The 72089-nt window shown below is 36.4% G+C and overlaps 2 protein-coding genes across 3 annotated transcripts; both read right to left on the reverse strand.

The window, feature by feature from the left end:
* Positions 1–2503: 2503 nt before the first annotated feature.
* LOC140840458 (uncharacterized) lies at positions 2504–5914 on the reverse strand. Of its 2 annotated transcripts, XM_073207644.1 has the most exons (5): positions 5274–5907; positions 4893–5178; positions 4543–4726; positions 3238–3456; positions 2504–3150 (listed from the first exon to the last, which is right to left on the reverse strand). In XM_073207644.1, the coding sequence occupies exons 3-5, from the start codon at positions 4648–4650 to the stop codon at positions 2617–2619; spliced, it is 861 nt and encodes a 286-aa protein (XP_073063745.1). In that variant the 5' UTR covers positions 4651–4726; positions 4893–5178; positions 5274–5907; the 3' UTR covers positions 2504–2616. The 2 variants fall into 2 exon arrangements, 1 of the variants encoding a protein (XP_073063745.1); XR_012119996.1 differs by lacking the exon at positions 4543–4726 and having other exon boundaries at positions 5274–5914.
* Positions 5915–12352: 6438 nt separating this feature from the next.
* LOC140840816 (uncharacterized) lies at positions 12353–14983 on the reverse strand. The gene is made up of 2 exons (XM_073207982.1): positions 13345–14983; positions 12353–12753 (listed from the first exon to the last, which is right to left on the reverse strand). Exons 1-2 carry the CDS (start codon positions 14981–14983, stop codon positions 12353–12355), a joined length of 2040 nt encoding a protein of 679 aa, XP_073064083.1.
* Between the last annotated feature and the right edge of the window lie 57106 nt (positions 14984–72089).

The following is a 72089-nucleotide window of genomic DNA, read 5'->3' on the forward strand; positions in this document are numbered from 1 at the left end:
TTCTTTATATGTCCATCACTGCCATAGAATAAACAGCCAGCACTTTGAGATCACTAGGATTCTTCTATTGTTTCTTCGGAAGTTGTGTATTCACAGCTTCTTTATCTTTCTTTTTCTTTCCTTTATCTTTCGAGGTAGAGGCATAATGAGTACTTTCAGTCTTATTTTGCTTCAATCTTTTATCTTCATATCAAAACCAAATACACCAGCAACTCCTCAGAAAGGTCAAGTTTCAGTGGTTTCAATCTTGAAGCAAGATGAGACATTCTCATAAAGAACTCCCTTATGTTACATTTACCCATGTACCTCATTGAAGAGAGGCTTGCCAAAAGTGTACAAATTTCATATTTTTCACTCTTAGCAAACCTATTTTCGAGGTCCTGAAAGAAAGCCTTAGTCGTAACAATATCACTAGACATTGTGCCCCTGAATGTTTCTGGAATGACCCTCTTCATAATCATCATATACATGCGATTTGATCTCTCTCACATTTCAAACTCCCTCTTTTCATCAAATGTACTATTATCCATGATGGCGGGAGAAGAGTCATTGCTTATCGCAAGGTCCAAATCAATGACTCCGAGAACTATCAATAAATTATCTTGCTACGATTTAAATTGGAATCAATTAACATAAGAATAGAATTTATGTTATAATAAATATTTGCATGAGTCAAATCGGAATAAAGAACAAAAATCAAATATACATTATCAACTAAATATTCTATCAACAAATTCAAATAATGTAAATCCCATGAATAGGATACCGAGCACTCCATTAATGTTTTTTTATGGACAAAATATTAACTTGAAAGTGATATCATGGCGCAGCTATCAAACGCAGATAATAATTATCATGTCAAAATAACAACCTTCATTTGGACCGATTTATTATCCAATGAAAAACCGAACAGCTATCACATTTTTATCACCAATAGTGCATCTGTAATTATATTAAATATTAGTCTTCCTTTGGGAAGATCAATATTCAAATAAATCATATATATCAAAACTCTTTTATATTTCAAAATAAAATTAAATTACATAAATGATGTCACATATTTCAATCAATCTATTTTAAAATACATATAACATTATCGTTATTTGAATAATTGAATATTTAAGTTTAAAACGAATAAAACTGAACAGTTAAAAACAATTTTAAAAAAAAAATGTACGGATTGCTATTGCCAGAATGTCATCGGCGCACGAGGGCTCCCCGAAATCGTGCCCCTGCGCTCCTGCAACTGTCCGAGCACTCTTGGGTGCACCCTAGGCCGATTTTGGTGAAAAATTTTAGCCCAAATTTTCTCTTTTTCTCTAAAATATTTTTTTTTGAACAAAAAAACTGGACGGAAAATCAAAATCTCATATCGAATCTTTAAAATTTTCAATCAAAATCTCTTTACCAGAGTCGAAACTTTAAATATTTGTTTTCAACCAAAATATTTTTTTAGATTTGAAACCATAACTTAAAATTTTAAAAAAAAAAATCTTGTACAGATCTGATACCAAATATTGTCTGAAACTTTAAAAAAAACCTCAATGATTTAAAGCATGAGTATCTCTGATATCATTTGATGGCAAAAATCCACAAACCACATAATCTATCATGTTAAATCATTGAAAATTTGACTGAAAACTTAAGCGAAAATATAGATGAAGTCATAATCCTATATTCTTTAGAATGTGTCTTGATTTTCCATATCCGCGCTCTATTTTCTTTGAGAGAATCCTTTAGTTCTCTCTTCTTAATTAATTTTTTTTAATAGGGGAGAGAATAGATAACATGATTACGTGCGATCTGGAGACCATGACCTATATGTAGATAATGTCTATTACTATCTTCTGATATTTCTGTTTTAATCGATTATAAAAAAAGAAATTATACTTATGTCTCTACACATTAAAGACTCAAAACATATTAATATATTGAAGTCCAATAACGTGAAAAATTAGTTGATCACTTTATTTTGAACTTAACTTATAGACAATTCACGACACATAATTATTCACATATAAACTTGTATAAATAAAATTGATCCAACACAATATTCTCTCAAACTCCGATATTTGCGACGATTAATGAAGAACCATCCCCAAATATTACGATGATTTACGAAGTACCTCATTGCTACTAGCGATGGTTTGCTGATACGTCGCTACTAACAACGACGGTTCATTAAACCGTCGCTAATTCACCATAATATCATAAAACCGTGAGTAATTTTAATTATGTGGGCAAATTCAAAAGTGCAAAGAATTAAAGAAAAACCATAGCGAGGTTTTTTGTAGTGTCCGTGTTTCTCCCATGTTTCTCATTTCATTTACGCACTCGATGCCAGTTTCCGTGATCCAGCACCATACAATTGGAAACGAAAAGAAAAGACTAGGAGTGAACAAGGATGTCGATTGGCGACATGGTAGGAGTTTTTTGATGGCAGACTGACTTGAACTTTTTGGCGTAAAACTGAGACTTTTATGAAATTACAAGGCATCATGAATGCACATAAGATCGTTTACTTCATTTCTTCACCAAGAAAACACAACTTAAGAGTAAGTTCTCAAAGAACTCTTAATTCATCTCATTGTCAAAACTGGTAAACCTGATAGTTTCTTAAAGCTTCTCTGTCATTGTGCTACTTTGAGGGCTGCGAAGAGAAACGTCTTTACGATGGTGTACTTGCCCCGTTACTGGTAAAGAATTCCCAATATCTTGCAACGGTGGTTGTTTTGATGCCAAAATCCCATCTCTTCTTCTGTGTATCTTTCTTCTTTCCTCAGCTAGGATCTCTTGTTCGCTGTATACGTTGCTAGATTGGCAAGTTTCCCTGAAACGACGCAGAACCATTCTCTTCTCTTTTGCTATGTGTTTACCCAAAGAAAGAGGTGGCAACTCTTTGTGTCGTGCTTGTTCGTTGTTTTGCTCATCATTGAGCTCTTTTACCACTTTCTCAACCGCACATTTATGAGGACAATGGTTCTCCTTCAAACAATAAGTCATAACCCTTTTTCCGTTTTCAAGCTGTTTTTTCAGAGGAAGTAACATAGTATCTCTATCATCAATCTCCTCTGTCAAAGAAAAAAGTTTGAGTTGAAGTTCACCGGCCTTGTTTTGAAAACTGAGAGCTTTTTCTTTCCATTCTTCCACCTAGACGAAGAAAGAGTGTGTACTGTAAACCATGAGAAGTTAAACCAAGAAACACCTGATGAAAGAACAAGAATCGTGGAGCCTTACACTGTGTCTCAATGTTTGAATTTCGTAATCGGAACTGAGTGCTCGATTTTCCCAGAAATCGCGTGATGTTCTAAGTTCTTCCATTTCTCCTCTTACCTGACCCAACATTTCTTGCATCTGTGACCACTGCTCAGTCTCGGCTCTAACCTGCTCCACAATTCTGTGAATAATGACTTTGCATCGTCCCGAGCATTTGTTCTCATCTTGTAAAGTTGGTTCCTGTTTATCGAACATTTATTAGCACATGGATATGATGAAGGGTGTAGGAAAACGGACCCTCTCATTGCGCTAAAAAGTCACAACTGACTGCATTAATACGAATCAAATATTTCAAATGTAGAGCCCCCACCCTTCTCCTTTTACCAGAGGATCCAAGGTCATTTGCTGTCATGAATAAGCCAAGACAGGGATATAATTAGCAAAACCATGGAGATAAACGCAATACAGTACGTGTCAAGGCATTATGCTTAGACTGTCGCTTGCTGCCTTAAATAGGCCATGAAAACCACTGCAGATGGGTTCACTCGACCTACCCCTGCGGGCAGTCAACGGCTCGGATTTTTCCTAGTCAATTTTTTTCTTTTTTTTTACATGGAAGTGGGCCCGGATCACTCATGTGGAGTAATCTGGGCCGTTCATTGCCAAACAATCCCTGCAGATGAACAGGATACTTGCAAAAGCCATTAAGATCAAGCATTATTTGGGTTATTTTAAAATCTAAACTGAGTTTTTCACTTGGATACTGAGATTTACTGTCCACCAAAATTTCAAATTTGGTCAGATTTTGCGCTCAGGCTCAACTGGATATGTTCTCAGCAACATAAAATGACAACAGAAACAAAAGAAATCTGAAACAGAATCAGATACTAGAGTTGATAATTGGTCCACGAGTATTAATTGAAGTGTTGTATTCAGGTAGTGAGATTTTGGGGCAGTGTGAAGCAACCGAACCATCCAGCAAGCTATTTATTTCAAATCTTTTGCTAAATATGTGTTTTTCACAAATCTCACACAATTACTTGATATTTCACTTATGTGGCATAAGAAGATATATACACGGCGAATATAATATTGATCAAGTATAGTCAAAAATTTCAAATTTAATCTACTAGAAAGCCACAAAAGCATAGAATTAATCATTTTTACCAGTACATTATACATGCACCAAGAAATTAGAACGTATCATACATGTACCAAGAAACTAGAACGTAAACAGATGCAGTAAGCTCAATCGGAACAACCATATTCAATCTGAAATAACATGGAAAACATTATAAAATAACTGAGAAGATATCATAATCTTGCCTGATACAGTTGCCTGGTGGAGGAACTCGAGAATTCAGGGCATAAATCTATTCGCTTGGATGCAGAAGCTGAGCTAGCTACAGAACTATGGGCTGCGCTAGAAAGCATTGACACGTACTCTTCCTCCACTCTATCCAACACCCTCTTTCGACAATCCCTCCATTTTCTTTCTCAGCGTATCCGTCTGCACATTGATTAAATTTTTTTTTAAAAAATCAGACCCCCCAAGAATGTTTTCTTGAAAGAGGTTTTCATACACATAATTTGGTACACACAAGAAAACATATGAATTGATAATAACTGAAGTATTAATTGATTATAACAAAATGATCCAGAAACAGTGTTCTTACATCATTGGAATTATTTTTGATTGTGGGATTCAAATCTCTGCTCTCACTGATGGACAAACTTGGTTCAGCAAGTTCATTGCAATTCTTTGGAACAACTTTCTAGACATAAGCTCCCAAATTTCTCGAGCCGGCTCTGCAAAATGCATGCTTTCTTGTCAAAGTTGCTGCAATTTTTAACTTTAATTCTTGACTCCTTTCTCAACTCCTCGATCTTCTCTTCTAAATCTTCAATCTCCTCCTCCAACATCGCCTTCGCTTTATTCCCGTCAAAAATCTTTTCTTTGCCCTGAAATCAACAGAACAAAATAAACACAATCTGATTCGAGACAGTGATCAATCAAAACCAGATGGTGGGATCTGGGATGAAGAAATGAAACGTACAGAGACGAGTGTCTGAATAGCTGATCTCAGAGTCCTCTCCATCTTTACTCTGTTCCTCTCCAATTTTCTTAGAGCAAACTCTCTCTCCATTCTCAGGAAATTACACTCGGCCCTCAGTATTTCTGCTTGAAACCTCCATTTCACCTCCATAAAACCACCACCGTCATTGTAGCCTCCTTCCTCTTCTTTTTCCACCACTCGTTCTCCCTTCTCGACTGCTAATGCATTCGAGGTCGAGTTCAATAACACAATCGAAATTTCAGTGTCATTCTTTTGATCAAACCGGTTCCCCAGCTTCCCATTGGAAGGAAAGAGGTAGTCTTGCTGCATGACTGATGGGTTGCTGCTGTTGTGGTTGTAGTGGGCGGTGGCTGGCTTCGGTTGCTTACGGCGTGTTCTACGGCTGCGGGTGAAGTTGAGGATCTTGGGACTGGGCGGAGGCGGCGGCGTTGGGTGCCATTTGGCTTTTCTTGAAGTTGCCGACACGCTCTCTCTCCGAGTCCCAGTGGGCATAGTTTAGTGTAATGATGCAACTGAGCCAGCAGGATCGGAGTTGCTTTTCTGGGGTTTAGGAGGAATTTGAATTATCGCCAACGCAGAGTTATATAGCTTGACCTTCACTTGCTCCAATAAGATTTAAATATTGTAAATCTAGAATTGGTACTCACCATTTTATATAGAATTTGTATTTGATCTTAATATTACAGTCATACTTGCGTACCACAATTCAACTGAAATGTTAATTCGAAAGCAGAAAAACGGTTGCTCCCCCAATCAATAAGTTGGAGTATCGTTTTCTCGCATCTTTTAAAATTTGAGTAGGTATCTTGTGAGATGATCTCACGAATCTTTATTTATGAGACGGGTCAATCCTAGCGATATTCATAATAAAAAGGAACAATCTTAGCATAAAAAGTAATATTTTTTTATGGATGACCCAAATAATAGATCTGTCTCACAAAATATAATCCGTGAGACCGTCTCACACAAGTTTTTACCTTAAAATTTTTGTTTGGACGTTCAAAACTTTATTTGAGCGTCATATGATTTAAAACATTCACATAATGTTTAGATCTGTTTATCTTTGTGTATTTAACGCTGGACATCAAACCAATCCGGGATTAACGAATTTCGTTCTTCTTGTAAATCTTTTCGAACAAATCTCATTCTTTTGATCGTCTAATAAAGTAAACGATCGGATAGTGGGATCATCTTTAAGATTATACTAGAGATCTAATGATTTTGCATCGAGACTAGATCGGCAGAATTTCAAAAATCGGACGGGGTGGACGACAAGGTGGTGGAAGTTGGACGAAAATTTTCTTGTGAAAAACTTGAATTGGCCAAAATTTGCTTTGTGTACGAGGATAGAATTTTGTGTATTTTAATGGTTATTTCTTTTATTATCAACATTTGATAAAATATTAATAAAAATACACTAACTCAATGCTACAAAGATTCATAATCATAGTCCCATTAGAATTCTTTTATTTTCATTGACTAAAATTACCATGTAGTATGTATCATACAGAGTCAACTCTTGATAATGATATTTGATAAAATTACCATGTAGTATGTATCATACAGAGTCAACTCTTGTAATATGTATCATACAGAGTCAACTCTTGATAAAATTACCATGTATTATGTATCATACAGACTTAACTCTTGTAGTATGTATCATATATTTGTGTGTGTGCGTGCGCAAAATTAAGTAAATATTATTTAATTTTTTTATTAATTAATAAATTCTAGACACCATAAAATATTTGATGAGAACCATGTATATTTAATAGTCACAACTACTATCATTATTATTTAATTAGTATATTTTAAATTCACTAAATAAATAATTGTGAACTCATTATAATCTCGATCGATGATCAGCTGCGTTGATCTATCGAGGGTACAAATTTAGATTATATAATGATAACTGAAAATTTCGAAGGACGAAATTTCCACTGATCTATTTGGAATGTGTCAGTTTTGTGAACTCCTTCACTAAAATAGACAGTTCAACTATTCTCAATTAATTATCTGTTAAGCTAGCTTCATAACTTCCATCATATGGAAAACTACATATAAACTTCTGTATAAGTAATCAATTTGATATCCATCAAACTACAATTGACAAATTCGTCTCCTTGAACTTGAGTATTTTGACAAGAACGTAGAATCGGATACTTGTGTGACCCTTCATGATCAGAGATATAGCTAGTCGTGGGTTCATTACATCATTTGATTCAAAAACAACATTTTTTCATATTCGGGCTTACCTTAAATAACCTCATTCTTTTAATCAACAACTTGATCAAGAACGTCATAACTCAAGTCTGATTGTAATCATCAGATTATGGTGAGAGTGTCTACTAGCATCGCCTCATATCCCCTTGGTATCATTATAGTGCGTGCAAGAACTTTAAGTAATGGTTAGCATACATTATGGTCCCTTCAACTCATATATCTCGATAGAATCATCAATGCAAATGAATTCGATAACGATGTGATATATCTTTGAGTAATAAATGTAACATTGAAACGTCTCCAACCTATACATTACTTCTAAATTGGGAAAAAAAACTTTTTTAAAAAAAAATCCCCTAAGTCTTCGGCCATATATATATATCTATATATATCTATATATAATATAGATATATATAGACACACACACACTGTCTTTTCTCAATTGCACCATTAAAAATAATCTGACCAACTAATATCTTAAAATAAATAAATGCAGTGAAAATCATCAACTCGCAAACAATCAACCAAACCTAAAATTAGCATTTTTCAAAACAGCATGAACGTCTTAAATTCTCTCAAAAACCACTCATATGCAAAAGTTATAAAAATATTTAAAGTACTGTTAAATCACCAACTGTGCGGAAAACTAGAAAGGTCCTCGGGTTTCAGTGCACCATCAGTTCAGCCAGTTCAATCACCAAGTCTACCTATCTCAACAAAAAAATCATCACTGCATCATTCACACCTATGAGTCTAATGACTCAGCAGGCCTGAATCATAATAACAAGTAATACAAATATATCTACATGAAACAATGAAAAGTATATTAATAAAATAATTTTAACACGAACATTTTCATAACCTTAAATATTTCCTTTCCATCATTATACATATCCATATCCTTTTTAGGTGGAAATCAGTTCATTAATTGTGACCATCATTTCATCTTTTGGTCGATTGATCAATCTCAGCTATAACCATGGTACAAGGCGACGGGGTAACATTAACTAATTTTTCGTTCTTTGCCTTGTACTATAGTTGGCGAGGACACCAGCAACCACTTTTCCGTTATTGGGCTATGGCCTATGGAAATCTGGTATTGGGTTCCCTCGGAGCTTTGTCCTTTAAACGTGAAACAACCTACTCCCATGACAATAACATTAACTAATTACCATATGCGGAAGCCTTAGCATTTAAAAGGGAAAGGACAATATATCCTTTACATCAACATAATCTATACTAATATATATGAACATTCACAAAATATCCTCCAACACATAACTACAAGCCAACAAATTCAACCAAATACATATGTTTTTAAAACTTTATATATGTCCACTCCTCCTAATAAAAAAGACATGTTAGAAAGTCTTTCCCTTGGCCTCTTATATGACTTCCCCCGCCTTGAACAATCCATTTCAGTCCTTTTTATCACCTGCATCACATGACATAACTGGAATGAGAATAATCTCAGTAAGTAAGAAGCTGTACATAGCAATTTATACATAGCTTGGCTTAGGTCATGGCTGTGGCAATGGCGGTAAAGAATGAATCATAAATCTCCAATCAATGTAAAGGGTAAAATATCATGAATTAAAGGAAGGAAATGACAGTACTGTGACCTATGACCTGTATCTCTTTGATATAAATATCAATACTGTGAGAGATACTTTAGAATCATGTGATTGGCCAATGACATGCATGAATTACTATCATTCCTTGGCTTTAATCATAGGAAACTTCATTGAGGCATTTTACCAAACACTTGATGGACACAATGGTTTATTAGCTCCTTGATCAATGAATCCAATGAAAATACTTGAACAATGAACATATAACAATATATCAATCAAGTATATACCGATGAAAGGAGCTAATTATCAATAAACATGGCTTATATACATATATTTATCATGTGAGCATAAGGAGAAGTTTCTACTTACACTCCACAATCACTATGATGGCTATGATGAGCTTGAATGAATCCTACAACAATAATCACAATCACAATCATAAATCATCTCCAATAATCCAATGAATCATGAACCCAACTTAACCCTCAATACTCCAAACCCTTATAAACTCCAAGAATAGTAAGTTCTTACCTTGAAGTTTGAAGATTTGGGTAGGAACAACTAAGAAATATGCTATGATCCTTAAATTTGGAGTGAAGAATTGAAGGGAAGAAACTTGAGAGAGGAAGGGTTTGATCGATCTAGGAGAAGTGGAAATAAGAATAAGCCCTATCCAAGGCAATATATAAACCTTTTATTACCTAAAAACGTGTTTTTAATTTTTATAAAGACTGCTGGGCGCATATGCGCGACTTTTCCGGCGCATATGCGCGCCCCTTGCTGCCAAAAACCTAAAAATCAGCACCCCGCGCGCCATGGCGCGAGTTCTGGCGCGGTGGCGCGCCTCATTCTGCCCAAACCTCAGTTTTAACATCCGAATTTGCAAAAGTGGTCAACATGAAAGTTGTAGACCTATGTGTTTTCTTGCATCTCCTAAAATTTCAGGTCATTTGGAGGTCTGAGTAAAACGTTATGCACATTCTCCCAACATGTGTCAGTGCAGGAACAACGAAACACACGACACACTTCGGGCCGCTTTTAGCTCGTCTTCCCTAAGGATTTGAACAAAACTCAAAATAAGAAAGTTATAGCCTTATATCTTATCTTTCTAATGGAAGCGGCCTCACATCAATTGGATCAATATACAAAAAATTATACTAAAAACCACAACTACTGCCACGTTTGTCATACCATTTCTGTACTTCCATTTTCTATTTGGCTCAAGTCAACTTTCATTCTACTTATTCATTTCCATAATCATCACCAACTATGAACATAATACCAAAACAATAACCATTTCAATAAAGATATCCATAACCAGTAACCATTCAACATAATCTCAACCAGCAAAGCATAAAACATGATCATAACAATAATAAACCATAAGGATTAACATAAGAAAAGGTTGGGCTATTACAATCTCCCCTCCTTATAAAATTTTGTCCCCGAAATTTGCTTACCGTTGAATAAATTGGGATAACGATGTTTCATTTCTTCCTCGGGTTCCCAAGTCGCCTCTTCAGTCATATGATTCCGCCATAAAACTTTTACTATACCAATCTCTTTTTTTCTTAATACTTTTACCTTGCAATCAAGAATTTGAACCGGTACTTCTTCGTAGCTTAGGTTAGGTAAAAGATCTTATGATTCATGTCGAAGAACATGAGATGGATTGGGAAGATATTAGCGTAGCATCGACACATGAAAGACATTGTGCATTCGATCCAAGTCTGGTGGCAATGCATGACGATAGGCTCGGTCTCCAATCTTGTCGAGAATTTCAAACGGCCCAATGTATCGAGGACTTAGTTTACCTTTCTTTCCAAATCGCATAACTCCCTTGAGAGGAGCTATTTTAATAAACACATGATCACCAACCTCGAATGCCAATGGCCGTCGTCGTACATCAGCGTAACTTTTCTGTCTAGACTGAACGGTCTTCATTCTTTCTTGGATCAATGCCACAACATCTGTTGTTTGTTGAACCAATTCTGGGCCCAACATCTTCCTTTCACCTACCTCTTCCCAGTACAATGGAAATCGGCACTTTCTTCCATATAAAGCCTCGTAGGGTGCCATGCCGATTGAAGACTGGTAGCTGTTATTATACGTGAATTCCACCAAAGGCAACTTAGAATCCCAACTTCCCGTGAAATCAATCGTGCATGCTCGTAACATATCTTCAAGAATTTGAATCACCCTCTCTGACTGCCCATCACTCTGAGGATGATATGCTGTGCTAAAAGCCAACTTGGTGCCCAAGGCTCTATGCAAACTTTTCTAGAATTCAGAAGTAAACCTTGGGTCACGATCAGATACAATTGATACAGAGATTCCATGAAGTCTTACAATCTCAGCTACATAGACTTCAGCATATTGGTTCATTGTAAACGTCGTTTTGATCGGAAGAAAATGAGCCGACTTAGTTAACCTGTCAACAATCACCCAGATGGAGTTGCAACCCTTTGGTGTTCTTGGAAGTCCTGTTACGAAGTCCATGGCGATATGCTCCCATTTCCACTGAGGTATTAGGAGAGATTTCAAAGTTCCAGCAGGTCTTTGATGTTCAATCTTAACCTGTTGAAAGGTTAGACATTCAGAAATAAATAACATGATATCTTTCTTCATAGCTGGCCACCAATAAAGATGTCGAAGATCATGATACATTTTGGTACTGTCAGGATGAACTGAATATGGCGCTGTATGAGCTTCAATAAGTATATCTTTCCGAATGTCATCACCCCTAGGAACACAAATTCTACCTCGAAAGGTCAATAAACCATCACGATTCAAACCAAATTCAGAAACTCCTGTTAAATCATTTTTATTCTTCAACTCTAATAACTGAATATCCAATTGTTGCTCCTTTAGAATACAATCAATCAAAGTAGAGCGGAGAACTAGTGCAGATAACTGATCTACTGTACCTGGAGATATCAGAGTTATTTCGTTCCTTTGCAAATCGAGTAATAACGGTTTCTGAATCATGGAACCCAATAGATAACTGGATTTACGGCTTAAAGCATCTGCAACGACATTAGCTTTTCCAGGATGATAGCTAATGGTGCAATCATAGTCTTTTACCAGTTCCAACCACCTCCGCTGCCTCATATTCAATTCTTTCTGCGAAAACAGATAACTCAAACTTTTATGATCTGTAAAAATTTCACACTTCTCACCATATAAATAATGCCGCCATATCGTCAAGGCGAATACTACAGCTGCCAACTCCAAATCACGCGTGGGATAATTCTTCTCGTATTATTTTAGCTGACGAGAAGCATAAGCGATTACTTTCCCACGTTGCATCAACACAGCACCTAACCCCTGCTTTGAAGCATCTGTATACACAACAAAATCCTCAGTGCCGCAGGGAAGTACTAATACAGGGGGAGAAGTTAACTTATCTTTCAAAGTTTGGAAAGCTTGTTGGCATTCTATGGACCATTCAAATTTGATAGCCTTTCGTGTCAAGCTCGTCAATGGTAATGCTATTTTCGAGAAATCTGCTATATATCTTCTGTAATACCCAGCCAAGCCAAGAAAACTCCGTACCTCTGAAACTGTCTTTGGAATGGACCATTGCTTAATAGCTTCAATCTTGGACGGGTCGACTGCCATTCCTCCTTTTGACACAATATGGCCTAAAAACGCCACTTGCTCTAACCAAAACTCACATTTCTTTAATTTTGCATATAATTGCTTCTCTCTCAATCTCTTTAATACGATCCTCAAATGCTCCCTATGAAGTTCTCGTGTCGTAGAATATATCAAAATGTCGTCAATAAATACAATCACAAAAGCGTCCAAATACGGCTTAAAGACACGATTCATCAAATCCATAAACACTGAAGGAGCATTAGTTAATCCAAACGACATCACCAAAAATTCATAATGGCCATACCTCGTTCTAAAAGCAGTCTTTGGTATGTCCTCCGTTTTTACCTTCAATTGATGATATCCGGATCGAAGATCGATTTTTGAAAATACAGTGGCCCCTTGCAATTGATCAAAAAGATCGTCGATTCGAGGTAAAGGATATTTATTTTTAAGAGTTACCTTATTGAGTTCACGATAATCAATCCATAACCTCAACGATCCATCTTTCTTTTTCACGAACAAAACCGGAGCTCCCCATGGGGAGAAACTAGGACGGATAAACCCTTTATCTAATAGCTCCTGCAATTGATTCTTCAATTCTTTCATTTCAGTTGGATCCATTATGTATGGAGCTTTAGAAATTGGGGCTGTACCTGGATTCAATTCAATAACAAATTCTACCTCTCGATCAGGAGGTAACCTAGGCACATCATCAGCAAATACGTCAGGATATTCCTGAACCACTTCAATATTCTGTAATTGCACATTACTGTACCTATTCACATCTGATACTAAGGCAAGAAAACCAGTACAACCCTTATTCAATAATTTCGTAGCTTGGAGATAAGAAATAAGGGAAATACTTAACGAGGAACCTAGCCCAATAAATTCATCACCCTCATGACCATCAGTTACAAACCTCACAGTCTTTTCCACACAGTTGATCACAGCATGATAAGCGTATAACCAATCCATACCCAAAATAACATCGAAAGCAACCATTGGAATTACAATAAAATCAGTATACAACAATCTCGAACCTATCTGTACTGGACATGCCTTAAGAATACTTGTAGGACAAATCTCATCACCAGAAGGCAATATAATATTGAATTGTAAAGGCATGATAGTAGGCTCACGAGGTAAGGAATACATGAATACTTCAGACATAAAGGAATGAGTTGCACCAGTATCAATCAATGTAAGTGCTTCCTTGCCAGATATTAGAATATTACCTGATATGACTGAAGAATCAGGATTGGCTCCTTCTTTTATCATCGTAAAAATTTTGCCTTGAACTTTTCCTTTATCAGAGGAGAGATGACATTTCTGTGCTGTATGCCCCATTTCTTTACATCTATAACATCGGCCACTTCCCACTAGACATTCCCTTTTATGTGGCTTGCCACATTTAGGACATAATGGTCGCTCCATCTCTGAAGAAGGCGCAGAAGGTTTATTGCGTTGTTCCATTTTGCCTTTTCCTTTGTGACCACCTCGAGCACTAGTACTTGCCCCTTGCCCTCTCGCTTGAAAAGCTTGCCTTCTTAATTGCCGCTCCTTTTCAATTTTTTGTTCATCGTGCTCGGCAAGTAAGGCTCTTTCAACAATGTCTTGATAAGTGATCACCTTGGCCATATGAACATCCCTTCGAATTTCTGGTTTCAACCCACGAAGGAAGTGTTCTCCTTTGTCTTTATCATTTTCAGCAATAAATGGAACAAACATGCATCCTTCTTCAAATTTCAATGTATATTCAGCAACAGACAAGGAGTCTTGCCTCAACTCAAGAAATTCTTTGACTTTCTTCGCTTTAACTTCTCTTGAAAAGTACTTGGCATAAAATAACTCTTTGAACTCTTCCCATTTTAACTCGCGAACATTGACTGTCACTTTGGTAGCTTCCCACCAGATGCGAGCAGCTTTCACTAGCATAAACACAGTACAGCTCACTCTATCCCGATCAGTGAACTTCAAATAGTCAAATATAGCCTTCAAAGATTTAACCCATTCAAGAGCTACGAGTGGATCAGCACCACCAACAAATTCGGTAGGGTTCATTCGCCTGAATACATCATAAGAACTACCTTCGTTGCTTTCCACTCTACCCTGTCCTCTTCCTTGACCATGACCTTGGGTTGAGGTATGCAGGCTCAACAACTGTTGAATTTGTTCACCATGAACTTTAGCATGTTCTTGTATTAATTTACTGAATTCATCTACAACGTTGGTAGTCCTATCAGTAGTAGGGGTCCTATCATCCCCTTCAATAACCTTTCGTTTAGGAGGCATTTCCTACACGTAAGCTCACTTTAACATAGATATGAAGAAAATACATCAATAACAATGGAATATGATCAACTCTCAATGTTAAAATCAATAGATGCAGGATCGAAAACATACCGGATTGTCCTAGGTAGAAGAAGTCATATACAGTCCAAGAACTTTCGCTCTGATACCAATTGAAACAACCCACTCCCATGACAATAACATTAACTAATTAACATATACGGAAGCCTTAGCATTTAAAATGGAAAGGACAATATATCCTTTACATCATAAACATAATCTATACTAATATATATGAACATTCAAAAAATATCCTCCAACACGTAACTACAAGCCAACAAATTCAACCAAATACATGATGTTTTTAAAACTTTATATATGTTCACTCTTCCCTAATAAAAAAGACATGTTAGAAAGTCTTTCCCTTGGCCTCTTATATGACTTCCCCCGCCTTGAACAATCCATTTCAGTCCTTTTTATCACCTGCATCACATGACATAACTAGAATGAGAATAATCTCAGTAAGTAAGAAGTTGTACATAGCAATTACATATACATAGCTTGGCTTAGGTCATGGCTGTGGCAATGGCGGTAAAGAATGAATCATAAATCTCCAATCAATGTAAAGGGTATAATATCATGAGTTAAAGGAAGGAAATGACAGTACTGTGACCTGTGACCTGTGGCAAGTATCTCTTTGATATAAATATCAATACTGTGAGAGATACTTTAGAATCATGTGATTGGCCAATGACATGCATGAATTACTATCATTCCTTGGCTTTAATCATAGGAAACTTCATTGAGGCATTTTACCAAACACTTGATGGACACAATGGTTTATTAGCTCCTTGATCAATGAATCCAATGAAAATACTTGAACAATGAACATATAACAATATATCAATCAAGTATATACCGATGAAAGGAGCTAATTATCAAAAAACATGGATTATATACATATATTTATCATGTGAGCATAAGGAGAAGTTTCTACTTACACGCCACAATCACTATGATGGCTATGATGAGCTTGAATGAATCCTACAACAATAATCACAATCACAATCATAAATCATCTCCAATAATCCAATGAATCATGAACCCAACTTAACCCTCAATACTCCAAACCCTTATAAACTCCAAGAATAGTAAGTTCTTACCTTGAAGTTTGAAGATTTAGGTAGGAACAACTAAGAAATATGCTATGATCCTTAAATTTTGAGTGAAGAATTGAAGGGAAGAAACTTGAGAGAGGAAGGGTTTGATCGATCAAGGAGAAGTGGAAATAAGAATAAGCCCTATCCAAGGCAATATATAAACCTTTTATTCCCTAAAAACGTGTTTTCAATTTTTATAAAGACTGCTGGCGCATATGCGCGACTTTTCCGGCGCATATGCGCGCCCTTTGCTACCAAAAACCCAAAAATCATCACCCCGCGCGCCATGGCGCGAGTTCTGGCGCGGTGGCGCGCCTCATTCTGCCCAAACCTCAGTTTTAACTTCCGAATTTGCAAACGTGGTCAACATGAAAGTAGTAGCCCTATGTGTTTTCTTGCATCTCCCAAAATTTCAGGTCATTTTGGGGTCTGAGTAAAACGTTATGCACATTCTCCCAACATATGTCAGTGCAGGAACAACGAAACACACGACACACTTCGGGCCGCTTTTGGCTCGTCTTCCCTAAGGATTTGAACAAAACTCAAAATAAGAAAGTTATAGCATTATATCTTATCTTTCTAATGGAAGCGACCTCACATCAATTGGATCAATATACAAAACATTATACTAAAAACCACAACTACTGCCACGTTTGTCATATCATTTCTGCACTTCCATTTTCTATTTGGCTCAAGTCAACTTTCTATTCTACCCATCATTTCCATAATCATCACCAACTATGAACATAATACCAAAACAATAACCATTTAAATAAAGATATCCATAAACAGTAACCATTCAACATAATCTCAACCAGTAAAGCATAAAACATGATCATAATAATAGTAAACCATAAGGATTAACATAATAAAAGGTTGGACTATTACAAAACGGGTTCCACTGGGGCTTTGTCCCTCACGAATCCCCATTTTCTTACCGTCACAATCAAACCACTTCATTCAAAAAAAAATATTCATCATTTCCATCACTTTATAAAAATACATGCATCAATATCATTATCTTTTAAACCAGACATGTAACAGGTCTTTTAGCATTTATCATTTTTCATCATAAATTTCCATAACCTTTCAAAACAAACATTTTTAACATTCATTACAGTTATCAAGACTCTGCCAGGACACATAACATTTTTAGGTGTAAAATGACCGTTTTGCCATTGAAATCCTAACTTTCCCATTTTACACCTAGACATTAAAATTTCGACCTGAACCCATCCAAACTTAACATAACACCTTAAACCACACCCTTAATCATTTCTTAGACATAGATTTAAGCATGTTGACTAAATTTTGTAATTCGTTTTAAAACTTGGACCGAACTCCCGATTTTATCTCGAATCAACTCGAAAGTCAACAAAAATTTCCCAGACTTTAACCATAGATTAATAACACCTAACCAGACCCTATACACCCAATTCAAGCCATTTAGAACACTTAGCAACACCTGGAACCCTTCTGAATTTTTTGCACATTTTCAACCAAACCCTAGCCCTTAACCAACACATGTTCCTTCGATCCTAGCCCCAAACCAAAGGGACCAGACCCGACCCTAACCAACTACCCTAGGACCTTTACCGAACCCATAAGACCCTCCTAGACCGGCCCTAACGAGCCATGCACAAAACTCCCCCACACGCACGCACCACGATTGTGTGGCCAAGCCGCTTGGCTTCGGCCTTTACCCATGAACCAGGTGTGACTCCACCCATCTAGGACCACGACACAACCCTCCTAGAACTTCTAGACGTGACCCAAACGCAGCTCGCGGCCTGCACCCCCACAAGGCCACAAACCGAACCTTAGCAAATCGAAATCCCTTGGTTTCGATCAGCTCTTCTCCCCTCCTTCCAGGCATGTCCAACCCCATCTAGGACTCCTAGACAGCCCTCAAATCATGCCCATATCAACCTTAACCTGGCAGCCCATTGTGAAACATCAAGATCGTGAGTTTCTGAAATCTAGCAATGCATGTGTGGCTACACCTGAAATATATATCATTCCTGCGACAAAACATACCATCAAATCTGATCGCGTTGAAGTTTAAGAAGTTTCTTACCAGTAATTAGCCCAAAGTCCTCGAAATTTAACTGAATTAATACAAATTTCCTCCAAAAATTTCAAAATTTTCAATGTAGCCCTTAAAAGATTTGAAAATTACATTATGCCCCTACAAAATTTTTGAAATTTGCATTCTTGATCCCTCAAAATTTCAAATTTAGCCCCCTGAAACCGTAAAATTCTCGAAAATAATAATTAAATTTCTAAAATTCTAAAATAGACCCTTAATATTGCGAGTTTTTAAATAAGGTTCTCATATTATTGGTTATTACACTTAGGTCCCTAAAATTCCCAATTCAAGCAGTTCTACTCTTAATTCCAACTAGGTAGAGCATGCATCCTAATTCCTTCTGTGTTCTCAATCTCAAAAATTAATTCTCACAAAAATCATATAACCCATGCAAATCAAGCGATAAATTAAAATTGTAAACATAAGGGCTACCCGTGGTCAACGTCGAATCTGGCTCCGCCTCAACCTCCTCGACATGCATCACATATGCTCTGCCAGTAGTGGGGCCCTGATTCCTCTGGCAGTCAGCTGCTTTATGGCCTTCTTCCTTGCATACGAAGCATCTGAAAGTGCCCCACATACACTTACCATAGTGAAGTTTGTTGCACTGCTTGCATGGCAGTCATCCTTCTGGCTTAGGAGCCTCTGGTGCCTGAGGTGGCTGATGTTGTCTTGGCCTCCTAAACTACCCCTGGGGCTTAGTTGCCCCTCAGTGGCCCTGTAAACTACTTCTTTTAGGGCTGGAAGTTGGACTGGGCCTGGGATCTCTTCTGCTGCATTTCAAAATCGATATCCCTCAGGGCATGTTCTGCCTGAAAATCACACCCAGTCGCCTCATCATAGCTAGCCGGTCCCATAAGCATCACATCCCAACGCAAATTCGGCCTCAGCCCATACATAAAATGCCACAGCTTTTGGGCGGCATCTCTAGAAATGAGGGGCAAAAATGACAGCCCTTGCAAAATTCTGGATGAACTCAGCCACAGTCGAGTCCCCCTAGCGGATACTCATGAACTCCCTCATCAGGCGACCCCTGACATCAGGTGGGAAACACTTACCATAGAATGGCTCCTTGAACTGATCCCACGTGAGGGTAGCCAGGTTCAGCCCGTGTGCTGCTCCCTCCCGCCAGAGGGATGCATCATCTCTCAACAAATATGCGGCGCACCTGACCCAGTTGCCATCCCTCATATCTAGGTACTGAAAATGTAGCTCCAAGGATCGAATCCAACCCTCTGCCAATAATGGATCAGTGGTTCCCGAACTTCTTCAGGTTGAGCCGTCTAAACTGCTCAAATATATAAGTCTGAGATCGGGGAGCCTGTTCCAAAATTCTAGCCATACCCTCCAGTACAAGGGTAGCTGCATTCAATGGCAGTGGTGTTGGTGGAGGGCCTCTGCCGCCTCCAGGAATATCGTTGTAAAGCCCCGAAAATTTAAAGGTCCACGCGAACCACATGCATACAATTATTAAATTCTTTTTGTATTTTAATTAATGGTTTTAATTGCATAAATTAATTATGTTGTACATATTTGCAGTTTAAAATATATTTTTTTACATTGTTGCATACAAATGTATTTTTAAATGTTATTCGATTTGCGATCGAGGAACGGAGACCGAGGGCTGAAAAATAGAAAATGTTTTTATGGTTATTCGTTTTTAATTATTTAAAATGTGTGATGATTTTTCTTATTTTTGAAAATAAGGGGTTTTGAGGTGATTTTATTCGTCGGGACGTAATTTTTATCGGTGTTGGATTTTCAACAAAAATACAGACTTTTTTGACAACCCGGCTATTTAATTCACAAACTATTTTTACCAAAACTATTTAATATTTTAATTAAATCCTAATTAAGACTAATGGGCCTAATTGTTGGCTTGATAGGCCTAAAGCCTTGTTAGTGTTTAATTAGTATATATTAAATATAAAACGTTCCCCACACTTCAATTTTCACTTCCCACTTTCCCCCAATAACCAAACTCTCCCCACCACCAATAATTCACGTCACACACCATCAAAAAACAAGAGGAAGTTTTCAAATATTGCAAGGAAAATCAAGCCACGGTCGTTCTTCGCAATCTTCAACGGTTTTTTGCGCTTAAAATACGTAAAAGCACGCCTATTCTTTCCTTCAAAACATCATCACACCATAGTATTTGTTTATGCATGATTTTTGAAAAAAAAACATAGCACACAAGATAAATTTTCGTAACTACATGCTTACGTGTTCTAAATTGGTGTTTTTAATTTCCTAAATCATGTTTTATATGTGTTAAAGGGGCTGCTATGATCAGGAAATGTTTAGACATTGTTTTACATGAGTTTAGCGTCCTAAAATAAGCCACAATCAATGCACAAAATATAACACGAAAGCTGGAAGCCTGTTGCTGTCTTGGGGGTTTGGTTCACATGTTTTAGGGGCTGGGCTTGGTTCGGTTGGAACCAGGGGCTAGCTAGGATCAGGCATGAGTCGAGTTAAGAGTCCTAGCCACGGTAGTACTTGAGACAAGAGGCTGGGAAGGAGTCCTAGCAAGCTAGGACTCCAACCCGTAAGCTGCTAGGAAGTTGCGCAGGGTTCAGCAACATGGCAGGAAGAGTTGGCTCGGCCTGGAGGCTCTGGGCTTGGGTAGGTCAAGTTGTTAGGGCCCTAGGACAGTGCTTGGGGTGCTGGTTCATGGGGTGGCTCGATGGTTAGAGGCTCAGCAACAGAAACAAGAGTTATAGTGCAAGTGGGTTTCTCGGCCAAGTAGTGTTGCTGGGATGTATGACTTCGGTTTTCAACTGGGGCTCGAGTCCTATGGGTTCTAAGTCTCCAGGAGGGTGCCTAGAGATGTTGGTCATAAGTTGGTGCAAGGGGGCTCGACATGGCTCGAGCTTAACACAAAAACGTGGGGGAGAAGCTCATGACATCAAGATAGGCGAGATGTTGTTGACAAGCTTCAGTGGTTTGCTGCTCACGTCCAGGGGCTTGGTTTGGTCTGGGCTTGGTTTAGGCGTGGTCCAGGGAAGTTTATGGTCATGAGGGGTTAGTGGTTAGACGGCTGGAAGAGTCCTAGGCAACTAGGAAACCCAATTCAACATGGACACTACAAACACACACACACGCATGCACTTGGGGTCGAGTTCCTGAAGTGTTTTGTTCGAGCCAGGGCTTGGCTTGGTCAGTAGGGTCCCTAGGTGGGTTGGCTAGGTCTTGATTCGAGGTGGCTCGGGCGTGGCTCGAATAAATTAGGAGATGACTCGGTGTGTTCGAATATGTGTCAAAAACGAGATTTTAAGAACTAAAAATGAATCCATGGATCCACGGGTGTGGCTCATGACTTGGAAAGGTAGAATAAATAATAAAAAGGTTATGTTAAAAATTTGTGATCAAAATAATGAGTTTTGGGATTTATTCAGGATTTAATCGCCGCACGAAATGCTAATTAACGAGTTAATTGAAAATCCTAGTTTTAAGTTTTATAAAATTATGAAAAATTAGGTTTAAGCTTAAATAATTATTAAAAGTGTAAGTTTTCAATTTGGGAATTTTATATTGAGATTTGTTTTAATTCGGGATTAAAACGCATTAATACATTATATTTAAAGATTTATTTAAAAGTCCTCGTTTTAAGCTAAATAAAAATATGAAAAAATTCATGTAGGCTTAAATAATTATTTGGTACATGTAAGAAACAATTAAATTAAGAAAAATGTAAAAACGGAAAATTTTATGTCTAGGGGTAAAACGGTCTTTTTACACCTAAAAATTAGTAAACGTCATGGCAGTGCTCTAAATGTTGTTTTATATGCTAATATGATTATTTTCAATGATTATGGATGTTTATATGTTAATATGTCAATTTTAAATGTTTATGGATTTTTAAGATGTTAATATGTTTAATGTTTTATGATTTAATATGCTAAAACGTTTATTTTAAATGCTTATTTTAAATGTTTATGATGTTAAAATGTTTATTTTAAAAAATTTCATGGATGTTTATGATTTTTATATGTTAAGTTATGATTTTTAAATGTCTATGATTTTTATGATTTAAATATAGACATTTAAAAGACATGTTGCATGCTTGGTTTCAAAATAAAAATGATATTATGCATGTTTTTATTAAGTGATGATAACATGTTGAAGGACGTGAACGGATTGTGAATACTACATGTTGGAAATATCGTGAGGGTTATGGTCCAGTGGAGCCTGACGATCGTATTTCCATTGATATGAATACAATTATATGATTGGAGATGTCGTGAGGGGTGAAGGCCCTAGAGGAAGCCCATTTATGGGAAAAGGCCCCAGAGGGAGCCCTGACGATCGTATTTCCAATGACACGAATATGTTAATACGTAAGGCCATGGCCCAGTTGACCGGTGACAGTGTTGCTGGTGTCCCCCGTCGCCCAGTACTGTGGTTACATGTAGATGGATCCATCGCCCAATACGTTTAAGAATACGAGTCACAATTAACGATCTGAATTCAACATACACGAACATGAATACGAATATGAATATGATTATGTTGATATGAACATGATATGAATATGAATATGTTGATATGAATATGTTTATGCATAAGATTATGAAAATGTTTTTATTTAAAAGTTTTTTGCATCATGAAAATGGTTACGAAAATGTTTATGTTCATGCATCTGCATGAAAACGATATTTTAAGTACAATTATTTTTCACTGTTATATGTTAACTGTATTAAGTATTACTTGTTATCAAGGATATGACGTGTTGAGTCATTAGACTCACTAGGTGTGATTGATGCAGGTTATATTGATTATGAATATGATAATGGAGGTCTTGATGGTTAATCTGACTGGACTGAAGGTGCACATAACCCGAGGACCGACATTAGTTTTCCACACTAGTTATTATTTATGATTTTAAGTAATGTTAAAGATATTTTTACGTCTTTTATTTATGTTATGAGAGATTTTTAAGAGGTTATAGTATGGGCTATACTTTTCAAATAATGTTTTTAGGTTGGTAAAATGTTTGCCGATTTTATGCTTTAAAATATTTTCCTTTGGATTTTTAAACAACAGTTGGATGTTTATTTTTAAAATGATGTCAAAAATATTTTATGGTTCGGCCGATGATAAGTGAGGTTAAAAAAAAATTCTAGCACGTTTTAAGAAAACGAATAGTATACGTTTCAATCATCATGACGATCTGTACTGGGGGCACATTTGGGATGAAAGCGGACCGGTTACGGTGGCCGGAAACGCAACGGAAGCATAAATTTTCAAAAATGACATGAAATTTCGGCCACCTTGATTATTTGTGCAATATTTACAAAAATAACAAAAACATGCATAGGATGTTTTAGTGATTTACCTATCAACCCCTTAGAGTTGATGAAATGGCTCCAACTAAAGTATGAATACTTTAGCTCTTCTTTGGTAGACAAATCTACAAGCACACCCTTTTCTCCTTCAAGAATTAGGCCCACCACTTAGCTATGTAAATCCCCTCTTGATTTGCACTAGAAAATCAAAAGGATTTTTCAAAGAGAAATTTTGTTCTCAACAAATTGAAGAACAAAACAAGAAGAAATTTTGGGAGAGAAAAGCTTCAAGATTTCGGCCAAAGGGAGGTGTAGAATGAGGAGTGAAGTTGAGTCTAGGTTGTGAGAAAAGCAACTCTCAAAAGCAACAAAAAGTTGCATGCCTAGTCTCCAACCCTTCACCTCCCCAAAGCATGCTAACCCTAGAATGACATGCATATAATATAGTTTTTAACACATTAAAAACCATAGACTAAATTTTAATTATCTCAAACACATTTGAGATTAATTAAATACTACTTGAATTTATTCAAGTCCCACTAGTTAAATAATTATTTTAATTGAGCTCTACTAGACTCAATAATATTAATTCAACACTTGAATTATATTTAATTATTTGGACTCTACTAGGTCCACTAGTGTTTAATTAATTCAACACTTGAATTAATTTAATTTAGTCCCCAATAATGTTTATGAAAATCACAATTTTCAACTACATTATTTACTTGGCCAAATTTTAATCTTAGGAACACTTCCATAAATTAAAATTTATATTTCTCTCATAGAAGTCATACTTCTAATTTTCTTTACGCTTATAAACACATTTATAAGCCGTTCAACACATTGAACTATTTTACTTCTCTTCGGGATTTACTAAGCAAGTACTTGTGTGGCCCTCAATGGTTCATTGATACAACTAGCCGTGGGTTCACATCTCTATGTGATTCGGACTAAACATGTCCTTATACGAGCATACCCCAATTGCTCCATTCTTACTTATCAACTCCTTGATAGCAAGAACGTCAGAACTCAAGTCTGATAGTACCCAACCAATCACGTTAAACGCCTAGCAGCATCGCTTACGTGATTCCCTAGGTATCACATGATAGTGCCTGCAAGAACCATTCAATTATGGTTAGCGTACAGTACGGTCCCTTCAACTCATATATCCCGATCGATTCGACAACTATTGGTCTATCGAGAGTTGTCAATGAATCGATACTATGTGTCATGTCGTGGTTGCATCGATGGTGTAATCTATGAAACCCCTTTCATAATTACCACCATACTCTGATCAGAGATTTCAACCCACACATACATGAAAAACACATAGGATATCCATACCCGTAGGTAAGCGGTGAATCCCCGACTACAATGCATCGACTCCTATATGTTTCGCCGTAACACCCAATCTTGCCACCTAATGACCCCATAAGAGTCGGTAAACAAGTCAAAGTGAAACGCTAGCACATAGAGTCTCAATGTTGTCCCGGGTCATAAGGACTAATGGTGTACAACCATAAACCAGGACTTTTCCACTCGATAAGTGAGAACCACTTGGAAAGTCCTTTTATGGAGGGTTGTTCAGTGCACTCTACCAGGAGCACCTATCTGCATGCTCGGACATCACAATGTCCCCTACCAATGAAATACTAGTCTCTAACTCGAGCGGCCTTTATCCTTCTTAGTGGCGGCTGAATCGACTAGGAACGGTTTAGAATATACAGTATTACAAATATGAGTTTCATGATACTCATCATATGAGCATCTCATATTCTTTCTACTATTTGTATATTCAAGGGCTTTATCTATGCAGCTAGCATGGGTATAAAGATAAAGATGCGCCAAATTAATAAATTCAAATATTATTAAAATAAAGATCGTTTATACAAAGAGTTTCATCGTGAACAGTCGGCCAACACTTGGCTCGACGTGCACCTACTCTAATATGGGAGGCATGATATCTGAATACAATCTGAATTCTAAACGTAACACATCATGAAATTTAATCTAGTTTTAAAAACAGTACATCTTTAAATCGTGAAAGCAGCTAAAAATTCATCGTAAATAATCTTAAAATGTATATCATGTAATCATGTAGGTGGTAGCAGTAAAATATTTAAAACATTTAAAACATAAAAGCTTACAGGCTTGAGGCTTGAAAACTGAGCTGCAGAAGCTGGCGGTGACACAACCCTATACAGGACCCTTGCTCTGATACCAACTGAAATATCTACTGCTTAAAAATGTTACAATTTTTTTAAAAAACTAATAAAAGAAAATCCCATTTAAATGCATGCATGCAGGACGGCTGAAAATATGCCTTATAAAAAATTTAATCGTAAACAATTGCCCAATAAAATGCTGCAGTTTAAAAATTTGCCAACACGGCCATCACTAATGTGCGTAAAATAAAACAGGTAAAAAAAGTCCTGGAAAGACATCAACATATCATAACCAACGTATAAACTTATCATGTCTACTCAAAACTCATAAAAATGTGATGTGCGGAAAAATATGGTCCTCGGGTCCTGTACGCACATCTAGTCCTGCCTACTCAGAATTCGGCACCTCCAGCCTCCTCATCAATATGCTCACCTGCATCATTAACACATAGTAAGTTTAAAGACTCCACACAACTGAATCGTTAATAACAAGTACATATATATAGCATGCAATAGTGAAAAGTACAGTAATAAAAATACGGTTCATGATCTTTAAAGTGTAAACGTAAAAATAATAAAGCATACATGTCAAAAAATATCTAACATAACATCATATACGTGTTCATTTCTTTTAATTGGATTTCGTTCATTAGTTGTGACTTTCGTATCATCATGTCAATCGATGGATCCATATCTGTGTAACTGTGGTACCTGGCCGCGAGGACATCAGCGACATCATTACCCGTCCACTAAGCCCTGATCTTACATGTCATTGTGGCATCGTGCTAGTCACAACCAAATCTCATCCTTCAAAACTTGACATCATATTCTTCACTTAATAAAATCATGTATATACGTAAATTTTTCTTAAAATCAAGCATGCAACGTATTTTCATAATTTCCTAAAAATCTATGTTGAAAACTTATTCCGGTGCTTTGACAAAAAGACTTACCAACTGAACTAAGCAACTGAACTGATCATCAACTGAACACGTCATCTGCTGAACTTAGTCAACTGATCGATACAACTGAACTTCATTCTCGGCAACTGATTCTTTACCAGCTGATCTCTCAGCTGTACACGTCATCGGTTGAAAGCGACGACCGACAAAATAGTACATATACCTGCAACTAGTAGTGGAACGCCGCATTGCAGAATGAACAGTGTACGACTGTCAGAATATATCGACGTGGCAATCAACGGTTAGAATATTCAAACATTCTTTAATGTTACCGTTGAGAGGAGAGCCTATAAATAGTTGAAGGCAGCAACTGAAGACTACCCCGACTTTCATTTATCTCATTCTACTTGCTGTTACGCTGCACAAATATTTACTCACAATCAGAAATCAAAGCTCACGCTTATCAGTCATATCAGTAGTATTCAAGACTACGTTCTCGAGCTTAAATAGCACTTTGTAATCGTTGATAGATTTTTTAAGTTGTGCTAAGATCAGTTACGATCTATAAAAGTGTTGTATACTAAGAGTTTCAGTTTTGGAAAAGTGATAAGTCCAAACTGAAGTGGGTCAGTACAGTGTCGTGTATTTGATCAAAGTCTTTTAGTGGATATCCTATCTTCGTGATAGAAGGGGTGACGTAGGAGTTATTCAAGTCTCCGAACATTCAGAAACATATTGTGTCACTACTTCATTTTTAATTTTCAGTTGGATACTCTATCTTTCAGTCAGTTTATTTTCCGCAACTGTTTTATTCAGTTTAACTGATTGTTATTGATCGACGGGATATCTAGTGTCAGTTTGTAACAAAATTGAACTCATATTGTCAAAGAATAGTTAAATTCGAGCAGTGTTTATTCAACCCCCCCTCTTCTAAACACTCTTTATTCGATTAACCGATCCTATCAAGTGGTATCAGAGCGAGTCATATCCTATCAAAGATTATCTATACTCAAATTTTTCACTATGTCTTCATTCAACAAGATTCCTATGTTCTCAAGAGAAGACTTTGATGATTGGAAGATCAGGATGCAGGCTCACCTAGCTGCACAAGATGATGATATGTGGTACGTCATAACTGACGGACCTATGAAGATTTTGAAAGCCAACACAGATGTTGCCATTACTGATGGGGCACCTCATCGTATAGAAAAGCCAAGAGATGAGTGGACTACTGAGGACAAGAGGAAAGCAAATCTAGAAAATGTAGCAAAGGACATATTGTACAAAACACTGTACAAATTAACGTTCAGTAAAATCAAGATGTGCAAGACAGCCAAAGAGATTTGGGAGAAGTTAATTCAGCTTTGCGAAGGCAACGAACAAATCAAAGAAAACATACTTTCTGTTGCCGTGCAGAAGTTCGACAACATCAGAATGAAAGTTGGAGAAACAATGCATGAATATGATGAAAGAACCAGCTGCATCATCAACGAACTAAATGCACTTGGAAAGGTGTATTCAAACAAAGAAGTTGCATTCAAGATAATCAGAGGTCTTCCCAAGGAGTGGGACGTGAAGACCATGGCAATGAGAGAATATAATGATTTGAACAAATTTGAACTCCATGATCTATTTGCTGACTTGAAGGCATACAAGTTTGAACTACAAACTCGAGAAGGAGAACCATATACTCCAGCAGCTACTACTGCCTTAACTGCTGTAAGAACAGAACCAACTGGTTCAGTTGAGAAAGCTGCTGATCAACTAAGCAATGATGCCATTTCATTGTTCATTAAGAAATTCGGAAGATTCATGAGGAAAAATCAAGGAAACTTTCAGAAGAAATATTAAAGAAACAACTCCAGAGAAGAGTCAAATGCATGCTACAATTGTGGCAAACCAGGTCATTATATTGCTGACTGTCCCAAGCCTAAGAAGGACAGTCAAGTTTCAACTGAAAGAAAGAAGAAAGTGTATGAGCACAAGAGGAGATCTAAGGATGACAAGAAGCCTTACAGAAAGAAACATGAAGTACTCCTAGCTGAAGATAGCAAAGCCAAATGGGCAGACACTGACAGCGAGGAATCAGAACCAGAAACTTCATGCAGTTCTAGTGACGATGAAGAAGAAGTAAAATGTCTGATGGCTGCTGATACAGAACTAGAGTCCAGCAGTCAACAGGTATTTGATTTTAGTTCTACTGATTTTACCAGAGAAGAACTTATCTCAACATTGCATGACATGGTTAATGAGTATCAAAAGCTTGCTTTATCGTTTGAAAAAGCCAGAGCGAAGCAAAATGATCCCAAAGACGATAAAACAAAAACTGATGAATCAGTTGATATGTTGAGTCTGAAAAGGGAAATTGCTGAGCTCAGAAATGAAAAAAGCAGGGATCAATTAATGATTCAAAAGTTGTTGCTTGAAAATTCAAAGCACACTGAGCTTATTCAGGCTTGGAACAAATCGTCTGATGCTTTAACTGATATACAGAATTCTCAGAAATCAGTTACTGATAAAACTGGTTTAGGATTCTGTAGTAAAGATGATTCGTCTTCCAAAGATACTCAGCCAAAACTGAATATAAACAAAGGGAAATACATTCACTTTGTAAAATCAGTTATGGTACAAGAACAAGCTGAGCCGAGTAAACTGATTGAACAGCCAACTCAAAGTATGACAAGGAAAAAAGATGTGGAATTGGTTATAGCCCAAAAGTTGTGACTGACTCTCGAAGTCAGCAACCAAAAATTTTCAGTAAAAATTACTCAAATGGCTACTCAAATTACTACAACAGTAAGCCAGTTCAAAAGAGATACTGGCTGAACAATCAGTTGAAAAAGGGCAAATCACATGTTGTATCTCCTGCACACCATACACCAAGCACAGAAAAACAGGGAAAGACCATCTGGAATACAGCAACTGGACGGTTAGTTAGACTGATCCAAGTCTAGATTCCCAAAGTACTAATCAACTTTGGACCCAAATAGAAAAAGGGTACCAGAATCTTATCTTGTGTGTGATTGCAGGTAACAGGTACAAGCATTGAATCTATATGGTACTTGGATAGTGGATGTTCACGCCACATGACAGGGGATTCAAATTTATTATCTCAACTAGTCAAATACACTGGACCAAACATCAGTTTTGGAGATAATTCTAAAGGTAAAACTGTGGGTAAGGGTAAGCTTATCCATGGTAACTTCACCATTAATGATGTATTACTAGTTGAGAATCTTAAGTATAATCTGATCAGTATCAATCAATTATGCGATAATGGATTTTCAGTTCAGTTTGACAAACATTCTTGTTCAGTCAAAAACTCAACTGAAGAGATCATCCTAACTGGCAAAATATGTGGAAACACTTACAAAGTCAGTTGGAATGATCAACCTTATGCACCAGTATGTTTTATTGCTTCAAAATCTTCTAAAAACTGGTTGTGGCATAAGAGATTAAACCACCTGAATTTCAAGTCTATTGCATATTTGAGTAACCACGATCTTGTAACTGGACTACCCAAAATGGATTTTATCAAAGACAAAATTTGCTCAGCATGTCAGTTTGGTAAACAAAACAAATCTTCTTTTAAGAACAAGGGTCGTAAATCTTCTTCCCGATGCTTATACCTGTTACATATGGATCTATTTGGTCCAATACCAGTCATGAGCTTAGGGAGAATGAAATACACCTTGGTGGTTGTAGATGATTTTTCAAGATTCACTTGGGTAATATTTCTCAAGTCCAAAGACCAAATTGCTACTCAACTGATTAAGCTTTTCAAAAGATTATTAAATGAAAAATCAGTTGGAATTGATAGAATCAGATCTGATCGAGGAACTGAGTTTATCAATCAAATTTTTTCAAATTATTTAGAGAATGCCGGAATGAGGCATGAGCTCTCAGCAGCTAGAACTCCCCAGCAAAATGGTGTAGCTGAAAGGAGAAATCGGACCCTCAAAGAGGCTGCTAGAACAATGCTTGCTGATTCTGGTATCTCTCAAAGGTTTTGGGCAGAAGCAGTGAACACTGCGTGTTACACTCAAAACAGATCAATGATTAATAAGAATCATATGAAAACACCTTATGAGATCTGGCATGGAAGAAAAAGCGTGGTTTCCTACTTCAAAATATTCGGCTGCAGATGTTTTATACTTGTTAATGGTAAAACTCATTTAAAAGCCTTTGACGCTAAATCTGCAGAAGGAATATTTCTTGGTTATTCTTCAGTGAGTAAAGCTTATAGAGTCTTCAACAAAAATACTTTGAACGTTGAGGAATCTATTCATGTTGTGTTTGATGAATCTGCACTAACTATTAAGCCAACTGATACAGTTGAGCTAGCTGATAGATTTACAGATATAAGCTTAGATGATGATGATGAAGAAGATATCCATAACCTCCAAACACCTGAACCGGAAGTATTAGATCAACCAGAAGAACCAGAAGTTGTTCTTAATGATCAGTTAATAGAGCAACCAAATGATCACTGCCATATCAAAGATTCAGAACACTCAGCTGTCACACACTCTGAAGTTGGACCATTGTCATCAGTTAAACTTAGAAAAACTGAACGTCATACAAACTGTTGTTACCTCTCTGACATTCGCAGTTGAAGATATACAGAAAAACAGAGGGATACTTTCAAGTCTCACTGCCACTCAAGACTCTATCCACAAACGAGTCGACAGTGTGGAATCACTTGTTTCAAGAAAAATCGACTTGCTTCAAGTCGCAATGACTACTGCTATCAGCAATATTTCCGACTCTGTTAAGCTCCTATCAATTGACGTTAGGAAATTATCTACTAAGATGGAGCTGTTTGACAAAAAGGGGGAAGAGACTTAAACTGATTTTAGAAAAGCGGAAGTAATCTTAAATTCTTGTATTTATGAAGAATATGAGTTCAGTTGAATCTACATCTTATTTTATCTACAAGAGTTCAGTTATTTAGTTATATTCTATTCTAAGTTTAGTCAAACACCACAAAGGGGGAAATTTTTGAAAACTTATTCCGGTGCTTTGACAAAAATACTGACCAACTGAACTAAGAAACTGAACTGATCATCAACTGAACATGTCATCTGCTGAACTTAGTCAACTGATCGATACAACTGAAGTTCATTCTCGGCAACTGATTCTTTACCAGCTGATCTCTCAGCTGTACACATCATCAGTTGAAAGCGACAACCGACAAAATAGTACATATACCTGCAACTAGTAGTGGAATGCCGCATTGCAGAATGAACAGTGTACGACTGTCAGAATATATCGACTTGGCAATCAACGGTTAGAATATTCCAACATTCTTTAATGTTACCGTTGAGAGGAGAGCCTATAAATAGTCGAAGGCAGCAACTGAAGACTACCCCGACTTTCAGTTATCTCATTCTACTTGCTGTTACGCTGCAGAAATATCTACTCACAATCAGAAATCAAAGCTCACGCTTATCAGTCATATCAGTAGTATTCAAGACTACATTCTCGAGCTTAAACAGCACTTTGTAATCGTTGATAGATTTTTTAAGTTGTGCTAAGATCAGTTACGATCTATAAAAGTGTTGTATACTAAGAGTTTCAGTTTTGGAAAAGTGATAAGTCCAAACTGAAGTGGTTCAGTACAGTGTCGTGTATTTGATCAAAGTCTTTTAGTGGATATCCTATCTTCGTGATAGAAGGGGTGACGTAGGAGTTATTCAAGTCTCCGAACATCCAGAAACATATTGTGTCATTACTTCAGTTTTCATTTTCAGTTAGATACTCTATCTTTCAGTCAGTTTATTTTCCGCAACTGTTTTATTCAGTTTAACTGATTGTTATTGACCGACGGGATATCTAGTTTCAGTTTGTAACAAAAATGAACTCATATTGTCGAAGAATATTTAAATTCGAGCAGTGTTTATTCAACCCCCTTCTAAACACTATTTATTCGATTAACCGATCCTTTCAATCTAATACATGATAAATAACATTAAAAACATGAAAAATTTGTGCTCATGACGCTGCCAAGACTAAAAACTCGACTCGCGAGCAAAATGACCATTTTTAAACCATAATTCAAATATTCTTATTCAAGCTTCGTATCAGCTAACCTAAACCTCAATAAGATTGGTCACAACGACACATTAGTCCTCAAATGAAACAATAGCACCTAAAATAGAAGCTCCTTAATCCCTGGACTAGCGCCTAGGCGCTAACACTGTGGCGTTGCGGTGTTTGGTTAGCCCCTAGGCGCCCGGCATCAACGCTTCTTAATTCGAACCACAGGCGTTGCAGCGCTAACCCTGCTACAGAAACACAACCACACATCTCCAAGCTAACCTCTACCCTAATCTTAACCAAATCAAACCAGCCTAGGACCACCAAACCTAGCTCACCCCTGGACCCCTCCTGGACCAATCTAGCCAAGAACCCTAGCCCCATGCATGCTGTAATACACACACACCCGAGGGTCACCAAAAGAACTCCAACCGAGACCAAACTTGGAGCAACTCGCTCGATCGGATTCATGGTCAATTCCAGCAGCGTCTGAGCCATCTTAGACCATGACTCAAACCCACCAGGGTCTGTTCCATGGCTTGGATCGACCCTTGCACTGCTGACCCAGCCCCAAAACCCGAGATCCACTCATAACCAAGCCACAAACACAAGAACTTGATCGGCCTATGCTAGAACTCGTGCCTCACCCAACTCCAGCCCCTTGACACCATAAACATTGACGTGTACAACGCCTTAGCCACCTAACTCAGCAGTCCCCTTGCACAAGAACCATAAAAACGCGAGTTATGCGCAAGAACATGAGTTTTCATGAGAATAATACAGCATGAATGATGCGAAAATAAAGATGCAAGGCATGCCTTGATGATTATACGCTTGAAAACTCGAAGAACTACGCACGGGAAAACCGATGGGGAGGGCTTCTGAAAAGTGAAAGGTGACTGCTCCTCCTACGAAGGTAGGTTTAGGGTTACTTAGTAATATAATTAAATAAAAAGGCTTAAGCATAAATGGGCCTTAATTAAAACTTAAATGATTTGAAAAAGATTTTGAGCTCATTAAGCATTAAAACAAACCCAAATATCCCAATAACACCCACAAAAAATATTTCGTTTAAGTACATTTTTGAAAATATTACCTGAACCCTTAAAAAGTCCCCCGATTCGATAAAATTTGCGTAATGGTTAAAAATACGATCCAGTGAGTAGAAATACCTATTGAGTCCCATTTTACAAAAAAAACATCCTTAAAACACTTCATTTTAAATAATTAAAAGTTCATTTTTTGTCTTTTTCCCAATTCAATACTAAACAAGTCCAAACGAATCATTCCATCAAAATATTTTTCTTAATTTTTTTCCCGGTCTCCGTTCCTCGTTCGAGCGCGAAATGCGACTAAAAATTCTGATGCATGAAACTTTAAAATAATCGTGAAATAAACCCTAATCATGTAGTAATTATGCATTAAATACATAAAAAGCATTAAAAACATATTTTAAAATAAAACCTTAGATTTCATGTATTCAGGTTACATAGATCGAATTTCCTGGACCTTACTAATGTTGAGAACGATGTTGATGACAGTGTGGACAACATCAATACTTCAAACTATGACTTGAGTAAGTCATTTTTCACGAAATTTTATTCTAAAACTGCTCTTGCTCTGTTTTCCCTTCACATCAATCCAGAATTGATTGATTGGAAAAATGTTGATGTTGATGCCTACAGAAGGCAAAATTTGTTTGAGATTTTCAAAATCAGAGTCTTCTACCAAAGGGGCAGTGGCTTCCAAATGTCGAGGGCTAATATTGGAATTATTCTCAAGTCTCTCATTCAGTGTGGGTGGTGAGAGATCACCAAAGTTTGGACGAGTGTCTCTCTCTAATAGGGTCTACAACTTCAATCTTGCAGTTATCAATGCATTTGACAAAGAAGAAGACGGAATGACTCAAGATATCAATGAAGTTACTGTTATCATCACCGGAAGAATCATCAAGATTTTTTTTGATCATCCCAAACGATCGTCTGCGGCAGATTTAATGTCTTTTATTCAATGATGTACAAAATGGGCATTAGAAATTGGAATCCCTCAACGAATACGATAGTGGTTACTAGAACACAGAAATTTGTTCTGTTTACAATTGGTACTAAGAGTATCTTTAATTTTTGGAAGATGATGTTCAGAATAGTTCTTCAATTTTCTGGCGGTGGAATAAAATCGACAAAGCTTCCGTTTCCATATTTAATCTATGACATTCTGGAATCTCAAGGTTTTATCAGAGACATTGATAAGGATCTCTGTGATGTTTGTGAAAAGATGAAGATTGTCCCGGCTTACTTGGGAATAAAAAGCTGGACCTTCCACGGTTTGCTACTATTGTTGTTCCTAATGTTGGCAACACGACCTCTTCATCTATTGTGAACCCTGCTGAATTTATTATGCTTAATCCTTCTGTTCTACGGGTTCAAATTGAGTATGTCATCTGTTATTCACAAAGAAATAAAATAATACACGACAATTTTATTTCGATGACTTTATATTTTTTCAAAAATTATATTATTAAATTTAATTTTTAAGATAAATTTTAAGATTTAAACTTTATTGGACAAAATTTAAAAAATAAACTTAAGATTTTATTATTGTTACAAGTAAAAATTTACAATAAAAGGTAAAAATCTCAAACTCACAAATTTTATCAAACTACACACTTTATAAAATTTTCTCTCTACTCAATGTGATTTTCTTCACAAATTGAGAGACATATTTATAGAATTTCTTTGAAAATAATCCAAAAATAAATACATCATCACACACTAATTTTCAATATTCACAACTCTTATTTTTATCATTCAAAAATATCAACTATTATTTTTCAACAATTATAAAAAAGGGATTTTGTCAAAAACTCCCTATTTCCATTCTCAACTTCCTCTTTACTCCCTACCCCATTAAAACTTTGTTTCAACTCCCCATATCCTTCAAATTTCCAAGTTTGCCCTTATCTTTGATTTCCTTTTTTGTAGTAAAAGGCCCATCATGCTTCCGTAAAATAAATTGAATCTTTTACCTTTTTGACTAGAGTACCACCGGGTTGTATCCACCGTTTTTTACGAACTGCTCCTCACAGTCCAACCACACGATCGCAACCGATGGTTACTAAGCAGATTCCTTCAGCAATACTTAGCACAGCTCTAATTCGTTTCCTACCTTAGAGCGTACAGCAAAAGATCAAATTTTTGAAAATAATACATGATAGGGGCTAAGAGCAAAGATCTCTTTTATTCAAACACAAACATTTATTTATTACATAGTAACCTCCTGTAGAGGAGGAGAAACTTGTTTTAGCTACTTATTGTAGCTGAACTCTTAACACACATAAAACTTGAAAGAAAATATTACAACCTTGTATGAAAGAAATGGAGAAAATATTTGATGATCTTCACTTCCTTCTTCCGGCTTTATTTATAGAAGGCTCTTTCGGATTTGAAACTCGGATTTCAAATCTTCATTAGCCTTTACAGCTTGCTTGGGGACCATGTAGTGGTTGAAGGGTCCCTGTCTAGATTATTAATCTGGACATTAACTTCTCATCCTCCTTTATCTCTTTTAGATACCATTGACGATGAGTTTCCAGGATATCGGCAGTAATTTCGTCTTTTTTATACTCTTTGAAATGATTTACTAACCATTTAAGAGCTTCTGCCTCTTTCCTCTTGTATGTTATCCTTCTTTTCAAAACTTTCAAATATACGCGATACATTTTTAAGTTTTGATTTTGGTGTGTTAACTGGTTTCCTTTCTGTCCTTATTTATGGATGAATTTTCGGGACCAGTTAATTTACTTTTACTTATTGGATTCCTTTTAGATTGGTATCCAATGCTTTGCTGAGTCATCCACCATTTGTTATTGGTGGTCTATTTGTCCTTTACCACTAATTAGTGGTTGTCTTGATTCTACCACTCACATGGTAGTGGTCCTGCTTTTTATAATGGAGGGTCACATGTCCCTTTTAATTTTGTCGAGGAATCTTCGGTTTTTTGTATCCTCGAGGAAAATGTGCATGTGGTCCTTCCCCACTTGTCCTTGCTTCGGTAAAATGCTTCCGATCAGATCTTGGTTTGAAACCTTTACCGAACTCTGGTTCTTTCTGTATTTGGCATTCAGAGCAGATGTTCTCCGACCATCTTCCTATGTGTGCCATATTACAGAACTTTCGGCGAGTCTCTTTGCTTGCCAGTAGCTTGCTGTTCCACAAGAGATTTCTTTTCTTTTCAAATAAATCTTCTGCGAAACTTGTTGTTTTTCCTGTCATGGTATTCAACAGGAATGATCCGTTCACTGAATGATTGTAGAACTTGAACGGAAACTTGACTTTGTCCATCTCAGTAAGACAGACCCATAAACCCCAAGCTCTTCTGGTAGAAATGTCATCTTCAGTGATTGAAGCAACCAGGGGTGTTTCTTCTGTTGGAGGATCCTTGATAAATTTTTGGACATTTGTATCCGGCCTCCTTAGCTTGATGAAATGAAAGGCTTCGTGAGAACCTTTCCCTGCTGGTTCTGGTGCTGCACTAAAGAAGTATAGCTCCAAAACATCTCCTCTGGACAAATAATCGTTGTTTGCCCAAGTCTCGTGAACAGCTTCCTGGATCCACTTTGGTAAACCTGAGATTTCCGGAAAACTGGGTGATGTAGTATAAACTGAGGCAAGAGCCCCAAATTCATACCAAGCTTTAACCTCCTTGGGATATGAATTAGGTTTCATCCATACCCTTGGATATTTTCCTGAAACATCAACCCTATTTGTAGCTGGGTTAATGCCAATACGTGTTTTTAATTTCTCCCAATTCTGCTGATAAACCTGAAATGGAGAAATTACACCTTCATTAGTACCAACCTTAGCTTTGCCTTTGTCAATACGAGGTCTAAGGTTGATCTCTCCCTCTTCAATCCCCGAGGTGAAGGGTTGGCTTGAGGACTCAAGATAAGGATCAGGAGTCTCAATTTTTGTTTCAGCCGACTCATCTCGTGATGATCCCGACTTAACACTTGTGCAAGGGGTATTTGAATCCCCCGCTACAGGTATAGAGTCCTGTACTCGAAAACTCTCCATTTGAGAAACCAGTGGTCTCTCAATGCCCTGGAGGATAGGCCTTTGCGTTACAGACCATAACTGAGTATATGCCTGTAAACATCCTGTAATTCGATCAGAGACAATTCTCTTATCAGCTTGTTGTAGCCTTCCCGCAACTTCTGCGTTAACAGCTAACTTGTTGAACTCGGTTTGAAGCATTTCAAGGTGTTCCCTCAAATGCCTCTGCATCTTGATAATAGCATCAATGTCAATGCTGTCCATCTCTTGTTAAAAAATCTGCAAGAATATTTTCATGAGATTTTATTATCATAATATCAAAAATATAATTTTGACATAAAGCTTGCCATCGTAATAATCTAGCCTTCTCCGGTTTAGACTCAATTCTATTCCTCAAAAAGGCTTTAACTTGAGTGTTATCAACTTTCAAAGTGAATTTCTTTGCAAGTAAAAATAATGGCCATTTTTCAAAAGCCCTCTTTACTGCATAAAATTCCTTTTCGTTGATATGCCATCTTATGGCTTCTGCATCTGAGAATAACCCACTACAATATCTGCATGGTTGTTCTCCATCTGGTGTGAGCTTTGTTAATACTGCAGCCCACCAATGATCACTGGCATCGGTATATAATACCAGATCATCCTCGTCTTGAGGAATAGCCATCTTTGGAAGATTTTTGCAAACCTTCTTTAAATGGATAAGTCCTTTTGTGTGTTCGTCTGTCCATATAAATCTAGCATCCTTTTTCAATAATGGACTGAACACCTTCCTGTGTTTTGCTAGGTTTTTAATAAACATCCCAGCAAAATTAACAACCCTTAAAAAACTTTGAAGTTGCTTCTTGTCTTTGAGATTTTCTGGAAAATTCTGCACTTTTTCTACTATGTGCTCTTGCAGAATTATTCCTGACTCATCGATTTCAATTCCGAGGAATTCAATCTTTCTTGTAGCAATGACTGCTTTCTTTTCAGATAAAACCAGTCCTTCTTTCTTGCAAACATTAGAGAAAATCTCCAAATGTTTAACATGTTCATTCATATCTTTGGATGCTATTAAAACATCGTCGATGTAAACAAACATAAACTTGAAATAATCTTTGAAAAGATTATCCATCTTTCTTTGAAATATTTGGGGTGAGTTAGCCAATCCCATTGGTAATACTTCCCAAATATAATGTCCTTGAGGTGTGGAGAAAGCTGTGAATTTCTTGCTTTCTTCCTGCATCCGAATCTGATAGAATCCAGACTTGCAATCAAATTTAGAGAATATCTTGGCATTGCGAATGCAACTAATCAAGTGTTCTCTACTAGGTATAAAATACCCATCAAACTCCAGAATCTTATTAATTTCTTGATAATTAATAACCAATCTGGGTTTTCCTCGTTTAATTTCACCATGATTTCTTACCAGAAAACCTGGACTGCTATATGGTGACATACCTGCTTTGATTAATCCAAGGTCCAAATGTTCCTTGATTATAATCTGCATATCCCTCTGATCAATGATGTTCATTGTGATGGGTTTACAACGGACAAATTCATACTCTTTGCCTTCCTTTATTTTAAGGCAAGCCCTGAGTTGATTTCTGTCCCACCATGCCAAGGGATCTTCGTTATAATTTTCTTTGATCCTCTTCTTGACATCTTCCAGTGATACCTTAGCTTCAAACTCTACTTCATTTGTGTGTAGAGTTATCTTAAGGCATTCTATATCTTCTGGTTGGAGTTCCTTATCTGCTCTTAACTGGAGCATTGTTTCTCCAAACCGTCTTGAATCCTTCATTTTTGGGTTCAGAAGTTTTCCTGAATCACCACGCTTGCTGCGAAACTGGATTGGCAGTTTTCTGTAAAATGCCTCCCGAAGTCTCTGGACTATGATTTTGTGAGCACATGGTGTTGTGAATACTAATCTTCTAGTCTCATTTTCCTTGTACCAAGGTGTTTGTCCAGCACCGCCAATCATGATTTCAGTCATCTTAATCCCTTTACATAAGATTAAGATTATTCTGGAAAAATCTCTTCCAGCAATCTTGGGTAACTCTTCTTCCAAATTATTTGGAAAAACTCCTCGTTTTGCTGTACATATTCCAGCACCTGAATCAATATATGCAGCAAAGTATTCTGCCTTATATTGTTCATACAACATTCCTACTGGAATGTATATGGAGAATGGACTTGTGGTCATTGGATTTTCCACATTTTTTCTTCTGCCATAAACTCCATTCCATACTCTAGACGTTTCCAAGGTTTATGTTCCTCGAGAAACTCTAGCCCAAGAATCAATCGTTCTGATTCTTTTCCTGGAATTCCTTGAATATGAACCTCCAATTCTCCGATATTAATCAGTCCTTGGTAAGTTCCTATCATCGGATGTTCCAAATAGTATATTGAATTACAAGGAAATTGATTCCTTTGTTTTGTAATGTCAAATACTATTTCTACTTCCTTCCAACCTTCTGGGCATCTGAGCTTTCCTATTGTAGAAAAACTTTTCAGCTCCTGTTGGGTTTCTATGACAGGCTTTTTATCCCATCTGTAACTTGTAATTCTATCTCCTTGAAAAGATAGTCTTCTTGGTTCCAATCTAAGACTTTGATTCCTCTGTAGAATCGGTTTGTCTTGGATCTGGATATCTGTTTCCTGTATTAAAGGAAACTCAATTCTTTCTGGATAAATTGCCTGCGCAACTTTTCCAAATATCTCAGGGATTTCAATAAATTCATTTCTAATAAACAACTCAGAATGATGTGTATTAGATAGAGCATATGAAATCTGATAGGTAATAGAATATGGTCTATTGCCTTCTTTCATCAACCTTTTTTCCTTAAAATTCTGATGTAATGTCAAGGCTCGGCTGAAATCTCGATCTGCCAAGTTGTAGGCTATCCTTGGATAGATTACTCCTACAATTTTTCCTGCACAGAGGTTTCCTGAGATTGTTCCCAGTACTGAATCTTGTAGATTCCCCATTCTTTTATCGCATATGGCGATATCAATTGGTGAATCTATCCCTTCTTTGAAAGTAGCCTTTATCATAATCTGGATTGCTCCTATATGAATCCAGGACATAGTCCTTGCTACTTCTATCTTGAGTTTTTGTAATTCCTCCTTTATTTCTTCGGAAGGAATTAACTGCATCTCCATTCTATTTCCTGTAAGTTCCATTGGGATTGCCATTTCCCTTCTAGAAACTTTATAGATTAGATGATGCTTTCTGTTTCTTAGGCCAAGACTTCCTAAGAACTTTTCTACCTGTCCTGCAGAGAAACCTTGGTATCTCTGTAAACTCGGATTTTCTCTCATGATTCTTTGAACCATGTTATGAGATATTGTTGTCTGGCTAAAAAACCCAGACAAATCTTCATGTGTTTCGTGTCGAAACACCTCATCTTCAGTCAGATTCCGATTCTGTTCCATCAGATTCTTCTTGACTTAAGACGACTTCTTCTTCTTCATATATACTTTCATCTGAGGCGATATCCTCAAATCGGTATACTTGAATAAGATCTTGGTAATAAACTGCTTCTTCAATATCCGGAGTAGGATCAAAACGTTTAATACCTCTTTTCTCATTCTCTGGACAATTGGTCGAGATATGACCTCTTGCTCCACATGTCCAGCAATTACAATCCTTGAAACTTTCATTGGCTCTAGTATGAGCTCTTCTGAAAGTTTTCTTTGTAGGTGTTCTTCCCGTGCTTCGAGATGAGCTCGATGCTTGGGATGATATCCTACTTCTTGATGGTCCGCTTCTTTGTCCAGATTTATAAGATCTGGCTTTCTGTCTGGACCATATAGTTCTTGGTTTCCAAGAACTTCTTCCACTTCGTGCATAAGGATGAGTCCTAAAACTTTTCCTTTTATGCTTCTGTGGTTTACTTCCAATAATTGTTGGAAGATCATTTTCCTTACAACACAAAGGAGTTCTTTTGTTGATACCCCTTAGTCGTTTGTAATTCTTTTGTAATGCTGCCATGTGACACCATTCTGCTAATTTCCCTTTAAGGAAAGAGGCTCTTCTTGCCAATGTATCTGGATTACCAGGTACGTATTCCCTTATGAGCATTTCTCTCCAAGGGCTTGGCATTTTTGCGAAGAAAAGCTGCATGGCTATATCTTCTTCGACTCCTGAATTCCATCTATATTTGGTGAATAACATAATGTATTCATCTACCAAACATATATCATGTAATTCAAGACTATACAGAGCTTGAGTATATTTTTTCTTCTTCTCTGTATCTTGACTGTTGAAATAGTCTACCCCTATAAAGTGTGCTTTGAATAGGGTAGCCATCTTTCCAGCGATCTCGCTAAGAGATTCCCCAACTAGGACTGACTCTTTCATGTCTGCTGAAGTCATGTCCCAAGCAATTTTTACTGATCCCATAAGACTCATTTCCAAAAGTTTAATGAATCCTTCTTTGTTGAGATCAAGTGTTCCTGCTGCAATTCTCATAGCAGATGTCCAATCGTCTATGAGATCTTCTCTGTTTTTGAAGTCCAATACATCAAGGTTATGCATAACCTCGTAAGGATGTATAGGATCTAAAACAGTTTTCCCATAGGGTGTTTGGTGCAAAGGAATTTGAGTTCTCCTTGCCCTTGTTCCCGTTGGGTGTGATCCTCCACCGGTATGGAAATCAGTCTGAGATTCTCTCATATTTACATTATGAGATCCCATACTTTCCCTTGGTGGTTCCTGAGAAGATGACCAGGTTATTGCAGGTGGTGTTTCACCTACTGCTGTATTCATCTTTAGATCTACTACTTTGAGATTTGCGAAAGATTCCGCAAGCTCTTGTAGATCCTCCAAACCAATCCTTTCTAAAGTTGTCATCAGATCAATTTCTTTTCTGAGACAGACTTGATTAGATTGATCATCTTTTCTTCTTCAGTTAAAGGTTTTGACACCACTCTGGCCTTCCCTTTTTGATGTAACAAAGGTTCGGTACCAAAGGATGGTGGTAACCAGCCTCCTGAAGTTCTTCTACTAGAACTTGGTTGTTGTTCTAGTTTCTGTATTCTTGTTTGAATATCCTTTAAGATTTCAAGAATTTCTTCTTGTTTTTCTAGGACCTTTTCAATCCTTTGAGGTACATAATATAGCATATTGCCATAATTTTGTACCGTTTTCTGTATTTCTCTAAGATCCAGAGAGAGCTTAGAGGAGTCTGGTACTATCTCCAGAAATTTATTATTCTGAATCATAAATTTTTACCTGAGGGTGCTGTTGTTTCCCTTCGTAGATCTTCTGTCTATACAGATCCATTGTTCTCTGAAGAATTTCTTCTGAGTAGATTTTGAAGTATGTTTTTACGGTTCTTTAAACCTTGTAAACGCATACCTTTCGTTCTGAGTTCAGTGAAGCATGTACTTCGCTGTAATTCTTGTTCTAATTGATTTATTTCCAGGGAAATAAGTTCAATTTCGAACTGGATGGTAGTCCTTGGCATATTTAACAGATCATTGAAGATCTGGTCTTTTCGGCCTGTAAGAGTCTACCTTTTGTGTATGCAAGGTTTTGCAAACATTGCTGTCTTTCATCAGGAGATAAATTTCCTGATTCAATGAGTTGTTTCAGATGCTTTATAGAACATCTGGATAGCTCTATTCGGAAACTAATGTTTCTGGAATAGAGATTGAAATGATTTCGGGGATTCCTAAATCCTTTCATTTCTTGATACATTACATATACCGTCATTTGTCTGATGTTTCCATCAGATCTGTACCATAACTTGGTGGTCACCATTGGGACATACCTCTGTTCTCCTGTTTCTGATATCTAACAATAGTTAGATAAACTTGTGTATATTCCAAAATATTGGAATAGTTCTTGTAAATTATTCTCCTCGAACTAAAGTTCGGATTCATAATTTTTTCGAAATTCTCCTTCTCATACATTTAGTTACTAGTAATAATAAAATTTTCGTGTTTGAAATAAATTAACCATGCTCTGATACCATTTTTGAAGCGCGGAGGATCAATTAAAAGAAAATAGAGAATAAGGGTAGTTTTGTCAATTTTATAGGTTTAGGGAGTTAAAAGAGAGTTTTTGATGGCTAGGGAGCTAGGGACAAGTTAAGTTTGGGTTTAGGGATTTATGAGCAATTTCCCCTTATAAAAATGTAAGATTTTTTATTTTATTTTTTATAGTTTTTCATGCTTTTTACACAATTAATATAGAATCAACATGTCAGCTGCTTTTTGCCCGTTTTATCCAAAGCGCTCACTCATTGCGCTTAATCGTGATTAACCCATGTTTTTTACTCTTTTTAGAACACTGCCTAAACTACCGTTATTATTTCTAAACGTACACTTCTTAAATAATAGATTAATAATTATTTTTAACATTCTTCAAAATAATCCTTCACTATAATTTTATTTTATTTATTTTTAATATATATATCTATTTCTACTATTAATTTTGTCCAACATATTTTAAAATTTATTATTAAAAAAATATGAATTAAAATACATGATTTATATTATTTCACATATTTTCCACATACAACATATTGTGTTGGGGATCGATGTAGAGTTTAGAGGAGGGAGGGGGTTGAATAAACTCTCCTCCTTTAATTATAGTTTTTGCAAAGGGTGCTAGAATCCTGTTAGAGATTGTAGATATTCTTGTTCAATAGTACGTCCAGCAGATCACAATGATAAGTGCAGAAACAATCCGATGGAGTAAGGTGAAAAACAGTAATAGGAGTAGGCAATAAAATAGTAGTTGTTTCTGGAAGTTCGAAGATAAAAATCTTCTACGGTCTCCCCTTCTTCTGTTTTCAGAAGGTATCACTAAAAGACTTTGGATTTTACAGTACAACACTTTTACACACCCACTTCAGCAGGGTTTATCTCTTGCCTACTGAAACTCTTAGTAACTAAACACAAAGTGACGCAGTATAACGAAGTTCTGGAAAAGACTCTTTTCCAGTTTACAAACTCTTCTCGAAATATAGTAAGGTGTTTTGCTTGAAGAGATAAGGAAACAACACTACAAGATGATCTCCAAAGATCAGATGTAAAATATGAAGCGTGTAATGCTTTTCTGCAATTTTGAGCTTAGAAGATGGTGATTTCTTCGCGGTTGCTCAAAGTTGCGTTGGATAGATAAAAGATCAGTGATCATCTTCAAGTGGTTTTGATCCATATATATAGATAACTTGAATCCAACGTCTATAATAAAAAACGACTCTTCTGGTGTCTGAAATAAACTGCTTTATTCCTTAAATGGATCCTGCAAAAAGCTTTCAACACAATCAGTCTTGTTACTTACTAAAATGGGTAAATCGAATTAAATGACTTAGTACAGCATTTAATGGTGCAATAAATACTTGTACTTGATAAAGTAACGGTAACATTTAAGACTACTTCCGTTAGCATAGAAGACATCAAGTTTATCCTAATTGCAGACTCGGTTCTGCTACTGGTTAACTGAGTTCTGAAAACTAAGTCTTGCTTTTATATTGTCTATTGGTTTTCACTACCAGCTAGCTGGTTTTGATTCATATCGCCACAATAAATTTAGATCTAACAATTTCCCCCTTTGTGGTGATGTCAAAACCTGGATGTTAGCAAAGATAGATAACAACAATATAAAACAACAAGATATATTAAGATTTTTACACAAAAAAGATTTTAGTTATCAGTGCCAATGTCTCTGAAAATAATTTCAACATCCTGATCATCAGTATTGAGATTTCTTCTGGCAGAGTATTCTGCCAAGTTTCCAGTTCTTCGAACTTCTGGTTGACTTCCTTCTGGTTGAGTCTCTTCCCCATCTAAGCATCAGCGGCCATGACTTGAGCAATTAAGTAGTCCATACACCCAGAGAGATTCATAATCTCATTGTTGAGCATCTCTAGATATGGTGTATGATGAGATACTTGTTCACTCAAAGTATTAAGAGATTGAGATTGAGACTCAATCTTGGCATTCATCAACTCTATTGAAGTAGAAAACTGAGCGACTAACATCATCATGGTCGGTGAGTCGTTGGAGAATGTCAGTTTGTCCGAGCATGATGGCACATTGACTTCGGGAAATAGCTTGTTTGAAAATAGTTGTCTCAGCATGCATTTTGTTAACAGATTCCATCGTGCGAAATATTTCTTTAGAGATACGGTCTCGGAAAAACTCTGCGGCATGTTCACGCGATATTTGCTTAACCATCTCCGATAGACTGTTGAGATTTCTTTGCAGAACTTCTATCTCAAATTCCATGTTAAAGATTTCTGGTTCTGGATATGGAGTTCTGGCGAGCATACGCTGTCTGATTTCAGCAACTTGGGACATATGAGCAGCAAAGTCAGAAACATAAACAACCAATGCAGTAGAGAGTGGAAACTATTGAGGATCGGTAGGAAGGATTGTGTCCAGCATAGCAGTAGAAGAACCAGGCTCAGTAGAGATTCCTTCTGGAGCAGTAGGAGGGATTGGTGGTGCAATAGTTTCTTCAGTAGCAGATGGAGCAGGAGAGGTGACTTCAAGAGCAATACCTTGTTCAGAATCAACATTCTCGGCTTGGTGAACATTTTCAGTTGTTTCCAGTGGTTGCTCCAAGGATGTGAGTTCAGATGACCTATGCAGGAGAGCTGTCATTTCTGCTTGATGTTCAGCAGAAAATTTCTCAAGATTTGGTAATGAACTATCATCTGAAGCTTCCATGGGTTGGGTTTCAGGTGATGGTTCTGAGGAGAACACATCCTGATTGGATTGTGGTGAAGCAGCAGTAGGAACAATTGACTGAATGACCTCGTCCACCAAGGCCAGCTCTTGAACAGAGATCAAAGAAAAAGATCGAGTACGTAGTTCTGGTAGTGCAGGAGTACTTGAGACCTTTGCGTTTATGGGAGCTGTGGTCCTTTCCTCAACTGGCTGTATCTGCAAAAGTTCAGGAACCATGACTAATTTGTATGAAACAGGCTTAGCAAAAGCCTGCTCTTGAGAGTGAATTTGTTCAATCAACAAATTCAATCTATTAGTGATAAGCTTGATAATATCCTGATCATGAGAAGCATTATGACTCATTGGATCAAAATTAGACTTAAGTGTTGACAACACAGAGTCCATTTCCTTTTGCCTGAATTGATCAAGGATGTAATTTCTTCGATTCATTGCCTCAATAACATTTTTGGTTTTTGCAGTAGCAAAAACCTTCTTCTCATGCTTCATCATGCATCCCAATGTGTTTTCAATACGTAAATAAGTGAGAGGATGAAAAACTCTCATCTTCAGCCATTCATCGAAAAATAATAAATTTTCTTTGGCAAAGTTTTCAATCTCCTGAAGGTGGAGCTCAATGCTAGTTTGTACTGTGTTTTTGGTGAGTTGGCGTTGGGGTTCATCAAATATCTTCCCTTTTCCTTTTCCAGTAGGAGAGGGAAGCACAGATTGAGTAGTGGAGGGTCCGGCTAGTGAATCTCAAAAAACAACTCCACTAACAGGTCTTAGAGTAGACACTGAAGTTGATGTAGATGGAATAACAGCATCTACTGGTGCGATGACAGAAGTGGCAGCAGTTGGTTGTGAAACAGTAATAGTGACAGCTGGATATGAAGCAGACTTGGTTTTGGGTGAGTTGACAGCTGGAAATACTTGTCTCAACGGGACAATATCCAAATCAGCAATCGTTGTTGTCTTCTTGATGCGGATGGTAGTTCTGGGCTTCTTCTTGCTCGGAGTTGCTTCTGGAATAGAAACAGCATTAGGTGCAGCTGAGATGCAGTCTTGTCCGAATCAGTCAATACAATTACTCTTTTTCTTTTGATTTTCTTTAGAACAGCTTGGCCTTCTGCCTGGGCATCCCCAATCTCCTCTTTTATTGAAACAAATTCAGCCACAGTTGGCTTAGGTCAAAGAGCAAGCACGTTATCAGCGTCTGCCATAGTAACAAAAGAAGCATCATGTTCAGTGGTGAACGGAAAACCATCATCCTTCAACATCTGGCTAATTTGAACAGCAAACCCAGTACTCTTTCGTGAAATCATTTCTCTCATGATTTTGAATAGGAACCAACTCCAATCTACCTTAATCTCAGAAGTGATTGCCATCATCACCTGAACTTTTTCTTTGGGTAACTATCACAAGTACCGGCTTTCACAAGAAGTGACTTCGCCACAATATCATTGAGTACTTGGTACTCCATTTTCAGAAGCTTCTTGAAGAAAGAGGGAGAAAGTTCCTCTCCAGAAGCTGAGAAGGTAGAAAGGGCAATGGACATTTCTTCCTTCGAAATTCCTGACATATCAGAGGTGCCAGAGATTGGAAAAAAGAATGTTGAACCAAGCAGTGTAGCATCAATAGAAATAGATGTGTCCCCCTGAGAATAAACAATATTTCCATCTTGAACAGATGCTTTGTCGAAGAATTCCAAAACATCGGTCTTGTAAATGATAGCGGGTGCTTCCAAAAACTTTTGGAGTCCATATTTTTCAACAGCTTGGAACATCTGAACAAGTCCTTCATCCTTGATGGTAAGTATTGATGCAAAGTTGACTTGATAAGAATTGAGAATGTAAGCTGCAGCCATTTCTTTGCCTGTAAAAGAAGTAGCTTCGAAATAGATTGTGTAATCACGATTTCGAAAGAAAGCAGTAGCTCAGAGAGTAGGATTCTGGAAACATAAAATTGAAAAGGAGTAAAAAGAGCGGTTAATATTTAAAAAAGAATGTACAGCTGTCAATGTAAACACAAGGACACATGTCAATATGTTTACGGTTGAGTATGAGAAAATTCATGCAGAGCGTGTCAGAGAGACACTAATTATTTCAAAATTTGAAAAGTGATACTAAAAGAGCGGGCTGTCCAGATGGTTACTAAAAAAGATCAGAAGAGGGTTTGTCGTTTTATGATAATATCTACTGGAAGTCATAAGATGCTAAAATATTTTCAACAGATTGATACAAAAACCAGTATACACTTGTTTTATGGAAAAGACAAACATCTTTTCTGCTTCTGACAGAGTATAAAAGGACAGTCCCCCTAAATTTATGCAATTAATAAATGCGACGATATGGTTTCTGAGGAAAATATATATCAATCTTGGTATTCGTGTAGTCAAATCGCCGTCTCTTCAGCTTCCCAACACTCTATAAAATAATCTGCAAATGCACAAACTAAATCATTCAATCTCTTTATGAAACCAACACAAATGATAAGTGCAAGTGATCTCTTGGAGCCTTCTCCAGAGTCAGTATCAGCAGAAGAATTCCAAAGACTACTTCCAGCCTCTTGTCTAAAACCTTGAGCCACCAGTCTTTCTTTATTTCTAATCACTGTGCTTCTTCATTTAGTTTGTTTCTGAATACCCACCGGGTTCCAATGACAGCTTGGTGAAATGGTCTAGGTATTAGAAACCAAACTTCGTTTCTTTTGAATTGATTCAGTTCTTCTTCCATAGCTTAAATCCAACTTGGATCCAGAAGAGCCTCTTCAATTTTCTTTGGTTCATCCTGAGAGATAAAAGCAGAATGCATATATTCATTAATCATTTGCCTTCTGGTTCTCAAGGGTGCTGCTGGATTTCCAATAACCAAAGATGGATGATGAGATTTTCTCCAGATAAAAAGGTTTAAATGGATTTCTTCCTGATTTGATATATTTAGATTGATCTCAACTGAATCAGTAATAGATTCTTGAGTTTCTTCTGCTGGTAGTGGTAAGTTTAATGTTTGTACTTCTGGTTCCACTATTGGAATGTCTGATTCTGGATTTTGAATATCTTTAATGCTTGGTTCTGTATCTTCTTCACTATCTGGTTCCAGATGAATCCTGTTTATCCTGTTACTCAAATTTGACAGATTAGATATTTCAGGAGTACTGTTGTCCTCATCGAAGAAAACATGAACCGATTATTCAACATTGAGAGTTCTATTGTTGAAGATTCTAAAAGCTTTGCTCACAGCAGAGTAGCCAAGAAATAGTCCAGCATCTGATTTTGAATCAAATGCAGTTAAATAATTTTTGTCATTATTGAGCACAAAGCATTTTCAACCAAACACATGAAAATAAGATATATTAGTTTACTCCCTTTCCATATTTCATAAGGAGTCTGATTATGCCTTTTGTTGATCATTGTTCTGTTTTACGTGTAGCATGCAGTGTTGATTGCTTCTGCCCAGAAGCGCCGAGAGATATCTGTATCTGCTAGCATTGTTCTAGCAGCTTCTTTAAGAGTTTTGTTTCTCCTCTCAGCTACTCCGTTCTGTTGAGGCGTTCTGGCAGCTGAATATTCATGATGAATTCCCTGTTCATCTAAATATAACTCAAGAATTTTGTTAGTGAACTCAGTACCCCGATCACTTCTGATTTTAATAATAGAAGAAGATTTTTCATTTTGAATCTTTTTCAGAAGCTTGATCAGGAGGTTACCGGTTTGATCTTTTCCAGCAAGAAATATTATCCAAGTAAATCTAGAGAAATCATCAATAACAACAAGGGTGTATTTCATTCCCCCTAAGCTCATGATAGGGATTGGACCGAATAAGTCCATATGCAGTAATTCCAAAAATCTTGAAGTTGATTTACTGCCTTTGTTCTTGAAGTTGGACCTGATCTGTTTTGCAAGCTGACATGCAGAACAAACATGATTCTTAACAAAATTAATATCAGGCAAACCATCCACTATGTTCTGCTTCTTGAGATTATTGATTGACTTGAAATTCAAATGATTCAATCTCTTGTGCCAGAGCTAATGCTTAAAAGTAAGAGAAGCAACTAAACATGTAGGAACAATAGCATGATATAAGTTCCATGAGACTTTGTAAGTGTTGCCTTCTCTCTTTCCAGTTAAAAAAATAGACTAAGAAGAATCTTTAACTGTGCATATGTGCTTCTTAATAGCTACAGAATAACCATTATCACACAGTTGACTAATGATAATAAAATTATAACAGAGATTCTCAACCAGTAGTACTTCATTGATAGTTATGTTACCATGGATAATCTTACCCTTACCCACGGTTTTACCTTTTGAGTTATCTCCAAAGGTTATCTTAGGTCCAGTACAGCTCATTATTTCAGAAAGTAGATTCCTCTGTCTAGTCATGTATCTGGAACATCCACTGTCCAGATACCATGTGGAGCTGCTTACTTTAGCTTTCTTCACATGTTCCTGCAAACACAAATTTTAGTATCTGGTACCCCATCTACTTGGGTCCAAGCCTTATTAGTCTCTTAGGAACACACATTTGTACAATTTTCGGTGATTTTGTACTTCGGGTATCCATAGAGGTGTGTGCAACATAGGATCTGTTATTTCTAACAATATGCATATTAGGATGTTGTTTTTCTCTTCTGTTTCAGTTGTCTAGCCTGTATCTCTTCTGAACAGGTCTAGAATTATATTACTGATAGTTTTTAACCTTCATAGGGGGTTGTCCTCCTGAGTTGAATCCTCTACTGGATCCAGCACTCTGGTAAAATTTTCCCTTAGGTTCAACAAATCCCAAACCATAATTCTTTCTTCTGTTCATCTGATTTACATTCTTTTCAACTTGAACAGTTGGTACTTCAGGTTCATATACCACACTGGATTTAACAAAGTGAATGAATTTCCCTTTGCCTTTATCAAGTTCTGGCTTCATACTGGTTTCAGAAGTGCTTTCATTATTGCTGAATCTGAGACCACTTCTATCTCCGGATTGTTTCTGTAATTCTTGCATCTTGTCCAATGAAACAAAAGACTTTTTCCAAGCATTTACCAGAACAGACAGCTTCTGATTTTCAGATCTCATTGTCTGGTAATCTGCCTTTACTCTTTCATTCTCGGTTTTCAACTTACTCATCTCCTCTTTCAAATCATTGCAGCTATTCTCTTGCAAGCAAGTGAATTTACTGACTTGATTTTTTAAGTTTAGATTTTCAATCTTAACTTCTTCGAATGATTGAGAAAGTCTCGAGTACTCCCCTACCATGTCATGCAATGCTTTAATTAAATCAGTTCGTGTAAATTCGTCAGAGTCAAAGTCGAATAACTCTTCAGATGTCAAGTTTGGTTCAAAATCCGCCATAAGACATTTGATCTCTTCTGCATCACTTTCACTGGAATGACTTTCTGAGTCAGAAGACTCAGAACTGGAATCCGCCCATTTAGATTTGCTTTCTTCAGCAATCATCGCTTTGCGGTCTTTTCTGAACTTCTTGTCATTCTTTTTGTACTCCTTCTTCTTCTGGTCATCTTTCTTGGGCTTTGGACAGTCAGCAATAAAATGACCAAAAAGCACGCCAAATCACCAGGTGGTGAATCCTTCTTGAAGTTCCGATTAGGGTTTTGATAAGCTCGGTGATTCTTCTTCATGAACCTGGAGAACTTTTTTACAAGAGAGACATAGCGTCATTGCTGATCTTTTCAGCAGTCTTTTCAGAAGTACTCTCAATAAATGCAGCAGGTACTGCTTGTGGGATGACTACAGCAGCAGCAGTAGAAGTAGCAGCAGCTGTAGCAGTAAGGGCCTTGGTTGGTAGGTTTGTTTATGGCTCTTCTCCGCTTCTCACTTCTAGCTCGAACTCGTAGGCTTTTAAGTCGGCGAACAAGTCATGTAGCTCCAACTTGTTTAAATATTTAGATACTCTCATAGCCATTGTTTTGACGTCACATTCCCTAGGTAAAGCTCTCATCACCTTGAGTGCTATTTCTCTGTTGTTGTGCTCTTTACCAAGGGCAGCGAGTTCATTAACCAGGATGCTGAAACGTTCATCAAACTCATTTAGAGTTTCTCCAGCTTTCATTTTCAAATTTTCAAACTTCTGCATTGCTACTGACAGTTTATTTTCCTTTGTCTGCTCATTTCCTTCACATGTTTGAATGAGCTTTCCCAGATTTCTTTCGCACTAGAACACATCTTGATTTTACTGAATGTGTTTTTATCAAGAGTTTTATAAAGAATATCTTTTGCAACATTGTCGAGATTAGCTTTCTTCTTATCTTCTCCAGTCCATTCGTTTCTTGATTTTTCAACTATTTGTGGAGCACCTTCAGTAACAGCAATAGCTGTATTTGGCTTTAAGATATTTAATGGACCGTATGTGATGACATACCACATGTCATCATCTTGGGCTGCAAGATGAGCTTGCATCCGGATCTTTCAATCATCAAAATCTTCTTTTGAGAGCATGGGAACCTTGCTAAAATGAGCCATAACTGTTGCAAATTTTCAGAACAAGAGAAATCTGATCTGATACCACTTGTTGGGGAACGATGTAGAGTTTAGAGGGGGGGTGAATAAACTCTCCTCCTTTAATTATAGTTTTTGCAAAGGGTGCTAGAATCTTGTTAGAGATTGTAGTTGTTCTTGTTCAATAGTACGTCTAGCAGACCACAATGATAAGTGCGGAAACAATCCGATGGAGTAAGGTTAAAAAACAGTAATAGCAGTAGGCAATAAAACAGTAGTTTTTTCTGGAAGTTCGAAGATAAAATCTTCTACGTCTCCCCTTCTTCTATTTCCAGAAGGTATCACTAAAAGACTTTGGATTTTACAGTACAACACTTGTACACACCTACTTCAGCAGGGCTTATATCTTGCATACTGAAACTCTTAGTAACTAAACACAAAGTGACTCAGTATAACGAAGTTCTGGAAAAGACTCTTTTCCAGTTTGTAAACTCTTCTCGAAATATATTAAGGTGTTTTGCTTGAAGAGATGAGGAAAAAGCTGTACAAGATGATCTCCAAAGATCAGATGTAAAATATGAAGAGTGTACTGCTTTTCTGCAATTTTGAGCTTAGAATATGATGATTGATCCGCGGTTGCTCAAAGTAGCGTTGGATAGATAAAAGATCAGTGATCACCTTCAAGTGGTTTTGATCCATATATATAGATAACTTGAATCCAACGTCTATAATCAAAAACGGCTCTTTTGATGTCTGAAAGAAACAGCTTTATTCCTTAAATGGATCCTGCAAAAAGCTTTCAACACAATCAGTCTTGTTACTGACTAAAATGGGTAAATCGAATTAAATGACATAGTACAACATTTAATGGTGCAATAAATACTTGTACTTGATAAAGTAACGGTAACATTTAAGACTAATTCCGTTAGCATAGAAGACGTCAAGTTTATCCTAATCGCAGACTCGGTTCTGCTACTGGTTAACTGAGTTCTGAAAACTAAGTCTTGCTTTTATATTGTCTACTGGTTTTCACTAACAGCTAGCTGGTTTTGGTTTGTATCGCCGCAATAAATTTAAGTCTAACATATTGTACAAAAATACAAGTAATATCTTAAATTTTAGTTTTGTACTTGAAATTTTTTATATTATACTGATGATACCAACTTTTCCCTGGGTCCGGTCTGGTGAGCTTGATCTCCAGATCAAAAATGTTTGAACCGGAGCGGATGGAGCACCACCTGTTTATACAGATGAAGGGGTACTGGAAGGTGTCGAAAATTTTCCCGACACGACCACTTCGACCTCTTGATCAGATTTAGGAATGGATAAATGAGAAGATTCGATAGGTGGTAGTGGATATGTCCTTTTTCTTGACCATGAAACATATATGGGTATTTATAATGGTTGAGAGGACTTCTTCCCATAGTGTGTCGAAGTCTATTTTAGGTAAATTTCCTTATAAAATTAAATTCTTCTACCATTACTGCCAGTCCGGGCTGGATTCCTCGTCACATCTGACCATGCGGCGAGATTCTAGCATATTTAAAGATTATTCACGCAATTCTTCTCCAATCACTGCCAGTCCGAGTCGGACTCCTCGTTACATCTAATCATACGGCGAGATTCTAGCCTATTTAAATATTATTCACGCTTTTGACATGTGACAGTTCTTAGGATAGGAACAAGCTCGGGCTTGGGATTCATGTCACAAGAATTTGTGCTTGACATAACCCTACTCCGATCGCTGATTGAGCTCGGACACGTGTGATTCGACTATTCGGACTCAGATGAGCACTAGTGCTAGTGCTCTGCCAAGCCCCTGTGGCGGCCAAGCCCCTGTGGCCGAGCCCAGGTGCTCGACCGAGTCCTGGCGCTTGTCCGAGTCCGGATAGTCATGACTTTGTTCAATTTGTTTCTTTGGAATTTCAATTCGAGCAGGAGCATTTACAGCATGTATATATGATTTAGTTACCCTTTTCGCATCTGTAAATGCATCTGGTATTTGATTTGCTATTCTTTGCAAGTGCACAATTTGCTGTACATCTTTTTCACATTGTTGTGTTCTTGGATCCAGATGTAACAATGATAATGCATACCATGTAATTTCTTTTTCGGTATGTTTCTGTTCTCCCCCTAACATTGGGAATATTTCCTCATTAAAATGACAATCAGCAAAACGTGCTGTGAACACGTCGCCTGTCTGAGGTTCAAGATATCGAATGATTGATGTACTATCATAACCGATATAAATTCCAACCTTTCTTTGAGGTCCCATTTTCTTTCTTTGTGGTGGTGCAATAGGCACATACACCATACATCCAAAAATTCTCAGATGAGAAATGTCTGGTTCTTTACCAAATGCAAGCTGCAATGGGGAGTATTTATGATATGCACTTGGTCTGATGCGAATTAATGAAGCAGTATGTAAAATTGCATGTCCCCATATAGAAATAGGGAGCTTTGTTTTCATAATCATTGGTCTAGCAATCATTTGCAGAAGTTTAATCAATGATTTAGACAATCCATTCTGTGTATGTACATGAGCAACATGATGCTCAACAATGATTCCCATAGACATACAATAATCATTGAAAGTTTGGGAAGTAAATTCACCAGCATTATCAGGTCTAATTTTCTTGATTGTATAATCGAGAAATTGATTCCTCAATTTTATTATTTGAGCAAGTAATCTTGCATGCAACATTTCGAGTTGACAATAAACATACATGTGACCATCTGCTGGAGGCATCAATCAATACCATAAAGTATCTGAATGGTCCACATGGTGGATGGATTGGTCCACAAATATCACCATGAATACGTTCAAGAAACATTGGTGATTCAGTTTGTATTTTGACTGGTGATGGTCTTATAATAAGTTTTCCAAGAGAACATACTTTACATTGAAACTTATTATTTTGAAAGATCTTCTGGTCTTTCAGCGGATGACCATGTGTATTTTCTATAATTCTTCGCATCATTGCTGAACCAGGATGTCCCAATCGATCATGCTAATTGGTTAATATTGAAGAATTAACAACTACCATGTTTGATTCAATCGGACTTATATGTGTATAATGCAATCCAGTAGGGAGCATTGGTAGTTTTTCAATCACATTTTTCTTTCCTGATTTATATGTGATAAGACACATATATTTCTCATTCCCTTCATTCATTGTTTGAGTATCATACCCATGGGAATATATATCATTAAAACTCAACAAAATTCTTTTCGATTGTGGTGAATATAAAGCATCATTGATAAAAAGTTTGTACCATTAGGTAACAAAAATTGTGCTTTACAACATCCTTTAATCAAGTCTACAGGACCTGATATTGTATTCACCGTTGTTTTTGTTGGTTTTAGTTCTAAGAAATATCTTTTATCTCAGAGGATAGTGTGCGTTGTACCACTATCGGGTATGCAAACTTCAGCTTTGCTCATAACATTTTCCATATTTGAACTTCAAAAAAATATGCAATGAAATAAAATTACTGACAATACATATATAAATATAACACATATCATAATTGTACAATAAAACATTATTATATGAATACATGAAAAATAAATTATGCACATTTATATTCTACCATTATATTGTTCATTTTCAGAGAAATCATTGAGAAAATGTGCAGCATCAATATTGTTCATTCCTATCCCACCAACATATTGATCATTTCCAGAGAAATCATTCATAAAATCACTAGCATCAAAATGAGTTGAATCACTCAAACGGTCACTGAGTCAATGAAGTTGGTCTCCTTTTCTTTCCCCTTTAATGATTCTTTATAAAGTTTGCAAAGATGCTCAGGGACTCGACCAATACGGGACCAATGTCCTGGAGTACCACATCTGAAACAAGAACTTTCATAATTTTTTGAGTGATTCTCATTAACACTTGTATTCTCATGATGCCTTTTCGGTGGATGGTTTGGGACGCTCTGTTGAGATGAGTTATAAAAATAACTATCTCTATTGTTTTCAAAACCACGGCCTCGACCACGACCACGGCCAATTCCACGTCCACGTCCACGACCTCGAACTCGACCTCGACCAAAATCTTGTCTTTGAATTTGATTTTGGTTTCGAGGTTTAAATTCATTTTTACTTACAACATTTACTTTTGGAAATGCTGTTGATCCAGTGGGTCGGGACTGATGATTTCTCATTAATAGCTCGTTGTTCTTTTCCGCCACAAGAAGACAGGCAATGAGCTCAGAATATCTCGCAAATTCACGTACTCTATATTGTTGCTGTAGAGTAATATTTGATGCATGAAACGTGAAAAATGTTTTTTCAAGCATTTCCGATTCTGTGACCTCATGTCCACAAAATTTTAGCTGCGTGATTATTCGATACATCGCTGAATTGTAATCATTGACTTTTTTAAAATCTTGGAATCTTAACATATTCCATTCATCACGGGCGGTCGGAGGTATAACTTCCATTATATGTTCAAATCTTTCTTTCAATCCTTTCCACAAAGCCATGTGATCTTTTTCAATTAAATATTCACATTTCAATCCCTCGTCGAGATGTCGACGCAAAAATATAATGGCTTTTGCCTTTTCTTGTGATGTCGATATGCCATTTTCTTTTATTGTCTCACTTAGACCCAATGACTCAAGATGCATTTCTACATCGAGAGTCCATGACATATAATTTTTCCCCGTGATGTCGAGCGCAACAAATTCGATCTTTGTTAAATTTGACATGGTGGTACTAAAAAAATGACGATGCATTTTATTAGTTAATGAATATTGCAATACAAAGTAATGGATAAACAACAAGTACAAGCATTTGTAAAAATAAAGAAAACACACGAGGAGGATATTCTCCGATAAATAAAAGACTCGTGAGTATGATAGCCAAAATAATTAAAAATAACCTTGAGAAAGTCATCTTCTTTTTTCTTCGAAAATTTTAATGAAGAATAATTTTTAGAGAAGAAGAGAAAGTTGGAGTGATTGAAAGAGTTTGTGAGATCATATTTATAGGGCAAAAACTAGCTGTTTTTTTACCGTTTATGATCGTTGGTGTACAAAAAAAATAATGTATGTATTTGTATAATTTTATGGTAATAATATGATGTATATAATATTAGACATGTTTAAATAATTATGTATATCATATCACATTATTATAATGAAGTGTCATAATTTATTTTGTTTAAAAACCTTACAGGCTTTTATACTTGTCGTATCCCTTACCGGGAATATGGGATGTCGTCTTAACATCCTCCTAGGATTTATAACAAGTTTTTGAAAATTTTATTTTTATTATTAATAATAACATTATATTATATTAAATATATACACAATAAATAAATAACAGTAAAATAAATATTATTACTTTTGTTACTTTTTTCTTTTGTTTGGAGCTTGGAAAAGGATGGAGGACTTTTAGAGCTTCGTGCTGATAACGTGTTGTGAAAAAGTAAAAATTTATGGTAAAAAGTAAAAATCTCAAAATTTACTACACTACACACTTTATAATATTTTTTTCTCTACTCAATTGTGATTTTCTTCACAAATGAGAGATCTATTTATAGGAAATCTTTACAAATAATCCAAAAATAAAATACATCATTACCTACATCATCACACACTAATTTTCAATATTTACAACTCTTATTTTCAATATTCAAATATTCAATACACACATTTTAAATATATTTTTCAACAATTACATGTGTGTATGGAAGGAGCTAGGGGTGAGCAAAAATTCGGTTAAACCGATTTAACCGACCGAACCGAATTAATTCGGAAATTCGGTTCGGTTAAATCGGTTTATTCGGTTTCGAAATTTTCAAATATCGGTTAATTCGGTTAATTCGGTTCGGTTTCGGTTTTTGTAAAAAAATATCGGTTTAACCGAATTATTAAATAAATAATTTTAATTTTATTTTATTATGTTTTAAATATAATTTATAATATTTTTATATTTAATATTGTATATTATTATTAATTTTTTATGAATAAAGTGTTTTCTGATGATTAAAATAGAATATTAATTATTAATTTTATATATAATTTTTAAAATTTTAATTTTTTTAGAATATTAATTATTAATTATATATATAATTTTTAAAATTTTATTTTTTTTAAAAAAAAATCGGTTAATTCGGTTACCGACCGAAATAACCGATTTTAATTCGGTTCGGTTAATTCGATTTTTGTGAAAATTCGGTTCGGTTCGGTTAGTCAAAAAATTTCGGTTAAATCGGTTTTCGGTTAATTCGGTTCGGTTTGTAACCGAATTAACCGAATACTCATCCTAGAAGGAGCCCCACCTAAAGACACGTTACTACTGGTGTGTGATGGGGACAGAAATCACAAGGTACGAGGTGGGCTCCATCAATTTTCCCATGGTACCTGTAAATTGTTCTCTACTCCTACATTCAAACATAAATTATTTGTCAAGAGTCAAAAAAAAATTATTTGTTTAGTTGTGTGATCCACGACAAAATATGTTTGTATTACTTATTTATTTTTATTTTGGATGAAAATCGATTCAAAAAATTAAAAATATGGTATTAATATATGATATTTAAGTATAAATTGTTTTGGATTTGATATTAATATATAATTTTTGAGTGATATGTATAAAATATTGGTATTAATTACACATATGTATTTTCGGATGAAAATCGATAAAAAAATAATACTAATATATGTTATTTGAGTATCGATTGTTACAGATCTAATATTGATACATGATTTTTTAGTGCCCAAAAATATGTAGCAAATTTTGATATTAATAAAGTTTTTTTAATTTTATACTCAAAATCTTAACTTTTGTACCAGATCTAAAACAGTTGATGCTCAAATATATATATATATATATATATATATATATATCAGTACCATATTTTCAATATTTTGTACAGATTTTCATCTGAAAATTCATATGTCAATAATATCAATATTTTTCATACGTATTTGTATACTCAAAAATCATATATTAGTATCAGATCTTAAACAATTGTACTCAAATATCATATTAGCACCATATTTTTAATATTTTGTGCTGATTTTTATCCAAGAAAATAAATGTGAACTTAGGGACTGCAAATATAGTTGATTGTAGATCAAATAGTGCAAACACATTTTTTCTACACGGAGACTGAAACAAATTTTTGTTTGCTTTTGTGGATTTTTGAGCAACTTTTTTTCTTCTTGTTTATTAAATTATTATTATATTCATATTAATTCAAAAAAAATGTTATATTCATATTTATATTTATTTATTCAGGAGGGCCGTGCCGTTTCTGGTGTGTGTCATACTTTGTGTGTTTTTCAAACAATTATTTGCCCTTTTTTCAATTTCTTTTTTTGTCCCCATCACATTTATTTCATTTTGAAATTTCAAAATATACTACGGACACCAACGGGTAGAGATAATAGGGAAATTTTTAAAATTTTACGTGACATTTGAAAAAGACAAAAATTTGTGAGAGACGGTCTCATAGGTCGTATTTGTGAGACGGATCTCTTATTTAAGTCACCTATGAAAAAATATTATTTTTTATGCTAATAGTATTACTTTTTATTGTGAATATGAGTAGGGTTGACCCGTCTCACATATTATGATCCGTGATACCGTCTCATATGAGACTCACTCTTTGGAAAATTACTATTAAATTACGTTGTTATTTAAATGTTTCTCATACAGTTAGGTACCCTTGATTTAATTCAAACCCCAAATTTTATTTTTTCATAAAAATACTAAATATACTTGATCCTAAATTAAAACGATATAACTAGTTAATGGGAGTAATTTGAACCTAATTCCACATAATGACCGTTTTAAAAGCTTAATGACAAACACTTTGAAATTCAAAAAAATTTTGTTCAGTTTGGGATTAAATAACAACAAGAGATTAGTTGATTGGGAATGGGTGATTTGTCGTATGCACAAAATTGTATGGAATTTCATGTACGATGGTCGACATAATTTCCCACCTAACATTGGAAGCTAGTCATTATACTGTTATAGGATTAATGAGATCTTACCTATGTGGGCATTGTCTCACTTCATTTCAACGGGTAAGATCTTGCCATACATACAATTTCAAAAAAAAAAAAAAGTGGGGCCTATATATGTATGGACAAATCTTGGCCATCCATCCAATCATGGGAACAATGCCCACATGGGTAAGATGAAATAAACCCTGTTATAGGGGTAATCATTTGAAACATCCTCAATCCAATTTGTTTTTATGAAACAATCAGGAAAGATTCTGTTAAAGATCGAAATCCTAAAATAATTTAAAGGGGTGGATAAATTTTTTTAAAATATTTTGAATTTTTTTTTTTTAAAAAAGTGACCCTAGCAGTGCTATGTGTTGAGATCGATTCTCAGTCAGCTGGACAGAAAAGAACGACCACTTTGAAGGATTTTCTAAAGCGCATAAAGGTCAGCTGGATACACGGAACACAAGTACACAGTTGGCTATGTAAGAACAAGATTTACTATTAAGATAATTAACAGAAAGTAAATATTGTTTAACCTTCAAAAAGTTCTCCGAATCGTTAAAATTTATGCACCAGTTAAAAATCTAGCTCGGCGGGTAAAAATACCCAGTCAAGTCTCATTTTCAAAAATCATACTTAAAACACCTCCTATTAAATAACTAAAAATAATTATTCAATAAGAATATTTTTCCTGATAATCACTGGTCTCCGTTACTCGCTCGAGCACGAAATACAATTTAAAATCCTAATGCATGAAACTTTAATAACCCGTGAATTAAAACACATATTGATGCAATAAACATGCATTTAAGGAATTAAAACAATTTTGTTAGGATCGATTGGGAGTAAAAAAACGTTTAGAAGGAGGGTTGAATAAATACTTAACGGTTTTCACAACTTCTTCGAATAATTAATTCGTTTAGTGATAAACTGAATTTAAGAATCTTGTTTGTCAATATCAATCAGTTAACTAGTGAAAGTGCGGAAATAAACTGAATGAGAGATAGAATAAAAACTGAAATTAGGAGAATCAAGATTTGTGGATGCTCGGAGATTTCAAACACTCATACGACACCCTTTCTATCTCGAATATATGATTTTTACTAAAAGACCTTGATCTATACATTGATTAGTACAAATCTACTTCAGTTTTGGACTTAACAATTCCAAACTGAAATTCTTAGTTTCAATACAGTTTATCAGTACTCAACTGATATGTAACTACTTAGCACAACTGATCTCACATGATCAAATAATACAGTAGTGAATGTTTGTGCTTTTAAGCTTGAAGTATAGCCTTAAATGCTATGAATATATATATTAAGCGTGAGCTTTTGAGTGGTTTAGAACTGAAAGAATATGCACAGAGTTTGCTTGATAACTTGAAACGTCCACTACTCGTTTTGCTTTAAAAATACTAGAAATTTTATTTTTTCAAAGCTTCAGCAGAACTACTCTATATACATACTTGTACTTTAAATTACCTTGCACCATTTTTAAAATAAAACACCCAACTATATTTGAAAATCAAAGGAAATAGTTTAAAATCTAAAATCGTCAAACGTTTTTAACTCCTAACTTAGCAATAATGCTAAAACTAACAACCTCTCAAAAACCACTCAAAACATAATAAAAGTCGTAAAAATATCTTTAATATAAACTTAAAATCATAAACCATAAACATAAGTCATAAGTGCGGAAGAACAAGCGCTGGTCCTCGGGTTATGTGCACCTTCAGTCCAGTATGATCAACCATCAAGACCTCCTTCAACATTAATATCATGATCATATGCATCAATCACACCTAATGAGTCTAAATAAATAATACGATGTAATCACAGTATCATGATCATATGCATCGATCATATGTTCTTGATAACAAATAATACGCATACAGATCACATGCAACAACGAAAATAATTTTACGTAAAATAATATTTTCATAATCATGCATAAACTTAAATATTTTCCATATCAACTTAAACATATTCATATTCATATCATCATCAAGATATTCATATTCATCATATACATATTCATATCCAACATAAACGTATACGTATTGCTTTTCGTTGAATTCAGATCGCTAATTGTGACTTTCGTATTCGTATTGGGGGCGATGGATCCATCTACATGTAATCACAGTATTGGGCGGAGAGGACATCAACGACACTCTCACCTGTCAACTGAGCCTTGGTCTTACGTATTCACATAACATCGTATTCGTATTAGTCACAATTACTTCACATCCTTCAATATTTCATATTTCCATCACTTTATAAAATCCATACATATAAATATCATTTTTTCTTTTAAACCAAGCATGCAACATATCTTTTAGCATCAACATTTTATCATAAAAATCCATAAACATTTAAAATAACCATTTTAACATGTAAAAAAAATTCAGAGCACTGCCACGACGTTTACTATTTTCTACGTGTAAAATTACCGTTTTACCCCTAGACGTAAAATTTCACAATTTTGACTATTTCTTAATTCGTTGACTCTAGACCATCCCAAATAACTATTTAAGCTTAAATTAAATTTCTCATATTTCTATTTAGCTTAAATCAATGACTTTTCATTTATTCTTTAATTATGAATTATTAATGCGTTTTAATCCCGAATTAAATTCAAACTTTAATATAAATTTTCCAAATTTAAAACATAGACTTTTTATATTTATTTTGCCCTCGTGAACCATGATTCGACCCTAGTTGAACCATGTTTCAAACTTTAGCCCATAAAACCCTAGTTTCGAACCATGAACTAACCCCTCGAGCCATGCCAGAACCACCCTGAGCCATCTTCGGACCAGACCTCCCCTGGACCCTAATGAACTCACTGGACCCCTAGGACTTGACCCTAGCTTCAGCGAAGCCACACAAATCAGAAGGAAGCTACGGCTGAGACTCCTACAAGTGCTAGGACTCTTGCAACTCTCCTAGGACGTTAACCACCAAGCCAGCCCCTGACCCAGACCCTTGTGCACCCATCAGGACCCTAGAGAACTAGTCTAGGCCAGCCCTAAGCCCCCTAGCCAAGCCACATCACTTGGCCAATGTTGCTGCACCGCGTGCATGCCCTCAGGTAGAGTCCTAGCTTGCTAGGACTCCTTCCCAGCCTCTATGCTCGAGTCCTAGAATGGCTAGGACTCCTCTCCTGCCCGACCATGACCTAGCCTAGCCCTGGTCGCACCCAAGCCGGGCCATGAACCATGGTTCCTTTTAAAACCGTAACTTGACACCAAAAATGTGTATCCAAGGTTCTAGCTTATTTATATTTTGCGTTCAATATTTTAAGTGCATCCTAGGACTCTTTATATCTTGTAAAATGTTCCAAAACCAATCCCTAATCATGGCAGCCCCTTCATGTACATATAAATCATGTTTTGGATCAAATAACATGCTTTAAAACCATATTGATGCATAAAACAAAAATAAATAAAAGGGTTACATGTTTATCATGCAAAAAATATTCAAATACTTATAGGTTTTGATAGATGAGCAAAGGGAATAAATATGGCATCCATTTGCATATTTAATGCACAAAATTTGGTTGACGAAGCGAAGAATGGCGACGAGAAAACCTTGGGTGAATTTTACTTGAAATTCAAAGCTTTCCTTGCTTGTTTTTGGTTTGTGCCGTGTGATTGTGAGAGGACAAGAGTCCTTGTAAATTTTTTGGGGGAAGGGGCGTGTATTGTTATGAGTTATGGGTGGTGTTTAGGCTTTTTTATTTGTTAGATAAAACTTGATAATAGTTTAGGCCGATTAACATGGTTAGCTTGGCCCATTAAGCCCATTAGTGCATTAATTAAATATTTCGTTTAAGAAAGTTCGTGAAATTATTAGTCGGGTTGTCAAAAATTTCGTATTTTTGTTGAAAATCAAATACCGATAAAAATTACGTCTCGACGTGTTAAATCACCTCGAAACTCCTTATTTTAAAAAATAAGAAAAAGCATCAACCTTAATTCGGAGTCTTCTTTCTTGTCTAGCCAAGAATTGGATAGGCCTTTCTTCATAAGTCATATTTGGAGTCAATTTTAGAGGTTCATAATTTAGTACATGTGATGGGTTCGACATGTACTTTTACAGCATCGAGATATGAAACACATTGTGTACTTCAGATAGCATGGGTGGCAGTGCCACTCTATAGGCTAGTGTTCCAGTTCTCTCCAAAATATCAAATGGCCCTATGAATCTTGGACTAAGTTTTCCTTTCTTGCCAAATCGCATAACACGCTTCATAGGTGCTATTTTCACAAATACGTGGTCTCCCACTGCAAACTCTATCTCTCTCCGTTCGCTTGTCGGCAGAAATTTTCTGTCGGCTTTGTGCAGTCTTCATTCTCTCTCAAATTTTGACTACTAGCTCGGTTGTTTCTTCGATCAAATCAGGACCAATCTCCCTTCTTTCGCCAACCTCATCTCAACGAATAGGAGATCTAAATTTCCTTCCATAAAGTGCCTCAAAAGGAGCCATCCCAATATATGATTGATAGCTATTATTGTAGGTGAACTCTACTAGAGGTAATTTTGGTTCCCAACTTCCTTGGAAATGGTAAACACAAGCTCGTAGTAGATCCTATAAAATTTGAGTAACTCTTTCAGATTGACCATCGGTTTTAGGATGGAATGCTGTACTGAAAAATAATTTGGTCCCCATCGCTTTCCAGAAAGATGATGTAAATCTCGGATATCTGTCAGAAACAATAGATACTGGAATCCCATGCAGAAAAACTATCTCTCGAATATACAGATCAAAATACTATATCATGGTGAATGTCGTCTTGATAGGTAGAAAATACGCTGATTTCGTAAGACGATCCACTATCACCCATATAACATTAAATCTCTTAATAGTCCTCAGCAGTCCCACAACAATGTCCATAGTAATATTTTCCCATTTCCACTCGGGAATAGGAAGTGGCTTAAGCTTTTTCCCGCTAGCCTCCGATGTTCTGCTTTTACTTGCTGACATGTCAAACACTCGGTCACAAAACGCAGAATATCACGCTTCATGCCCGGCCCTCAATATAATATTTGAAGATCTCTACATCTTAGTGCTTCCCAGATGAATGAAGTGTTTCGAGTCATGAGCTTGTTTAATAATGAGTTCAGTCAAAGAGTCGTCACTAGGAATCCATAAACAATCTCGATAACGAACTATACCATCCGCATCAGAATACAACTTCCGGCCCTTGGATTCATCTCTTGCTCTCCACTTTTTCAATTGATCATCAGAAGACTGTCCCTCACGGATTCTATCTTTTAAAGTCGACTGTGCTGTCAAGGTGGCAAGATTAAGGGCCTCGCCCCTAATATAACTTGTAAGCTCAAACCGCTGCATCTTGGATTGTAGTGGTATTTGAAGTGATAATTGAGTAATAACTGCTGCCTTTCGACTCAATGCGTCCGCTACTACATTAGCTTTTCTCGGATGGTAGCTAATCTCACAGTCGTAGTCCTTCACCAATTCAAGCCATCTTTCCTGTCTCATATTCAGGAGGGGGGGGGGGGGGGTTTGAATAAACACTTAACAATATTCACAACTTCTTCGAATATTGAATCAGTTTAGTGATAAACTGAATTCAGGAATCTTGTTTGTCAATATCAATCAGTTAACTAATGAAAGTGCGGAAATAAACTGAATGACTGATAAAATAAAAACTGAAATTAGGGGGGACAAGATTTTTAGATGTTCGGAGATTTCAAATACTCCTACATCACCCCTTCTATCTCGAAGATAGGATATTTACTAAAAGACTTTGATCTATACACTGATTAGTACAAACCCACTTCAGTTTTGGACTTAACAATGCCAAACTGAAACTCTTAGTTTCAATACAATTTATCAGTACTCAACTGATATGTAACTAAGCATAACTGATCTCTACAGGATCGAATAATAATGTAGTGAATGTTTGTGATTTTAAGCTCAAAGTATAGCCTTAAATTCTATGAATATATATATTAAGCGTGAGCTTTTGAGTGATTTATAATTGAAAGAATATGCACATAGTTTGCTTGGCAACTGATTGCTTGATTTCTGGATTGCGGATTCTAGATCACTTATATTTTTGCTCAGCTGATCTTCTCGGCTATTTATATGCTTTGCTTCCAACGGTAACAATAAATCCATTTGAAACTTTATATCCGTTGTATAGCCACGTTTACATACTTCTGACAATTGTACACTGTAGCTTTTATGATATGTGGAGTTCCCACTATGCGTTGCAGTCTGCTCTTGTACAAATGTTGGTTGATAGCTCCGTTCCTTAACTGGTGATGTGTAAAATTTATGGATCGTGTGTGTTAGTGCCTTCGAAGGCATTTCGCACATAACAACCTTCAATGAGCTTCAATAGCTCGTGTTAATCGAGTTTGGTTTCAAACCAAGCGGAAGAAACTCGAAGTACTCCTTCGTAAAGAAAACTGAAATGTTAGAAAATATTTTAACTTGTGTAAACTGAATAACTGAAAGAACACATATTAGTTTTTGTATTCTTGTATTTCAGTTATGGTAACAACTGAACAAACGAACACTCTAACTAATCAAAAAAATTTTAAAGCGATAGATAATCAGTTAAATACACAAGATATGTTTATGGAAGATCGGAGACTTCAACTGCTCCTACGTCACCCCTTCTATCTCCACGGATAGGATACACTAGAAGACTTTGATTTATACAACTACGTGTACAAGCCCACTCAGCTAGGACTTATCTACTGCCTAAACTGAACTCCTAGCTACGACTGAAACAGCAACTTCCAGTCAACACTTATTTAACGCCTATGTGAGAAAGACTACATACACAAGTTTAACGTCTTTGTGCCAGACGTGGTTTTGAGAGTGAATGTGTGTGAGAACTGAACAGAAACGTTTTCACACACTGAGGGATAACATGCTTCTAAACTAAGCAGATATTACAATGAATAATTCCCTCTGGGCTTAAGTGCTTCTAAAAGCTGATATGCAACTGATCGTGTCCTTTACTCTCTAGTATTGTATATGTGCTCCCTCTGTTGTTTGAGTCTTCACCGCTCTTCTCTTTATATAGGAGGAGGAAGATGATCGTACAGTGAGACTCATTTATTTTATCCGTTGCATTTGAATCGGCTTCTTGGACTATGTGTCACGTCTTTTTGACTGTCTCTCTGAAGCGTTTTGTCTTTAATGCTCTGATGCAACGTCCATTTTTGTCCTTTGACTGGATAATGGCTTTGTACCTTGTCGCACAGCTGGAATCCACTTTGAAGAAATCTATTATCGTCCATAACTAAAGGATTCTAACTGATGCTTCGAACCAGTCAGTTTGAACTGATCTTTCAGTTGGGCTGGTGAAATCAATTGACTCGTCAGTTGAACTGATTTCACACTCGTTCAGTTGGACTGTTCAGCTGGGTTTCTTCATCATTGGAACACTCTTTCGACTGGCCAGGCTTCTGAGGTTTTCCTGCTGAATTACCTATCAACTGGTCATTCAGCTGTACTGCTCAAATGATGTAGCCAGTTGAACTGATTCATTTTGAGCCATCAGTTGGGTCTTCAGTTTTACGATGTAAACAACTCGTAGGTGATCCTAGATGCTGCACAACTAAGGTAGATCATTATTAACACAATTAATAAGTTTTATTACCATCAAAATCAAGATTGCGAACTTGAAAAGTTCCAACAATCTCTCCCTTTTTGATGCTTACAAAACTTGAGCAGTTAAGCGCAATATATTCAGTTTAAGAGTTAGTACATTCAAATTGTCAAAAGCTCTCCCTTAACAACTGAATCAAAAGAAAAACACCTTTTAAAACTGAGTAGAAAGGAGAAAAATTTAAAACAGTATTTATCAGTTGACTGAGAGAGTAACTGAATTCGAATACATGTTTTCAGTTAAACAGAACGCACCCCTCCTCAGGAACTGAATGAAAGCCCGTATTTGAGAATTATTTAATTAGTCATTTAATCATTCAAGCATTATAGGCAAGAAAACTGAGAATATCTATTCAATCACAAAGAGACAAATCTGAATAATCATGATGTTTTATTTGAGTAAACTTCCATGTATTTACATATGAGTAAATACATCAGTTGAGAAAAGAAAAATTGCTACAATAATAGCATATTTTAAACATCATCAGATATCAGTTGGTTTATGTTGGAAACTTAATTCCGGTGCTTTGACAAAAAGACTTACCAACTGAACTTACCAACTAAACTTAGCAACTGAACTGCTCAACAACTGAACACGTCATCTGCTGAACTCAGTCAACTGTTCTACAACTGAAGTTCATTTTCGACAACTGATTCATTACCAGCTGACCTCTCAGTTGTACACATCATCAGTTGAAAGCGACAACAGACAAAATAGTACATATACCTGCAACTAGTAGTGGAACGCCGCATTGCAGAATAAACAGTGCACGATTGTCAGAATATATCGACGCGGCAATCAATGGTTAGAATATTCAAACATTCTTTAAAGTTACCGTTGAGAGGAGAGCCTATATATAGTCGAAGAATAGCAACTGAAGAACCCCCGAATTTCAGTTATCCTATTCTACTTACTGTTACGCTGCAAAAATATCTACTCGAAATCAGAAATCAAAGCTCACGCTTATTAGTCATATCAGTAGTATTCAAGACTACATTCTCGAGCTTATTTAGCACTTTGTAATCTTTATAGATTTTCTAAGTTGTGCTAAGATCAGTTACGATCTATAAAAGTGTTGTATGCTAAGAGTTTCAGTTTTGGCAAAGTGATAAGTCCAAACTGAAGTGGGTCAGTACAGTGTCGTGTATTTGATCAAAGTCTTTTAGTGGATATCCTATCTTCGTGATAGAAGGGGTGACGTAGGAGTTATTCAATTCTCCGAACATCCAGAAACTTACTTTGTCATTATTTCAGTTACCATTTTCAGTTAGATACTCTATCTTTCAGTCAGTTAGTTTTCCGCAACTGTTCTATTCAGTTTAACTGATTGTTGTTGACCGACGGGATATTTAGGTTCAGTTTGTAACAGAACTGAACTCATATTGTCGAAGAATATTTTAAATTCGAGCAGTGTTTATTCAACCCCCCTTCTAAACACTCTTTACTCGATTAACCGATCCTATCAAGTGGTATCAGAGCATAGTTATATCCTATCAAAGATTATCTTACTTAAATTGTTCACTATGCCTTCATTCAACAAGATTCCTATGTTCTCAAGAGAAGACTTTGACAATTGGAAGATCAGGATGCAGGCTCATCTAGCTGCACAGGATGATGACATGTGGTACGTTATAACTGACGGACCCATGAAGATTTTGAAAGCCAATACAGCAATTGCAATCACAGATGGGGCACCACACAGAATTGAAAAGCCTAGAGATGAGTGGACTACTGAGGACAAGAGGAAAGCAAATCTAGATAATGTAGCAAAGGACATATTGTACAAAACACTGGACAAAGTAACGTTCAGTAAAATCAAGATGTGCAAGACAGCCAAAGAGATTTGGGAGAAGTTAATTCAGCTTTGCGAAGGCAACGAACAAACCAAAATAAACAAACTTTCTGTTGTCGTGCAGAAGTTCGACAACATCAGAATGAAAGTTGGAGAAACAATGCATGAATATGATGAAAGAACCAGCTGCATCATCAACGAACTTAATGCACTTGGAAAGGTGTATTCAAACAAAGAAGTTGCATTGAAAATAATCAGAGGTCTTTCCAAGGAATGGGATGTGAAAACCATGGCGATGAGGGAGTCTAAAGATCTCAACAAAGTTGAACTCCATGATCTATTCGCTGACTTGAAAGCATATGAGTTTGAACTGCAAACTCGAGAGGGAGAACCATCTACCCCAGCAGCAACTACCGCCTTAACTGCTGTAAGAACAGAACCAACTGGTTCAGTTGAGAAAGCTGCTGATCAACTAAGCAATGATGCCATGTCATTGTTCATTAAGAAGTTTGGAAGATTCATGAGGAAGAATCAAGGGAATTTTCAAAAGAACTATCAAAGAAACAACTCCAGAGAAGAGTCAAATGCTTGCTACAACTGTGGCAAACCAGGTCATTATATTGCTGACTGTCCCAAACCCAAGAAGGACAGTCAAGTTTCAACTGAAAGAAAGAAGAAAGTATATGAGCACAAGAGGAGATCTAAGGATGACAAGAAGCCTTACAGAAAGAAACATGAAGTACTCCTAGCTGAAGATAGCAAAGCCAAATGGGCAGACACTGACAGCGAGGAATCAGAACCAGAAACTTCATGCAGTTCTAGTGACGATGAAGAAGAAGTAAAATGTCTGATGGCTGCTGATACAGAACTAGAGTCCAGCAGTCAACATGTATTTGATTTTAGTTCAACTGATTTTACCAGAGAAGAACTTATTTCGACATTGCATGATATGGTTAATGAGTATCAAAAGCTTGCTTTATCGTTTGAAAAAGCCAGAGCGAAGCAAAATGATCCCAAAGACGATAAAACAAAAACTGATGAATCAGTTGATATGTTGAGTCTAAAAAGGGAAATTGCTGAGCTCAGAAATGAAAGAAGCAGGGATCAATTAATGATTCAAAAGTTGTTGCTTGAAAACTCAAAGCACACTGAGCTTATTCAGGCTTGGAACAAATCGTCTGATGCTTTAACTGATATACAGAATTCTCAGAAATCAGTTACTGATAAAACTGGTTTAGGATTCTGTAGTAAAGATGATTCGTCTTCCAAAGATACTCAGCCAAAACTGAATATAAACAAAGGGAAATACATTCACTTTGTAAAATCAGTTATGGTACAAGAACAAGCTGAGCCAAGTAAACTAATTGAACAGCCAACTCAAAGTATGAACAAGGGCAAAAGATGTGGAATTGGTTATAGCCCAAAAGTTGTGACTGACTCTCGAAGTCAGCAACCGAAAATTTTCAGCAAAAATTACTCTAATGGCTACTCAAATTACTACAACAGCAATCCAGTTCAGAAAAGATACTGGCTGAACAATCAGTTGAAAAAGGGCAAATCACATGTTGTATCTCCTGCACACCGTACATCACGCACACACAAACAGGGAAAGACCATCTGGAATACAGCAACTGGACGGTCAGTTAGACTGATCCAAGTCTGGATTCCTAAAGGACTAATCAACTTTGGACCCAAATAGAAAAAGGGGTAACAAAATCTTATCTTGTGTGTGATTGCAGGTAACAGGTACAAGCTTTGAATCTATATGGTACTTGGATAGTAGATGTTCACGCCATATGACAGGAGATTTAAATTTATTGTCTCAATTGGTCAAATACACTGGACCAAACATCAGTTTTGGAGA

The sequence above is a fragment of the Primulina eburnea genome, chromosome 9 (assembly GCF_022965805.1).
Source record: "Primulina eburnea isolate SZY01 chromosome 9, ASM2296580v1, whole genome shotgun sequence".
In the NCBI taxonomy this organism is placed as follows: domain Eukaryota; kingdom Viridiplantae; phylum Streptophyta; class Magnoliopsida; order Lamiales; family Gesneriaceae; genus Primulina; species Primulina eburnea.

Excerpts from the sequence above, each read along its gene's own strand:
- LOC140840458 (XM_073207644.1), bottom strand. The coding sequence starts at position 4,650 with ATGCTTTCTAGCGCAGCCCATAGTTCTGTAGCTAGCTCAGCTTCTGCA. Across the intron at positions 3,457-4,542 it reads CCACCAGGCAACTGTATCAG|GAACCAACTTTACAAGATGA; the intron begins GCAAGATTATGA and ends TTCGATAAACAG. Across the intron at positions 3,151-3,237 it reads TTCAAACATTGAGACACAGT|GTGGAAGAATGGAAAGAAAA; the intron begins GTAAGGCTCCAC and ends TTCTTCGTCTAG.
- LOC140840816 (XM_073207982.1), bottom strand. The coding sequence starts at position 14,983 with ATGCCTCCTAAACGAAAGGTTATTGAAGGGGATGATAGGACCCCTACT. Across the intron at positions 12,754-13,344 it reads TGTTATTGAATTGAATCCAG|AGCAAGTGGCGTTTTTAGGC; the intron begins GTACAGCCCCAA and ends AGTTTTGGTTAG.